Source organism: Seriola aureovittata, chromosome 12, assembly GCF_021018895.1.
Source record: "Seriola aureovittata isolate HTS-2021-v1 ecotype China chromosome 12, ASM2101889v1, whole genome shotgun sequence".
NCBI lineage: Eukaryota > Metazoa > Chordata > Actinopteri > Carangiformes > Carangidae > Seriola > Seriola aureovittata.
In genome coordinates, this window is record NC_079375.1 from 21,268,271 (window position 1) to 21,329,350 (window position 61,080).

General features: G+C 39.9%; 2 long non-coding RNA genes across 3 annotated transcripts in view; both read right to left on the reverse strand.

Annotated features, from left to right (window-relative positions):
* LOC130179373 (uncharacterized) overlaps positions 1-22,108 on the reverse strand; it is a 92,985-nt gene extending 70,877 nt beyond the window's left edge. Inside the window, exons 1-2 of one of the 2 annotated variants that reach the window (XR_008829284.1) lie at positions 21,124-22,108; positions 3,169-3,394 (exon numbers count right to left, since the gene is read on the reverse strand). This is a non-coding gene — a long non-coding RNA (uncharacterized LOC130179373). Of the gene's footprint in view, positions 1-2,877; positions 3,395-21,123 lie in introns of those variants that run through there. The other variant, XR_008829283.1, reaches the window with a different exon arrangement.
* A 22,019-nt stretch (positions 22,109-44,127) lies between these two features.
* On the reverse strand, positions 44,128-58,704 carry LOC130179191 (uncharacterized). Its single transcript, XR_008829252.1, has 3 exons — positions 58,641-58,704; positions 57,193-57,669; positions 44,128-45,304 (listed from the first exon to the last, which is right to left on the reverse strand). It is a non-coding gene; the product is annotated as an uncharacterized LOC130179191 (long non-coding RNA).
* Positions 58,705-61,080: the final 2,376 nt, after the last annotated feature.

The following is a 61,080-nucleotide window of genomic DNA, read 5'->3' on the forward strand; positions in this document are numbered from 1 at the left end:
ATTAGATGTAATTGTGGTGAGCAGGTAGTGGAGCCCACTTTGCTAGTTGCTTGTCAGTGAAAAGAGGAAGATTACTGCGCCTTTTATCAACTTTCTCAATGTTGTCTTCACTCTGAACAATCTCTATGGTAAGACACTTGTAGGTGGGAACACAAGCAACCCTTGCTGACAAATCAGAGTTCTTGTTGTCACTGTGAGGTACGTCCAAAGCCCCGATGTGCACTTACATATTTGTGGAGGCACAAATCAGCCACTAGGCCCACTCACTTCTCAGCAACCATGATCCAACTTGAGTCCTCGGGTCCTTTTGGATCAGATTTGTTTTTGTCTTTTTAATTCATGCACAATGGTTCTGGCAGGTTTTTCAAGGGTCTGTTTTGAACACATGAAGACCTGCAGTGCTAATGTAGGAGGTACAAGTCATACTACAGTAAAATAATATGTGGGGGTTGAGGAGATGGATAAAGTTTTGTGTCCTGTCTGATTCTGTTTGTCATTATAAACATTTGTTATTTAATTGTGAGTATGATATTTTAACCCTTCCCTGACCACACTGTAATTACCCCTATAAAAATAAAATGGATCTGTCAATCTTCCTAAATGGTCTGCTTGTTAACAGAAGTTGCTACTTGCAATAAAGATGTCCGGAACACGCCCTTCAGGCTCTGACCAATAAGTTCACCTGGAACACTTTCAACCAATACAACCGGCTTGATAAATCTGTGGCAACTGTGACATTGACACCACCGACACAGCCATTGCTGACACCTTCCTACAGGAGATGTTTCAGTGATGGTTTCACAGAGTCGGGATAAATGACCAGATCAATTCAGAAAACATCAACACTGGGTAAGAAAGTACAGACCTGTATAAACCCTGTAATGCATGCAGTTACAGCAAACAGAATCAAGCCAACATGGGCAACTTAATTGTCAACTGACTAACTGACTTGACTGACTTTAAGTCTAAAATGCAGCCATGAATACTGTGTTTGTTTTTGGAGTTATTTTCTCTATAGGAAGAAGAGGTTTGCTTTCCAGACAACAAGATAAATTCCCCAAATGGTCTTTACAAAAAAAAAAAGACTGTTTTCATATTGTTCATCACACTCCACCGCTCCACTAATCCCCCTGGACTGCAATGGCAGTAATGTTTACAACAGATAGCAATCTTTCCAGCTTCTCCCTGGTGCCCTGTGGTCCTCAGCCCTGTGTGATAACATTTTATCAACTATCCCTCTTTCCCTCAGTACCTTCTCCAGTCTTGTCCCACATCCCTCCGCTGTTTCCTCTCCATCCGCCAACTACCTCCTATTTCTCATGAACCATCACGGTTGTATTCCAGTATCAGCGGTAAATTTGGCTTCCCCAAATTGTGGTAGCTGCCTGGCAAGGCACAGTGGGAGTGGGAACACAGATTCAGAGGGAGTATCAACAAGGAACAATCTCTGAGCCCAGAGACGAGAAATTCCAAGGGAGAACAGATGGCATTCTATACTTCATTAATCACCAGCCAGGATGACAGCTAGACTAAATTGGAAAGGCAGGGACCCTGATTCGGGCTCCATCAGCCTCCCTTCTCCTTTTTTTTCCTCTCTTTCTTTTATATACCTTCCTCTGTCTTCATCAGTCGTACCTACCTCCACCTCAGTCCCACTTCTCTCCATTTTCTTTGTTCCCTCCCACGCCCACTCTGTCATTGCTCGTCTTCACACTACCTTTAACGAGAACACCCTGTCCACTACAGACCTACTATATGGAGTTTTTCTGTTCCCAAATGGCAACTGGCAGTATTGTGTTAGTGTAACTTTAGAATTTTTGGTTATAAGCTCTCATTCGTGCACTACACTTCCCAGGCAACATGTGGCAATCAGTGTGGTGAGCTGAGTAGGAAAAGTGCTGTCCTGTATTATCCGCTACCAAACTTTTTCTCTAGCAGATAAATCAGTGAGGGTCACCTTGTCCCTGCTGACTGCTCTAGTGTGAATGTTTCATGTGTATCAAAGACGTAAGCTCGAGCCAGGACAGTTATACTCCCTATCACAGTCCAGTCAGTGAGTAAAGACAACAACCTGCACTATCTCTGGTTTCACTGTAAAAGGTCAGTATTGACTTAAATGGAAAACAATCTTCTTGGTGAAAGTAAATAATGTTTTTGATGCCTGACATAATTTGCTAGGAAGATATCCTACTGTCTGCTCAGTTTGTATTTACCACATTCTTTCTGTTACAGGTTTTAGGAGCTGCTATCAAAGCTCAGTTGACAAAATGGACAATTACAGTATTTTACACCTATATAAAAATATACTGGATTTTTGGGACTGGGATGGTTCAAGCTTCCAGGAAATGGGCCTCAGGATCATGTCACAATATGTCCGTGTGAGAGTGTGTGTGAGAGTGTGTGTGTGAGTGTGTGTGTGTGTGTGTGTGTGTGTGTGTGTGTGTGTTTTGTGTAAAGTCTTGGATCTTTTATTTGAACTCATTAAAAATGGGAGTAAAGACAAAAGTGTTCCATTTATGTTTTTGTTCAGTATTAATGCTAAAATGTCATTTATGAGTATAATGTTACAAATTGGAGAGAAGAATGTATTTTGCTTTTTTTCCATTTTTTTCCAGATTCTCAGTCTAACTTTAACCTGAACGACACACCTGTCGTCCCTGCTCTCTTCCGCCATGTTTTATATCCCCTTTTAACCCTCGCCTGTAACAAAGATGCGCAGATCTCCAGCACAGAGAAGTGGCAGCTGTTTGATGGATTAAGTCGGGGCTTTTGGGAGACCCTTGAAACTGAGCTCCTTCATCATTCGGAGATAACGACTCTTGAAGAGACTCAAGAACCTGCATGACCCAAGTCTCGTTATATTGCTGATGATGACAGTTGAGATCATATGTTTTAATGCTGCACTGACACTAACTACAACCACTGTTTATCAGGTCAACAAATATTACAGTAGGTTACATCAGCATGTTCTGTACTGTATGTATAGCAGCATTATGGTATACAGAAATTCCCATAAAGAAATTTCATTCATTAGCTGTGTCCCAGTTCCTGCATCCTTCGGAGGACGATGTCCACTAAGGTGTGGCCCTTCGTAGCAATTGTAGACAGAAACAAAAAACTTGATGTTTTACCATTTGCTGCTGAACTGAGCTGAAAGACAATACTTACATTTAAAAGTGTCTCTCTGTCGGTGGTGTTTGCCTTTATTACCGGCGCACAATGAATCTTGGGATAGGTTGCACCACAAGGGATCCACCCGTTGGACCCTTCATTGCCCAGGAAAAGAAGGCTTCATTTGTCGCCCGCATTTGAAGGAACCTTTGAAATGGGACAGCCTAGTCATGCTGCTGTGATGATATCAGTCTTCCAATCCTGCCTCCGAAGGATGTGGCCCCTGAATTGAGACACAGCTATTATTTGCACAGGTGGACAAGTACTCAACAAATGAATTCAACTTCATATGAGTAAGAGAGGGGGAACATGATATTACGCTATACAAAAATGTAAAAAAGGTAGATGGCCTCTTCAAGTGCATGCTGTGCAGATAAGAAAGGCTTCATTTTGCATCCCCATATTGTTTCAAATTGTTTGGATTCAGCCAGTTCAAGGGCACATTATGTCTCTCTGCTAGTTTTCTTTTCTGCCTTGATTTGAAAAACCAGTGTGTCGAGAAACCATACATATTCATGCGTCTTCTGTTCTCACCTCCCACGCTACACACGGTACGTTACACATGATGGGACTGTGCATGAGCGACGCAGAAGGTTTCCCCTCACACTCAAAATGCCACTCAGCAGAAGACGAGAGCTCAGAACACAGGGTCACAGATTTCCTAATGATCCCAGTGTTTCCTCTACATTCATTTAGCAGTGGCGGCCCGCCACTGCTAAATCATAGCTGCCACGCCTTCAAATTTCTTTTTTTTCTTTTCTTTTTTTTTATTGTCGCAAATGCACCACCGCCACATCTCTCCACCTTCACAGCACAGCCTGTGTGATGATGAGCGCAACAGCGGGGGGAGGGGAGGGAGGGATTGGAGTGGTTGGGGAATCCTATTGGAGTTAATTACTCGCGAGAGCGCGGCCTTGAAAGTGACATCACGTCAGGCACCAGGTCAGAGTCAGAGAATTATGCATTAACATTATGTATTAACTGCTGACTGCATTTTCAGATGAGCTTGTTCAGATACTTCTCTAAGAAGAGAAAGACAACAGATGAAGAAGGCGCTAGTCAGGTAGCCTATCATAAGCCTTTTACTGACTCGTAAATGATGATGGTTAGGTAAAAAATAGTATTTTAATGTTCACACTTGTAATCAGATGTGATGTGAGTGTAAACTATATAACGCTGTTAGCGTTACGTTACTCACACTTTTAATGTAATCTTATTAGACAAGTAACATTAGACAGGGAGGAGTTGTTAAACAAAGTGGGGGAGAGCAGAGCACAGCAGCGGGAGAGCTCGGTGAAGGTGCAGGAGAGAGAGATGAGCCTGGGTGCAAACTTTGCCACTGACTCTACAGCCTCATCTAGCTCATCTTTATATGTTTATTTATTATTTTTATTTATTTAATGTTATTGTTTTATTCATTTTTTACTTTTTACATTTTCAACTGGTTAGAGTAACATTTATTTTTCACAAACCAAAGGTATTTATTTTTCTTGACATTGTATATGGCTGAGATATATATTGTAAAAGTTCAATGGTAGCGATAAAAGCCACCCCCCCCACCCACCCCCCACCCACCCACCCCCCCCACCCCCACCCCCCCGGAGAGCATGCCCCCCACTGCTGAAAAAAATCCTAGAGGAAACACTGTGATCCCTTAATGTATCAATTACACACAACATGTTCTCGCCAACCTGACGACTGATGACGGAAGCATTCCTATTCCTTGCCATTATTGCAAGGGCTTCTTGGGGTCGCTTTGAGTTAATTAAGAAAACAAATGGTTAATTATATGGTCTGTTTAACCCTGAAATGGCGATATGATGATGCACAGCTGTGGCACGTTATTTTTAATATTGTTTTTGATGAACATGTCATTTTGATTTCAGTGTGAAAGGATCAAAATGTCAAAAAATAGCAAATTAATTTCGAATAAATTAAATTAGTTAAAACTGAAAAATGGGTGCCAGTGTGTGTGTATGTGTGTGTGTGTGTGTATCAATTAATAGATTGAATATCTTTCAGATTAACGTTTGAGTTGATAAAATGTCAGAAGACAGCAATAAATTCACATCACACACTTCCTGAGACCACATGATGTCATTGTTGACTTTGTTCAACCAAAGATATTCAACTTAAATATAAATTATATAAAACAGAGACAACTATCAAATCCCCACATTAAAGAAGCTGGAACCAACTTTTCATCTGCATTTTTGTTTTCTGTTCTTTCAAACAGCTAACTGATTAATCAACAATGTACAGCAATGTTTCCGATGTTTCAGCTTCCTGTGTATTCTCTCAGTCTAAATTTCATTTGTTTCCACTAGACAGGAACATAAAACTTTAGTGCATCTCAGCTGGGCACTTTGCCAGGGTGTGTATGTGTATGTGTATTTGAATATGTATGTGTGTGTGTGTGTGTGTGTGTGTGTGTGTGTGTGTGTGTGTGTGTATTTTTGCAAAAGTCTTTCTCAGTCACACTCAGATGCAACGCCTCACTGAGTCTGTTCATCTGTCTGTTCACTTCAGTCCGCAGACGAATGTGTCAGTCGATCGTTAACAAGCGTCAGACCATTAGATAACAATTTGGCCAAGTGAAAAGATTCTTGAAGTGAAAGTGGTATATTCTCAGTGAGCAGTGAACCACTCACACCCCGATATAGATTTAAAAAAAGCATATATACAGAATAAGTAGTATGATTACCTGCCTCTGCAGTCTGGAATCTTTTCTGCCTCTAAACAACTGTATGACATCTGAACTCATTCATCAACATTTCTTTAAAGCTCCACTGTGAATTCTTTCCATTTCACTACAGGCTAAATCTTCTTCAATTCTCACAGATCTGCCAAGTATTCAGCGCTGTGATTGCAAGCACTCAAGTCAGGTTCATTTACAGAGAAAGAGTCATCAGCTGTTGTGAGTGAAGATAGAGTTGTGATTTCTGTTGGAAAAGAAAGGCATCTTGTTCAGAGGCCAACCCTTTCCCTCCTTTTCTCTGTGTGATCTCTATTACAGCATCAACTGTATAAGAACGGACAACAATCAAACTTCATAAAATTATAAAGCGGTAATTATTACTGCATTTGACAGAATCGGTCAGCATAAAACTGACTTCGTGTCACATGGGTACAACAAGCAGGGTTGTGATAACAATAACAAGATGGTTGTGCCAATGGACGATCATCAGTGCAATCACTGATAGCTTAAGCCTTTGCCAACGCAAGATAATATTTGGCTTGCGTTCCCACGACTGTATTAACTTAATATTAGCAAAAGTAGTATGAAATTAATATCAAATTTAATTTGATCTGCCAAAGTTTCACACTGGCACCAAAAAATTAAAGTTGCTCCATTCCCTAACCTTAACCAAGGGTTTTAATTGTCTAAGCTTTTAATCATACTGTGACATTGTGGAGACACCTTTTAAAAAGGAAGTTGTGGTTTTGCAGAATTATCCAATATTGGAGGCGGTCTGGTGATTGGATGCAATGGAGGGTGCAACAAATATCCCATTTCATATTCATATGTTAGTTCAGTATGTTTGTAGTACTGCACATCATTTTCCAAATGTTTACAACTGAAATTAGACATTAGAGCTGTCTGATGAAGATGAATAACTGATTACAGTAGTTGACAGAAATTTAGCAATTTTTAAGTCGTTTTTGTAAAGCCCAACATTTACTGGTCCCATTTTCTCAAATGTTCTTTAAGGCTCCAGGGTCCTCTATGATTTGGACAGATGACAAAACAAGAAATTTGAAGACATGGAAATTAGCAGACTGTAGGAGCTGTTTTTGTTTTGTTTTTTTCCATTTTCTAATCTTTAACAGTACATATTATTAACTGGTAATAATAATACTCATCAATTGCATCTCTACTTGGCATATCCAGTGATGTTGCTAGGTACGCGTCCTGCGTCCCTGACGCATTAAAATCTGAAAGGACGCAGTAAACTCAATATCCATGCGTCCCAGGGACTCATTCAAACTCATTTTTCCCACAACTCGTGTTTAATATCACAGTAACTAGCAAAAGTAACTTCGCTGTCTGCAGACGTGATTCCCTGTGCACAGTATAGCGACATGCTAGTTTAGCCACTACCACAACAATTAGCCAGTCATCGCGGATTTCATTTCAACAATTAAAGATACGAACTTCATAGTAGTAAATAAACTCATGTTTCCACTGCTCGATGCTGTGTTCACTCATGTCGACAATGTTTTAACGTCTAGGGGATGTGCTGTAATGAAATAAATAAAACGTACTCCGTAGCTTAATAAGCTGCTTACAATACACCACAAACATATCTGCATCACTTTATTTTTCTCAACAGACTTTCCACTGTGTTAGTTAAGTTTCATTTGTGTGCTAAAAGTTTCACAGTGATTAACTCAGTTCATTTGATTTAGTTGATGTTCAGACAAGAAGATTTTGGTCTTATTTTGGTGACAATTTATTTGTTGACTCTGTCATGGTGATGAGAATGTTTTGTTTATGTGTTAAAATCAGCGCTTTTATTGATAATTTATTTTGGTACTACAGACACCATTTTGTTTTCATTTGAATTTTAGTAATTTATTTTGATGCTATTTATGTTGCTACAAAAATGCTATTTTATTTGAATTTTGTATGTCATGCCGCTGTGACAGTTGTTTTGCAATAAACTTTTCAGATTTGGAATCTTAATTGTTTAATTTCAGATACATTTTGAACGTACATGAATATATCCGTTAATTATAACCATATCATACCACCATCAAAGGAGTTTAACACTACAATTTAAGAAATAGAAGAATAAGAAATAAAAAAAAAATTAAAAAAATTAATTTGGGACCCATTGAATTTCCTAGGGACCCACTCAAATCACCACCTGTGGGTCCCGGGGACTCACTACATTGAAAACCTATCAACATCACTGATATCAAAACAAATGTACTTCTAAGTAATGAATTCTATGGTTTTATAACGCATTTGATGCACATCAGTAAAGCACATAGTGAAAGTGTCCTATATTAGAAGGAATAGTCAAGATACAGTAGTAGGAATGTAATAAATGATGAAGTTGCTGCTTGTCTGGAAAGTTGACACACATCAGTGCAGGAAACTAGGTCAGCTGCACACACTGTCCCAATGGGTCAACACATGTCAATAGGGGTTGATGTGCATCAACATGCTGCTGGTGTGTGGTTTGGGTGCTTTGATGTTGATGTTTGATGTTTTTGAAAAGAAGCTGACAGATTTTTGACCAGACCACGACAAACTCTTTGACATCAGCATCTCCAGTTCACTGGACACAGAATAAGAGAAAAGTTTTTTAAATTTCAAATTTGATTTTCATTCATTTCATTTGTAAAGTTTCATGTTCAATTGATATATTGTGTTGTATACATCTAAATGATAGAATGCAGAAACACACAAAAAATGACACATTAACTCAGGTCGGCGACTCTGTATGCTCAATGATATTGACAAATTTTGTCTGAGTGTGGTGGCTGCATCAGTTGCTGTCCACCACCAGTGTTAGTAATGTTGTTTACATTTTCTTTACACAAACATTTTCAAATACATACATTACACATAGTCTTTTGTGTTCATATATTACACTTTATTTCATTGACAGTTTTGTTTTCTAGTTTGGGTATACACAATCTAGTTAACATTCTGTTTTGTTGTGAATAATTACTTTTTCTTTGTTCTCCTCCTGAGTTCCTCTGGCAAAAGGCCGGAAGCGGGGGGAAAGGGAGCTTCTTATGGACTGCCCACAGGAAGTGGGAAGCAGCCATCTTGAAGATGGGAAAAGGGGAAGGCTGAATCACCAGAGCCAAAGGTTCTTTGTTTGATTTGTGAACGGACTATTTATTTTGAAATATTATTTATTTTTTTGGTAGATAGGCTTCAGTTAACTTGTTATGTTTAGTTATTTGATAATGATTTGATAGGTTAATTGTTAGTTACTGTCCCCTTTTTGGGTTTGTGTTGGACTAGTCCATGTGTATATATAACCCGGTTTCATTTGTTAGAGAGGTCAGTTTTTGATTGTGTTGCTTTAGGTTGAAGCCTTAGCTTCATTATTGATTTCTGGGCCCAACTTTTGTTCTTTTTCCAGTTATTTGATAATTACTTTTGTAACTTTTTTAGGATTTTTGGTATACTTTAATTAAATATGTTCCTTTTTACACCGGTGTCCTTTGTCTAACTGCTTGGTCCGTGACACTGAGATTCATCAGAATGAAGTCCCGTCATTTCACATTTAAATACTAAATTTTTTTCTACTTCTCCCTAAATTAAATATATATATTATAAGATTTATAATCATTATTAATCTGTATAATTATTTATTCATCTCTTATTAATACATTTCTTTAACTATTTATGTAATTCACTGACTATTAATATAATTTGTCACATCTAGTTTTCGTTTTATGCTTGGTATCTCAGAAAGACAGCAAAACTAGTCAAAACAGCATGAATGTATGCTAATGAGGTCTCTGTAGGATGCCTCTCTCCACCGAGTGACCTTCCTCTCTGAACTGGACAGATTCAACACAACACAGAACAGGAAGGGGAGGCGACGCCATGGGAACAGAGCAGAAAGTTAATGAACAGCCTTCACAACTGACAGGGACTGTTTGCAGAAGCAAATACATGCACATACTGTAAATAGATGGATGCACAAGCACGGCTGTGGTAGCTGACAGATCCACCAACTTTCCATGTGGATACACACACACACACACACACACACACACACACACATCACCACCGGTATTTCTGTAGCCCCTCGTGCCATCTCATCTCATTCATTTTTCCACTTTCTCCTCCCCAGTTCAACAAAAAAACAAAAATCCAAGGAAGACATGGGTTGAAAGAATCAGACAGTGGGGAAATCAATGTGCTGTCTCAGAGCTCCAGAGGAAAAGGAGGTCACAAGTGGGAGAAAGACAGCTTGTCATTTACGTTTAATTAATTTCCCAAGTCCCCGAGGCTGAGGGCTGCAGGATTCAGAGAAAGGGCAGTGGTAAAGGAGGGAGGCAACGAAGGTGAGCAAGTGCCCAGGTGAGCTTTGCATGGTACCTCACGTCTATCAGATCTAGCAGAGCATCTGCAGGGATGGGATATATTATGAAAGAGCTGCAAAGAGTGTTCCATTTATTAACAGTTGCTCACTCAAGTGGAGCTGCAAATAACAATTACTTTCATTATTGATTAATCTGTTCATTATTTCCTTGACTTATTCTTTTGAGCCCATATAACGTCATCAAATGCCTTATTTTGTCCAATTCTCCAATCTTAGCAGCCATACCTGTCATATGTTTGACATTTTTCCCTGAAAAATTACTTTAAACGATTAATTAAATCAATATCAAAAAGGGCAGCCAATTAATTTTCTGTCAATCAACTACTGGTCAAAAAAGTGATCTTAGAAGTAAACTTAACTTCCTTTGATGGAAAAAATATCAATTTCAATTAAGAATAATTAAGAATGTTTTGATATCAAACTCTCCTGATACAATGACACGTCTGCATTTCAGCTGCTTGAGCTGATGTTAACTTCAGAGGCAGAGGAGAAACCTCACAGTCATGAATCCTGGAGTTTTCAATTCAGAGCATTTAAACTGAAAAGATCTACACAATGATCTGATGTGCTGAAAAGTTTAACTGGGCTGCTCACACCTGTTGGTCAGTTACACTTGATTACTAACAAGCTAGCTGCTAGTTACCAGAAAATGACATGAAGCCATCAGCTACAGAAAGATTCACCAGTCTTCTTGAAACAGAAATACAGTCCACTCTCCATTCTTTCAAACATCAAACTGAGAACCAAAATCATGTATAGACTAGGGTTGCACGGTATACCGGTACCAGTATAGTACCGCGATACTAGAGTTTTGAAAACGGTACTATACCAGCATTTAAAAACAAACGGTACTTTTATTTTATTTTATTGAATGCAAATGAATTGGTAAATTGGAGCCTGTCTCTTTAAGCACAGCGAGGCCAGCGAGTGTGACGTAGCCCGAGCGGATGTAAGCCGCCTCCCACGCGCACTCGCATGTTCAGACTGAGGAGGAGAGAGAAATTACGAGTCGGGTCTTGGACAGACGGAGCGGGTTGAACAAAAAATTAGGTAGACAGAGATGGCAGCTGCTGAAAAGCCCGTACTCGTAGACAAAATGGGGGCCCGAAGTACGGTTTGGAAGTATTTCGGGTTTAAACCAAACGATAAAGGTGAGCCGTTGAACCTAGAAGCACCGCAGTGCAAGCGGTGCTACAAGGTGTGTCTCGCTAAAGGAGGCAACACCTCAAACCTCTCGAAGCATTTAAAGGACAACCATGCGGACTTGTTCAAAGACTTCAGTCAAGAACGACAGGTGATAATGTTGTTCACCAGTTCACTGCACTGTAATGTCAATGAAAGAAGTACAAAGCCCCTCCCAGCCCAGTAGTAAATCACAGTAGCCTGGATACAGAGCTAAAACATGTCCATGGTTAATAAATACATTCAAAAATATATTTTATTTAAAATATTTAAATAACCCATTAAGGCAATGCATAATATAAATGAAATATTATATTGAAACATTTTTGTAAAACATTTTATTAGCCTACAATATCTAATCCTATCCTAGATGATAGAATGAGCCTCAATTTATTTTTCTAGTTATGTCCATATAATGTTTCATGTATAGTTTCAAAACATAAACCTTTTGAACAATAAGAAAAAGTAAAATAAAGCAATGGCATTCAATTAAAATGATCATGTTATTTAAAATACTGTACACCCTTCCTCCCCCAATTACAGAAGTCTAGTGCTCCTGGCTCAGAGAGGGTGACACCACCCACTCAGAAGCAACCTACTCTCCAAGATGTCTTTCAACAGCATATGAAGTATCCAAAGGACAGCAAAGATGCTAAAAGGCTAAACAGGGCAGTTGCAGAATTTATCTGTATGGATCAAGTGCCAATATATTCAGTAGAGAAAGCTGGGTTCAGAAACCTAGTGCATAATTTGGACAAAAAGTATGACCTCCCATCAAGGAATTTTTTCATGTATAATGAAATTCCCAAGATATATGACGAGACAAGATCTATGATCAGTGCACAGCTAGCAGAAAAGCCATTCTTTGCCTGCACTACTGACCTCTGGACGAGCAGAACTGCAAGCGCATACATGGCTGTAACACTCCAGTATATTACAAAAGCCTGGGAAATTGAGTCCTGGTGCCTAGGATGCTCTGCATTGCAGTCTGACCACACAGCTGAAAGTCTGAAGGAAGCCTTGGAAGATATTGTGATAGAGTCATGGGGGTTGGATATGACCAACATGTCTGGTATCACAACAGATAATGCTTCTAATAACCGCAAGGCGTTTGCTGATGACTTCAACTGGATACCCTGCTTTGGCCACAACCTGGATTTGGCTGTCAAGAAAGCCATAGCAATAGATCGCGTGGCAAGCTCTCTGTCCCGACTCCGGAACACCATCTCTGCCTTCTCCAGGTCCAATAAGATGACAAGAATGCTGAAAGAGAAACAGGCCTCTTTAAATCTACCACAGCATAAACTAATTCATGATGAGCCTACCCGCTGGGGTTCCACCTATGACATGGTGGAACGATTCTGTGAGCAGCAACAAGCTGTCTCTGCAGTTCTGGTGGACGATAGAAAGAAGTGGCACCTGATGCCCAGAGACTCAGACATGACAACTCTGGAAACAGTGAGGGATGTCTTGGCTCCACTCAGTGAGTTCACAGATGCCTTAAGTGGAGAGAAAGAGGCTACTCTCTCATCAGTCCTGCCACTCATATGGAAGATAAGAGCCTGCCTGGAAGATGAGGAAGGTGACAGTCCACTGATGCGGGAAATGAAGCACAGTAGTAAACAAGACTTTGAAAAGAGATATGATGAGTACAATCTGAAGATGACACTAAACATCGCAACATTCCTAGATCCAAGATTTAAAAATATGTTTGTTACTATGGAAGAACAAGTTAAGATGGAACTTCTCCTAAAAGTAGATACAGTTCATCTTCCTAGGAAGCACAGCCAGGAGCAACAAGAAGAGTCAGTGGATGACATAGGAGCAGCTACATCAAAGAAGAAGAGAAGTGACCTAAAGAGTTTGCTCTGCAGTATCGCCTCAGAAAAGAAGGGGGCAGATACTAGACAAGATTCTGCCACACCCATGACAACACCCAGTGATAAACTGCAAAGAGAGATGACTGATTATAGACAATTAAGAGACATTAGCCCTGCAGAGGACCCCCTGGTATGGTGGAAGCATCACCAGGTAGAGCTACCCATCTTAGCTCAGTTTGCAAGACAGTATTTGTGTATTCCAGCATCAAGCTGTGCATCTGAACGTGTCTTCAGCACATCTGGGAATATCTGCAGTCCAAGGCGTTCTAGACTGACCGAGGAAAATGTAGACACCCTTGTTTTCTTGGCTAGGAACCTGAAAAGGGAAAAAAAGTGATAGCCAGCCAGCCACCCTAGGAGGAGTTTTTGCTATTATAGTATTTTATTTAACATGGTAATTTTAATTTGAATGGCATTGCTTTATTTTACTTGTTCTCACTGTTTTAAAGGATTGAACATTTTAATCCCATGCCAATTATTTATTTTAATTCTTGGTGTTATTGTTCCCAAAGTCTGTTTTAAAATAAAGGAAAATATTGACATTTGAGAGTGTTTCACCTTTTTACAAAAAGTATCGAAAAGTATCGAAAAGTATCGAAATATATATTGGTATCGGTATCGAAACAGAAATTTGGTATCGTGACAACCCTAGTATAGACAACCACAAATACAACTGAACTGACATGGAGAGGGAAAACAACAAACTAGACAGCAGCAAAGTGCCCTATTTTTCAATCTGGCAATTTGAGAAATTAACATTAACTAGATTCAGTTGGCTGAATCTACCACTGTTGACAAACTAAATTTCATAAAACTGTTTTACAGCTCAAGGTAGGACTGAACAATTAATCAAAATATTATCGAAATCACAATATGGCCAAGTGCAATATCCAAATCACAGGACCTGCAATACTTTTGATACAGGTAATATGTGTCACAACATACCATAAATGAAACACTGATATGCTACAGAGATGTCCCAAACTTTACATCATATTCTCCATAGGTAAAGGAACTTGTTTGTTTGGTAAAAGCATCAACAAAAATCTAATCATCATCATCTTTATATATTCCCAGTGAAAATGAAATGACAATTCCACCTGAAATTGTGACTAGTATTGCAATATCTGCCAAAAATAATTGCAGTATGACTTTTTTTTTGCATATCATTTAGTCCAAGCTTAAGATATATAATATTTTCATTAGAACACTTCTGCTAATTGTGCTCTTACTTATACCTACCTAAACCTATTTCTGGGACCTTTATCTCTCTCTTTCTTCCTTTCTTCCTGGAATTATTCTAAAATGTCTAAATATCTACAATAATAATAATAATAATAATAATAATAATAATAATAAAAGCAATCAGCCCTAAAAGGCACTTTGGACAGGTCTACTATTAAATATGCTATACATGTATACTACATATACTATTTACTCAAAAGACAAACAGGACCTTTTCCTGCTTTCAGAAAGATCAAGATCAAAAATCTTTCTTGAATATGAAATATGAGGTTACTCACACTTGTACCTTGTCTGACAAATTCTTCAACTCTTCAATGTAACCTCCTGATGTAGGTACAAGGACTTCAAATAAATTAGAGACCATTACTTTCACCTCTCATTGTGTCTCACATAATGACACAACTGAAGCTCCTGTCCAATTATTCTTTTTGATTAGACATTGAGTAAGCAAGTGTGCTAATTGAGTATGTGGTGGTCTGAAGGAAACACCTAAAATACAGCTACACTGTCTGACCATGGATCAATAAGCCATCTACATACAGATCAATGTATTGCAATAAACATGGCCATATTTTTCCCTTCCACATCACCGTAAATCGTTTCCGCCTCACAAGGACCCATCATTATGCTGCCACAGCAAGGCTGTATAATCTTGTTAGTATATAACACTCCCTTGCTACCTTTATATAAAGGGTACTTCACACATATCATTAAGTGCTATAAAACAGGCATTATATAATTTAAAATTTGGTTGGTATAACGAGGCATTAACATTAATTTTTAGTATGATTAGGTCATGCATGTTTTGTTTTACATGTTTAATCTCTGTTGCAGGACATATGGTAGGTTAATTGTTTTACTGTTATCCGTCTATCTAATCCGGCTTTATGGAGTGCTCCCCTGTTCTCCTGTGGGATGCTGAATGACTGGCACTGTGAGTGTTATGAATGGACTGAGAAATTTGAAGTAAATAAAAGCTGTGTGCATGCCATTCCTCTGTTCTGTAACCCTGCAGAGTGGAGGGTGGGCGCCTGTGGAGCTGAAATATGGAGCTGTCAGAGAGAGGCACATAGCAGCAGAGAGAGGACACTGTGACCCAGCCAGGGAGTGTGGTGGAGAAGTGACTGGATTGGTTTAGACTGCCTTATGGCAAATATGCCTGTGCTATTATCCCAGTCAGTATAAAACAGTACTTTGATCACTTTTCGGAATCAACTGACACCATGGATGAACAAACAAAGATAAGAAAGCCGCTACAGACAATCCATTGACAGGAGACTCAAGGAAAGATGTCTCAGTACTCTTTAATTGAAAAGGGAATTCTGGGAAGTGCAGTCTCAAACAAGTGACTCCACTCCCTACACCAAGTGATGACTTCTTCAAAGTTAAGATAATAAGCTGTACACCTACAGACCTTTAGTTGGAACTGTCAATCATGCACTGTCAATTGTGTCCCTGTGTGCTGGCACTCACAACGGAAAATGTTTGAAAAACAGGGAGTAGGGATGGGCATTTTCAATAATTTCAATATTCAAGTACTCTCGTTACCTTATGAGCGAGTACTCCATTACTCGCAAATTATATCCCCCTCCCCGCAAAAAAAAGAAATAGGGGAGGTCCAAGTCTGACTGGAAACACAAGCGGAACTAATGTTAAGACCTCCCTGACCAAGCCTATTGTTTGGCTGTCTGAGAAAATTACTGTCTAATACTTTCATATTTATGTAAATAAATAGTCAACAATGGAAATCAAGTGCAATTTTAAATGCATTTGTTGAACAACAGGCACTTTATGGACCTCTGTGCTGTTGCTTAACATGTAACTCTCAATCAACAGCCTCAATCATAAATTCACTTTTCCTGGTCATGGCTGCCATGGTGCACGTAACGACAACTGAGTTGAACTATTGTAGCCAGGAAAGATTTTCTGGAGGTTATGTGATACAAAAACACTTCCTGGAGTCACTTCAGTTTTTGTATAAATTAAACAATCAAGGCACAACATGTAATCAGCAAACTGAAAGGTGTTGGTAGGTGCATACAGCTAGTAGTATCCCCCGTTTCCAGTCTTTACACTAAACTAAGCTAACCAGCTGGCTGTAGCTTCATGTTTACCATAATGACATGACAGTGGTATCCATATTCTCATCCAATGCTCAGCAATAATAATGCCACTACGAATCATAATATCCAAGTAGCATGAAACCCAAAATGTTGAATTATAACTGTAATTCAACATGATGATATAGTTAATTGAAGATTTGAATGAATGGCCTTAAAAAAAAAAAACTGTTACATTACCAAATTAAAATGGAAAGAATTGCATAGAATTCAAATTGTTTTTTAAAAAGTATTATGTAAATTAGTGTGTTCATGTGTGCATAAATCGAATTCAGTTTTCATGTTCTCTGCCTCAGTCACCTAAAGATTACACTCATCAAAAGATGTAGGTTGGATAAGGAGAAAAAGGATGGTTATAAATGTCAAAAACCAAAGAAAACTGTGTTAGGCCTCATCTAGACTACAATATATAATATATAACATGAATACAGAAGAACATACTATAGATGAGTCACAGCCAAAACTTTCAATTAGTTGGCTGATTAGACAGCAGACAAAGGATTTTTGTCTATAGAATTTGCTGGTCCACTGCCATTTCAGAGCAACAACCAGAAGGAATGCAGCACCAATGGTCATTGCAATAATTCACTTAAAAAATATATGCCATTTTAGCTTTAATTAGAGTGTCAACACATGCTTTGCACATATAATGAAGCCCATTTTCAAATTTAGCACGCACAGAGCCAATGGTTTATAACACAAGCTAGTGCCCTGGAAGGGATTTAAATGGATGCTGAGAGTGAGCACCTGAAGTGTGCTTAATTCATCTCCTAATCAGAGTAATGTCTTAATCAATATATCAAACCACTGAAATCCAGTAATGGAACACCTCTCTTCAGTGCAACCAGCTCAGAGATTAATCAACACCAAGATCCAATGAGACACTCATAGCACCAGTACGTGTGTTTGTGTGTATATGTGGATAACCTGCAGACTCCATGATGGAATGTGAATATCCATATGCTTCACTGCCAACAAACCCATGAGTGTTTGCAACCTGAATAATTACTCTTAGGAGGGATTGCAGAGGATGTCAACATTCAAAAAGAGGAATTAGAGGAAGGAAGACTTATAGAGCAGGTGGAGGTATCAGCAGTGCTGAATGGACAATGATGAAACAAAGGCGTAATCATGTGTCCGTATACATTTCTGAAAGCGTGGATGTGTACAGCACATAATTGTGTCAGCTGCGTGAATGTCTAAAAAACACAAGCATGTGTGAGTGTGTGTGTGTGTGTGTGAGGAATAGGTAGCATAGGGCCACGTTGTGGCCAGGCGATAACAGCGATGAATGGCCCCGCCAAGTATCTAATGAAGCATTAGTGACAGACTGAGGGAGGACACTCTTCGCCTCCTCTGCAGCCGATGCACTCTCTCCCATTTTTCATCCCGCATGCGGAGGGACTGGACTGAAGATAAAGGAATAAACAGAGGTGTATATAGCGTCATGGAGGAAACACTTACAATGAGCGCTCACCTTAAGGCGGAAAAAAAACCCAGCATCTCATTTATTACGTTTGTTAACAAAGGCGCATTCGCTGATTATGCAAAATCCAGGGTGTGTCTATGTATCAGGAGTGAGATTATTGGCTGTCACCTGTAGTTAAGAATGGAGGTTATTGAAAATGCATGTGAGGATGTCACCAGCTGGTACAGCATTAATGAATTACTGAAGATAGGTCCAGTCAGACTTTTGAGAGGGAAGGTGGGAGAGGAGCACTGAGATTCTCCATTCATTCTCCTCCATCAAAGCAAACAATTGCTTGCTTTGATGGAGGAGGAAAAGCTGAAGGTCTTACCTGCCCACTAAATCTATACTCTGGTAACATAGTACTGAAGAAAGATTTTCTTCATTCTAAGACAGCTGAAAAAAGTTTTCCAAATAATATGAAGGTATGATGCAATTGCTAGTACTGGGGGTATCCTGACCTTTGGAGTAACTGTGTGGTACAGTGTAGCAACATCTCAAAACAAGACACAAAACATTTGGACAAAGTGCATCAAAATCATAGATCAAGAGCAGCTGAAACTAGGACACAACATTTTATGAGACTATAACCTGAGACTGAAAAGTATTAGAAGTCTCTAAGTTTCTATTTTGTTTTGTTTTATGTGGCCTCAAAGCAAATTTCTATATCATCTATGATCAAATTGCATTTAAATAATTACTATCAGAACCAATCCATGCATGTATCAAATACATGACTTATACAAACATTATCTATGGGATACAAAAGTATTGTATGAACAGTGTCAAGTCACCAACCTAATTACTCATACAGGGTGTCTACAGAGATTCAGGGATGAATTTACTACCTTCACAATATTTTTTACTACCAGCACGACTTTATGCTACAACTGTAGCGGCGTAAAGTGTGACCTACCTGTGCCCCCATTATTCTTTCTGTGCTCTTTTTTTTTTTTTTTTTAAACTTAGGGGCTCCTGGGGGGGGGGGGGGCAGCATAGAGCCATGATCATAGGTTTTACTCAATGTCAAAAAGTCAAAAACAATTGCATAACAATTACAAGACTTACACTTTCAGAAAAAATAAATTAATTTAAGTTCAACACTGGGGGGGGGGGGGGGGCAGCATAGAGCCATGACCATAGGTTTTACTCAATGTCAAAAACCCAGATTATTCCTATCACTCAGGTCCTACTCGCAACATAGAAATAAATTCACAAAAGTTTAATAATTTAATGGCCTGCAGGTAAGTTAAACAAATTGAAAAACGCATAGGTCCAGTTGGATGGAGGCTCAAAAATTTACTACCTCATCAGATGACATTTACTACTTTTTACTACTTTTTACTGGCCTTAATTTGGTTTAATTTAATCTACTACCTTTCACTACTTTTTACAACCCCGCGGCCACCCTGTCATAAAAAACATCCAACAAGCAACAAAAAACTAATTACTTGTTGACTTTAGGTTACTAACAACTTGAAACTTGAGCAAATTCCAAATATCTAAGATCCTGGCGAGTCCACTTCTTGTTGGTGACTGTTTAGTATAAACAACAAGCGATTCTGAATCAAAAACAAACAGCTTAATCCGGGCAATCATGGAAGATTTAGAGCAATATCACACAACAGCACTTGCACAACAATCATACACACAGCCACCACAGGCAACAGTGCCACCAGTAAAACCACAATTTAACTACTGAATCTTGAATCCTGCATAAAGTACAGGACAAAAAAAAAGCCCAATATGAAAGTTGAAATGCAACTGCATTTGTGAAGAGCTCTTAAATAAAAGTACAGAGGATCACCCATAGCTTCAGTTTCAGCCTCAGCCCCCACACTCAGACAAAGGTAGGGCAGAATAGTTCATTAGCTTGTTCTGGGTCAGTGCACTATACAGGTGCAAAATGGTACTCTTCTTATAAATCAGTTACTGCAGCCTTCCACTTGTACATTCAAAAGTATAATTATATGTTTGAGCGAAACAAATGGGAAAAACATATGTTTAAACACAATCTAATCATTAGATAATGTTAAAAGCTTAGCAGTCAGCTCTGAAACTCACAGGTGATTTTAATGACTCTGGCTGATTAGCCCTCCTCTCAGGACAGAGTGGGTGTAAAAACTGAGTTTAATTGGCAAAGTTCATGCACCTGTTGTGTTACTTTTATAATTTGTGTTGATTTCTCCAAATGTGGAACACCCCATTGCTGTTGTACAGCAGCTTGTGACTGGCACACCTCTGCACACGGGGCAAACAGAAGCAGGTAATGTAAACTTGCCAAACAGTAGGAGGAAGGAGGCAAGCAAATGTGGCTGGAGAAAAGTTTTTTTAAGTGCTGAAATCTTGTATTTATTTTTTTACCATAGGATGACATTTACAACATAATTATGTTAGGTACATACTGTATAGGTCACACATGTTCTTGATTAAAAATACATTGCAAAGTTCACTAACTATTTGGATATTGACTCAGTGTCAGTATATTTGGAGCCACAGCACATTCAGTCACAGAACACATTTTTGTATTCACGTCAAAACCAATCGATGCATGTGTCAAACACATGGCTTACACACACGCACACCATCTTTTGGGGCCCAAAAATATCTATGTACAGTATTCCACATGAAGTCACCAACATAATTAATCATAAAAACGCATCATAAAAGCAAAGAAAACTCCAAACTATTCCAAAGCTACAAACAGACAAGTACACGTAAGTCTCAGTTACTTGACAACTTTTTAAGGTCCTGGCAGGTCAACTCCACTTTGGTGGCTGTTTTGTTTAGACAACAAGCAATTCTGAATCAAACACAAGCAGCGTAATCCAAGAAAACATGTCAGATTTAGAGAAATATTACAGAACAGCACCTGCACAACAATCATATACACAGCCACGGCGGGCAACTGTGCCGCCAGTAAAACGACAGAGCCAGCAAAGAGAGTAGGAGAAAGGTGTATTTGAGTCACCACCTACCGGTTTCTGAAGAGGAAGACCCATGGCTACAGGCAACGTCCTTCATGGCGGCAATGTGTCCGATAACCACGTCATAGAAATTCCCTCTGGACGTTGTGTCCTCCACAAAATAATCCGTTGATATACTGTCCAAGTCGTCTCACCTCTACCAGATGGCGTCCCGTTGATTTCCAAACCAAATTTGGCGAATTAGTTTTTCACCAAACTTCACATATCCATCCTACATTACAGCTAGCTAGGTGGTCTTAACAGAAGCAGGTTAGCTAATAACATTAGCAACAGTGTTAGCAACATGTAGCTAACTGCGTCGTTCCATCTGAAGGAGGTTGCTAATTGTCTGTTCAAACGGTTGGCTTTTTTTTTTCTTTTTCTTTTTTAAGCAAAAAGCTGCGGCTGGCGTCACTCCATGGTTTGTTTTCCTAGAGTCCTGGCTACTGACAGTAGCAGTGCGCTTTGACATGGACACACGTAATTGTTAACTGTTGTTTATCAACCGACGCATCATTTCACCTGGCGTCCCTTCAGTAGGCCTGACGTAGCTGCCCATACGTTAGGTGCAATATCCTTACGGACTGTAGGGGGCGGTGTTTCAACAAGTGATAGAGCTCAATAAAAATAAGGACGAAATGGTTGTGACGACGCACTACAAAACGCATCACAAAGAAAATGATTACAAAATTACCATATATGAAAATTACAGTAATAATGTGTAATTCCTGCAGAACACCACTAGGAGTCACTATGAGGAAGATACTATCCCCACGGTAAAGAGACAGAAGTTCTGGGAAACTGTCAGAGGGCCCTAGGCCAGAGTCTCAGTGTGAAAGTTTTAGAGTGAAGGGGCTCAGTCCAAAGTCAATCTGAAAAACATGTCCATGATTGAACCCAGGCCTCTGCTGTTTAGTCTCAATTCATTTTACCTTATTTCACATGGGGCAATCCACTTCTTTGCAGAGACTCCTGAGATCACATTGAAAGCAAAAACAATAACATGATGTGTTTTTTTTTTTGTTTTTTTTTGTGTCTGAGTCATTTTATTACTTTAATTTTAGTACTTTAGCAACTTTCTTTTAGGCTGAATTTGTAAACATTTGTAGATTATCAGAACATGCAGAACCCAAATAATGGATTAAAAGTACACATCTCTTCCATTGAGGACCCATTATGTGCCTGTAGTGGTTCATCTTTGAAGAATCTAGTAGTTAGAATAAAACTGTTTTTCTCCTGAGTATGTACGAGTCATTTTTGGGCATCGTTTCACATAAGCAGCTTTTTTACTAATGCACTACTGCGCAGATTTATAACCAAGCAAGTGAGAAATAACTTGATCTGAACTTCTGCTTTGCTTTTCTTTTTTTTTTTAAACAAATACTGTTGCTCAATCTGATGCACACAGTATGGAAACTTAAATGTTGCCTAGCAGTATGAGATAAAAAGCAAAAAGACACATAGACTAGAAAGGGTCTTGGAGGTCTTGGACTATAACAGGCGGAATGAGGTGTATGTATTGCTGGCAGAAAGCCAGAGCGAAATGATTGCCACTTTTGAAAATGTCACCTATCAAGAGCTCAAGGTGTCAGTTGCGCTTTGGAGACGCTCCTCCCCTCACAATTCAAACCAAATTAGTCTCAAAGATGTGAATATGCTCCTCAGCTCAAATGACCTTTGGATTCATCAAAGAAGTCAGAGGAAAGAGCAGACTTTGATGGTGCAGGTGAAGGTTTTTGCTGAGGGGCAAGTTGGAAGGAATATCAGATTCGAGGGATTCTGCTCAGCTCTTTGATAAACAACACAGACAGACTTGTTTCTGCTGACATAATCTACATGTAATTGATGATACCTGGCTAATTGTTTCCAGTGTTAACCCCTGACCTGATATGATCAATCCCAGATCATGAACTTGGGGTTTGCAGTACTCACCACCTAAGCATTTCGCTCCCTTCCTCATCAGTCAAATCTCCATCCCATTGATTTCTTTCCAAGCCTGTCTCTGTTGCTGTAGATAGATAGATTCATTGGGGAGTGAATGGAAAAAATGGATGGACTGTGCTTTGTCACCTTTTCCAGCAACCTCCTCTTGCTCTGCCTGCTCCTCCCTCTCCCGCTCCTGCTTCACCTCCTTAGATTCTCCTGCAGAATGCAGACTAGTCAGTTGAAATGAGTAACGGCTGGCCATTGCTGCTAGATCGACATACGTTACCGAGCCATCCATCATGCCGGTGACAGCTCTCCAATGCTTTACTCCAGAGGAAGAGCCCCACTCACCCATACGTACAAAACACATTCACACACACACTCAAACTCCCACAAAACCTCTTAAAATCTCCAATCAGCCATTTTGATATTCCTTACCCAGCGTTAAGCTGGCAGGACCGGGACTGAGGGAGGGAGGGAGCTGGATATGAGGCAAACTGTAAAAACGCAGGGATGGCCAAAGCTGAAGTTCCTGTGAATTCTCTGTTGATGTTTTCATGCCAAGGAATCAAATAGGAGCTGTATTGTTTCCTCCATCTGTGATGATCAGAAAATAAATCTCAATGTCTGCCTCTCGGTTGGCTCAGGAGGTTCAGCTTAGATGACAGGAGAACTGCCAGGCGTCAGCACACTGTGGCCCTCCACTTGCCTCGTCGAAATCCTGAGTGACTGCCGAGCTGCTATGTCAAGTTTTTTATTTGCTCTCATCCTTGCCAACATCTCAGCAATGTTTAGCAAGAGAGGTATTTCATGCTTACTGACTCTGATTTCTCACTCTCTTCCACTTAGTCAATGATCTGCGGATCTCCTGCAGGCTTTCCTTTCTTTGTTCTTTCAGTTTCTCCCTCAAGCTCTTCCACCAATTGTAGGCCACGAAAAAGTGTGACAAGGGAGAATTATTTTAGTTTAATAATAGTCAACAAATGTGTGCTTTTTCTAACTTGATTAATTTCTCTGTTTCTCGCTAATGTAATACCTCAAATATTTACTTGCCCAGGGTCCCAAAGCAAATGTTACTATCAGATCACACTGCACCTACTTAAACAAAAGACAGTAAATATGAGAATTTAGACAATCACTGTAAATTTGACAAAATGAGTCTAACTCAAGGTCCACTTACTGGCTTTTTATGGAGCTGTTGAACTTCAACAGCTGATGGTATTTGCTCGGTTTTCGTGTTGCAACCCTGTTTTCCAGATGTTTCATATATATGAAATGCTCTTATTTCTTTCGGCAAATACATCATTAAATGTGAATGTGATTCTCATTATTTTCCAAAGCAAGGAGGTACTATGTGTTTGTAAAGCATGCAAGTTGTATGAAGGTGGTCGGAGTGAATGGTGGCCCTACGGAATACAACATCTCATCTCAGACATTTCCAAGGTCAAGAATGAACCAATTAAAGTCTCTCTCTGGTTATTTACTGTACAACCCTCCAATATGAGTGTCTATGAACAGTACATATTCTTGGCTGACACTGGCATATAATGAAGATTTAATGCTAATTGAGCTGCAGGTTCAACTAGAAAAATAGGGGAAAAAAAACATTTTGTACACAAGAGTGTGTATCAAAACTTTACTGGACCTTTCACCTCCTAACCTCAAGAGAGGAAGTGAGGGCGAGACATCATCAACTAATTACAAATGAATTCCTAGTTCTAGTGATTAACATATTTCTTCTTAGTTTCCACATTTAACACACACTGCAGGTCACATGGAAAATGCCAAAAAGCCACGGCAACAAAGAAAGAAGGGTTGTCTCTGAAATCGGTCATCTTATTTGACAACAATATAAATAAGAAATAAGAAATCAAATAGTTTATTTTTCACCAGCTGAACGCATAGGTAAAATGATGTTGGCTGGTTTCTTCATTTTTCCCTCACATTGCTCCGACACAGAATCATAATCACTCTTTATATGAAACACTCAACTCTGGCGCCATTAAATAACAATAAAACAGAGGGGAGTGAAATGTTTTGATTGATGCTATTGTAAAACTTGCATCACGTTGACAAAAATGAATTTAGGATTCACATTGAGATGAATTATGTAGCTCCAGAGATTTTCAAATCTGTGTTGAAATTGCTTTTCATTGCTGTAAAACATGAATGGAAGAGAACACCTTCTGCTTGCTGTCTTATTTCTGTCAGCCTGTTGAAAGGTTTTGAAGACACCTGCTGGGACACGGCTGTCATGTGAGATGTTGGATGTAAAATAAGTATCTCAGAAATCATCAGTTGCATGTGTGTTGATCCATAGTTGTCTTCAAGTAGCTGACTGTATTGTTAATTATAGTTTTTATTCCAGTCTTTCTTGAGTGACTGAGTTGATTTACTATTCATGCTGGTGGTGAATGATGGTAATAAATGTCTTCACTGCTGCCGTTCTACCACTCGCCGTTTTGCTTTTTGTCTCCTGTTTTTCTTTGTTTATTCAGCTCCTTAGTTTTGTGTTTTCTATTCTTCTAATTTGTCTGTTCAAGCCAGATGGTTGTCTTTCTATTCACATTCAGCATCCATCTCCTCAATGTTTTCTTTTGTGTAAATGTGTGTGGTTTGTCTCCTCTCTCAATTTGTTTAGAGAGGCGATTTGCTTGGGTACAGGTTTTTCACCCATGATGTCCTCTCACTGAATGCTCTGGTTAAAGAGCATAGGGAGATGTTATGTCTGTTTGCCATTGAGTTGCAGTGTATTCACAAAGCATTCAGACCCCTTCACATTTTGTTCCCTCATCAATCTACGCTCAATACCCCATAATGACAAAGCGAAAACAGAATTTTAGAAATTTGAAATGAAGACTCAAGGCTGTAATTGCTGCCAGAAGTGCTTAAAAAATAAAATGAATTTGCAAAAATGTCTAAAATTCAGTTCACTCTGGCTACGGCGATTAGGGCTAGGCTAATGCTCTACCAGGCGAGCCACTCCTTGTTTCTTTTGAAACTTTTGAAACTGATTTGATTGAAAAGTATTTGTATGTTTTGTCACTCATAATGTAACGGAGAACTTCTTTACTGTCCTCTGAGGAACCTTTGAAACTTTGTCGTCCTGGGGCATCTTCATGGCCTGACAATCAAAATGCCTGCTATGAAGAGCAAAACACCTTTGGTTCAAGTCTGGCTGGTTCAAGTATGTTACTCTTTTTTATCCCTTGTTTCCTGTCCTTTTTCTACTGTCTATAAAGAAAAATTAGTCTTCCTCACAACCTGCACTTGCAGTTTCTCCTTTGACTTAAACATATTCCCAATATGCTCTTTGCAAAAAACAGAGGCTGTTTAAGCTGTCAGTGCTTGACTCACTCTTTTGCTTCATTGTTCAAACTCTACTGCTGCTTAGTATCAAAGCACCTTGTCTGCCTCATCTCTACTCCAATTTACAACTGCACTAGCTCTGATTCTAATGGTGTGTTCAGGAGAACAGTTGTAAATATATAATCTGCAGCTAACTAACCACAGACAGTCAGTGAAGGTGCAGAATTTACACCCGAGCTAAAAGATCTTCATCTCGTGCAGATCTGTGTTTGCATCAATTCATGACTTCAGTAAAACTGCACCTGTTTGTATTTGTAGGTGGCTTTCAAGCTTGTAAATTCATTTGGCATTCAACTCTTCAACCTTTAATCCCCTTAGGCTAAAATCTCTCATCATCACTCTCTCCCCTATGATGAGTGTAGATGGTAAATATTCAGTCTAGACATTCTCTACTCTGTATTGCCGTCAGACACATTTTCTAACTCCAAATTAATTTGTCCAATACACTTTCAACTCAAGAAAGGACAAACTAATAATTTGAAACTTTATCTTCAGACATAAAAATGTGGTCCAAAAGTATACGAACACTTGGCTACCAAACAAACTCCCAAATCCCCACAAGCTGAAAGCAGAAATCAAACTAAAAACCCCATTCAGCTCCCGAAATTACCTCTCCCAGTCTATACTGCATACTAGTGCTAGGGTTTGAGCAAAAAAAACAAGGCCACAACAACTTTTAAAGTACCTCAATCATCTTTTAATAAATAATACATCCATTTTATATTAGTTTTGCCAATGCATGTAGTGTGCTGTAAGATCAATATCAGCCTGTCAAGATAAGATAAACACAATGCTGAATTCAAATTCTTTTTATAGCAGCTTTAATGAAATGCTAAAATGAATACACATATAAACACATGGATTAAAAATTAAATATTCAGTTTAGATTTGTGCCGATTAGGATTTTTTAGACCGCTGTAGATCTGAAGTTTAATACTATAATGGTGTGTTGGGGAGCCGAGATTAAATGAAAGTGGAGCTGCAGGGCAGCTGCTAAACAGCTTGCTCATTCTGGTCCTATATTGTCTCTTAGAGGGAATGTTTTAGAACAGGTGGTTAGCAGGATGTGCAGGTTCAACAGTAATCCTTCTTTGCCCTCAGTTGACCCTCTGTCAGGAACAAGCAATACAGAGTGAGAGAAAAAAAAAAAGCCCAACATTTCAGAATACAAGGTGAAACTTTGGAGTAAGCCTTGTCTCTCCAGCACACATTATCGATTTGATTTAAAGCCTAAAGAGATGTGCGCTATAATAACCGTGGTATTCCATGCGCTAGTTTTGATAGACATAATCTCATTAGTGGCTTTAAGTAAGGAAAGCACAGAAGACAGTAAACACATTTGTACAGGGAGGTCATTATTTGGTGAGCCTGTTCAATTATCTGCAGGATTTCTTTGAACGCCAGAGTAAAAAAGTCTATTTCTGTTTTTCTGTGTTCTGAGACACACAGCTCTGGTCGTGACTGGTGCCTTACATGGATACTGTGAACACACAGAGTAGAAAGAAGGGAAGAGCGGATGTTTCTGTTCAATTTTTTGTAATGTATTGTGGATTAACCCGCTAGTGGGCCCTGGGGCAAAACTGAGTCGTGGTCCTGTGTTGACCACATGTTCATCCCATTCTCTGTGCATTGTCTTTATTTGACGGGTACTTGAACGTGACCGTGTACAGAGTGCCACAGAGGACTGCACATGACAGCTTCATTATATTTTGCCTTAAGGCTGAGAGAGTGACCAGTAATACCACCTGCCTCCAGGTTTTTATTGTGTATTCATTTGGTTTATGTTAATTTGATTAAGCACATATTAATTTTGGAATGTGGACCATGTAAGCAAAAGTTCAACTAAAATATCCATCCACCCACCCATCCATCCATCCATCTTCCACCACTTAATTGGGTCCAGATCGCAGTAGCTGTAGGCTAGACCAGGGAAACCTTGACATCCTTCTCCCAAGCCATGTCCCCCAGCTCTTCCTGGCAGATCTCAAGTTGCTCCCAGGTCAGCTGTTACATATAATCCTTCCAGTGTAATCTGGCTCTAACCTGTGGTCTCCTCCCAGCTGGACATGCCTTCATCACCTCCACAGGGAAGCATGCGGTACACGTCCCTATGAGGTGCCTGAAACACCTCACGTGACTTCTTTTCGATGCGAGGGAGCAGCAGTTACTTCAAATTACTTACACCTTGTCAGAATTGAAGTACAGAGCACAGGATTGATGACCCACATGCACAGGTATAGGCGGCTTCAACAGGAAACAGGTACAGTCTACAGGCAAGATGGCTAGAGTGTAATAACAGTCTTGAGACTTAAGCGACATTGACGAACTGGCAAAGAGAAGGTGGAAAGGGGCTGCTATACATACAATGGGGGCAACTGGGGAATGGGGAGCGAATGGATGTTGGAGTCAGGTGCCTTGTACTGGTCGGAAAGTCTGAGGTGGATGAGTTAAGACTGGCAAGGACTGAGAAGCTTCAAGGAAATGGAAGGTCATGGGAGAAGTGAGGATGGCTATGAAAGACTGGTGGACAGGGAGGCCAAATGTGTCCTCATGACAGCTCCTTTTTGATGTCTGTCGTTGTCTCCAAGGACAACCGCAGACACCCGGCAATGGAAACTCATTTTGGCCGCATGCATTGGCAGTCTCATTCTGTCATTCACTGCCTAAGTCTATGACCACAGGTGAAATTTGGAACGTAAATTGAGAGCTTCACCTTCAGGCTCAGGTGCCTCTTTACCCCAGTATACTTGAACAAGGTCCCAGGGTACTTGGCCTCAGACTTCAAGGTATAGTGACCTTCATCTGCCCACAGCTTCTCTGCTGCAAACCCTTCAAGTGGACAAAGGAGGGCACATCTGAAGAGCCAGCTGAGCCAACAGAAGCACATCACCCATAAGAAAACAAAACAGAAATGCAACCCTAAGGATCCCACACCAGACACTCTTCACACCTTGATTGCACCTCCAGTTTCTGTCCATGAAAATTACAAGCAAAATCTGTCTGAAAATACAGAAGCACCGCTCACTCTGGTTGTGCATGTAAACCAATGTGGACGTGTCAAAATTTGATTTCGGTGTTACAGTAAACTAGATCCAGCCTAGAGATTAGATAATGCAGGACCCACCTCAAAACATCTTCGGTAGTGCATAATCATCATAAACAACCTTGCAATGAATCACAGCACCAAACTACACTTAACCGGGAGCCATCAGAGTCTCTTGGGGGTCTATTCATGCAAGGATACCCAAAATATTCAATTTAATCATAAGTGTAAGGATTCAGTCTTTGTTTCTGGTGATGCCTCAGGCTACGTGGTCCTGGAAACCTGTCACTGTTATCAAGAAACCCTTGGTATTCTTTGATTTCCCCCACTATCTAATCCCTGTGGAAGTGTAATATTTTGAAGTTAATACTGCTCTTAAAACTATATATATATATAATATATTAACTACATTAGTTCTGCAACTTGTCTTTGTTCAGTGTAGGTCCTTTGGAGGATTCAAGAAACCCACTGAGAGGTGTCTGTTTGTTACTCCCTAAATAAACTTAAGTGCACAGTTTAATGTTGTAATGTGTTGAGGAACTGTTGAGCGGTAATATTAAAGCTTGTGTCCTAATGCAGGGGGACAAGACGGAGCTGCAGGAGTAACAATGTGTGTCCTTGGAGACAGGGAGAGTGTGTTAGTCATATAGCCTGCATCACAAACAGCCCTCTGTGAGTCTGACAGGTGAGACGTGAGATTAATGGTGTCTTTTTACTCTCAAAGACAGTCACTGAAGGCTGTGGTGATTGGCAGAGAGATTCAAGGCCACGGAGTTCTTTTACATGTCATAGGTGAGATGAGGCTGGAATATAAAGAGAAAATAAATTCTAAATCAACTTTGAACCTGAGCTTCAGCACATTCAGCACTGATAGAAAGTACACAGAATGCATTGCATGTTAATTTTTATCTGACAATAGGAAAGTCAGTTTACACAAAAAGAGCTAGAAAGGGGCAGCAGTGTATCGCCGTTACACAGTGATTAGTACTGACACCTCACAGTATGAGCGTCTCCTCTCAGCTACTGCCCTGCTCTGTGGAGTTTGTATGTTCTCCTCCATGTGCTCCACTTCACTTTCCTCCCAAGACGAGCAGACAGCCTTGAAACTGCCCATAGGTATGAATCTGAGTGTGAGTGATTGTCTGTCTACCTGTATTAGCCCTGTGATGGATGTGTGACCTGTTCATGACCTGTTTCCTGAAGAGAAATAAATAGGTAAAGAAAATAAATCATGAAAGGTTGGTTTTATTTTTTAATAAAAAAAAAGAAGTTTTATTTTAGTTTTCATCAGCTGACTTTCATCCTCAGCTAGCTTGCAATCTAGTTAGTGATAGGAAGATAGCAAGATAGCTAGTGAACGAGCGAGTGAGATAGATAGATAGATAGATAGATAGATAGATAGATAGATAGATAGATAGATAGATAGATAGATAGATAGATAGATAGATAGATAGATAGATGGATACAGTAGGTGTAAAATTACATACTGTTACACTTTATAGTCAAAGCTATTTTGATAAAATACACAGCTCTGTGCCTACAGTTTGTAACTTGTGTGGAGTCAGCGTCACAACAGGAAATGACAGAGAATGCCTGGATGAAATATTGTGTCGCTGTGTAATTTGTCAAAGTCTGATACCGTCCTTGTCTGAGGAAGGTATTTGCTGCTGGGCAGCAACAAAGCATCAAAAGATATTAAGCTCTGATGTCTGCAGCCTGTGCCTTGAAAATTGAACTCTAAAAACCAATGCTGTTCATTTAGAACTGCTGAACTGATCGTACCGTGGCTGTTCTCCTTTACTTTTTCAGTCCTCTGTGTTATATACTAAAGTTGCTATTAAATGTTTTAGTCCCCATATATTACACAGAGACTCCATACTGTTGTTTTATGAAACACTAGCAATGTGACCTTCAAAGCCCCATTGAACTGAAACAACCTGAGAGGCAGTGTGACTCAACAGCCAACCTCCATCAGATTTGCTGCTGCCTTTGAAACGCAGCCCGTGCCAGGGGAATAATGGCTGTGGGCCCTGGCTGTTAGTGAAGGCCTCTCTGGATGTGCGAAGCTCATAGATCCTGCAGCTGATGAGCACATGGGTGTCAGGAGGAGGCAGTTTCCTGGGATTTATATGCCGGCTGCCTGGCAGATGAGGGCGAGCTGCGACTGGGTGAGGACGGCAGTGTTGTTTTAGATGTCACAGCTGTTTGTTCTCACCGCTTCAAGACATGAATCACATGTCCTTCCACCTGTACAGACCTGACTGTAAACAAAGATATATACACCTACAGAGTTACATACACTCTGCACCTCTGCTCTTATCAGGACCTTCCAAGGACTACATTACCCTGCTACCATTAATAATTGCGATAAAATGCAGTTTATTTCAACATTTGTCTGTGTTGAGTGACACACACAATTTTGTCAACATTGCCTTGGTTTACTTGTGTTTGCAATCATTTCATATGACGTGTTATGATAGTACAAGAAGAGAATCCATCTAAATCTACTGTAGGTTGTCTAATAAATAAAGATTAGATTGTGTTTGTGTTCTTTTCTTTCACTTCATTCTTGGCTGATGGAGTTTATGCAGTAGCTTTGACGTCAAATATCCATTGACATTTTATTTGGTCGTAAATAATTCTTCTGCTTCTATGTAGACAGTCATTCAATCTTTGATAAATTAAAGAACAAAAAAAGCTGTCTGGCTTTTCTTTCTGGCATTTATTAATGACGTGCAGGCTTGAAAAACAAAGACTAGTGTCTGCATGAGAAATATCTTCATATTAAGACTGATGCAGTACTCATGTGTGCTAAATGAGCTGAGTGGAGTTAAAGCTGTATTACTCAGTGTTTTTACATTAACAATGGATGTCATGACTACTTTAAGTGAAAGGAGTGTTACCCATATAAAACCTTTTAGCAAACAGTTGCTTATTTACATTTCCAGGAGGCACTTTCATTCGGAGTCTCGTTTTTTCTTTGCCAGCTGACTGATGTAAGGACATTATTCTCTCTCTTTCTCACCGTGTTTCGCTCTCAATCACCTCCTGAGGGAAAAATCTGTCTCAATACTTGTTAAAATGCTCCACTATATTCACCAGCTAGCCACTTTTCATTTTGCTTAACTTCGCCTGTCTGCCATTTGGTGCTGGGCAGGTAGTGTAGACTTATTTTTACAGGAGAAAACCAAAAATCTCAGTAGCGCTACAGCGCTGCTCTCTCACCTGTCAACCTAGTGCGAGCAGCGCTGGTGGGCAGAGCTTGAGGCCTAATCCATAATTTCTCAATGAGGGAATAAGCAGAGGGTTGCTTTGTGTTATGTGGGAAAACTGTGTTCAATAAAATATTCATCATATCTTTACATAGTTTAAAACATGTCTGGAGCGAAACTTTAAATCATATACACTATTAAACTGTGAGAAAGTTAAGTGGATACATACAGTATTACAGCACAGTTTATCAAAAAAGATTCATCTGTCGAGAGACCAGACGCCGGATTCACGTACCGTGTTGATTAGAACAGCAGAAGCTGAGCTCGGTAGAAAACAACAATCCTGTAAAGCATGAATTTTGTTTATGTAGGGACTTCAGTGTAATATCGGTGAACTTGAACATTTGATGATTTGCCTTTTTTTTTTTCATGGTGACAAGTGTGCATTTACATCGGTCACTGTCTCTGTACGCAGTATAGTTGATGTCAGTCTCCTGTGTGAGAGAACAAAGCATCCCACATCTGTGCGCTGCTGTTTTCTTACATTTTGCTTTTCAATATTACTAAAAGAATCACAAAGAAAGGAGATGAACTGTGCTTGAAGTGCGTCCTAAATGTAGGGATTTTTTCATTTTCTCAGACTACACATAAACGCTGCATCAGGGATATTTACACTTAATTAATTTGGGAAATTAAACACCTTTATATTACAGATCTTTTTAAGTCTCATACTGTTTTTTCTATTATCTGTTACTGATCCAGTTTTATGAGTTCGACAAAACATACTCAGGGGAGCTGTTGTAAGAGACAGGCAGTGGTCAGGTTGTCATTTAGCGAGAAATGTTATAATCTTGAAGCAGTTTGGTGCCGTCCTCAGGGTCAGATCTGGTCTTTGTGTGTCCTGGTAATGTCCAATCAAAATGGATTTAAAGTGTAGTATCCCCCTAAGGGGTCTTTGCACACTTTGAAATAAACACGATATTGCTAGAGGCGTCAGACACTGTTGAATAAAGCATCACTACTAGCTCATTAAATAAAACCGTTAAAGGGGGCGAGTTTACACATGAAGTTTGGTTTACCTCTCATGAGGGAAACCAGTCAGTCTGTGAAGAAAGTTGCTTAATTTCCTCTATGGTTCTACAACAATCTTTCCAAAGTTTGAATAAATAACCATGATGATGTCATCAGGGTTATCAGGGCAATGTCTTTCTTCCATGTTATACATATACTGTAAGTACAGTGAAGAGACTGCCCCTGTGCAATAACTGAGCGCGTACGTAGGTCGTTTCCGCAGCAGGTTATTATCACCCATAGTTACGTTTTGTTGTTAGGAGACATCTAGTGGCCGGAGTAATCATAACAGGAGCAGAGGGGAAAGTGCAGTGATGTAATATGAAGAGTGACAAAGTCCGCTTTAGGAGGAGGTTGGGGAGGATGGAAGGGTTAACGGGCATATGACACAGGAGAGCGGAGTTCACTCCCCATGTGAAAGAAGCAGCTTATGATGTTTCTATTCCCCATGACCGTTCGACAAAGGTAACTATGTTTGTAATGTTGAGGAAGTACTTATTTTAACCCAAAACAGGCCATGATCATTTTATATATATATATATAGATATATGTACACACACACACACATATATATATATATATATATATAGATATAGATAAAGATATATCTATATCTATACATGTATAGTATAATGGCGACAGAGGTAGGTACGCTGTCGGTACAGTCCGCGTGTTTATGACTGTAAACATGACAACCAAGGTCTATTAAACCTGCCACCATCCTATGTGTTGTATCAGAGGGTTGAAAAACACGGCCTGTGTGGTTGTTGAGGTTGAAGGACTGGTTGACAGTGAAGGGGCGAGTGACCTACATTTCATCACCAACGCTGTGTCCTAGAAATCATGTTCATACACTACTGTAACTGTTTCCCCAGTTACGTTGTGGTGGCAACATAACCGCTCATGTTCAGAAGAAGCTTTTCATTTTTTTTGAATGAATGAATGAGTTCACGTTTACAGTCCCGCCTGAGGTTAGATTTAGGAAACAAAGTACTTTATAAGGTGAGGAAAAGACGGTGGTTCTGATTATAATGTAAATAAACATGTTGTGTCTGAAGTCACTGTTAACTTCTTGTATTAAACCCCGACCTTTCCCTGACCTTAACCAAGTGCTGTGAGTGTCTAAACATAAACACATCAGAGTTCAATAATGCTGTAGTGGATATTGTAACAATATTTCCTCATTATTTTATTAGAACAGCTAATTCTGTCCCACATCATTTTCCTTTGCAATGTATTGTATACAAACATAATTTCTAGGAAGCAGGGCTGTCAGTACGGCGCTTGAACGCAGCATGTGGACACAGATGGAGGACCGAAGCTGCTGCTGCTGCGCTGAAGATATGCCGCTCACGTTACGTCTCCTGTGTAGAGACTTCTTCTTCTAATTTGGCAATTTCAGTGTTTCTCACTGAGCTGATGAGATTTGTTCAGGATGCTCTTTCTTCTAATGTCACAGTAACAACAAACGCTGCCCAACGTAGATGACAAAACAATCACTGCAATCATCAGGGAGGTTGGACATTAATGTTAATGTTAAGTTTGAAAGGAGAATTGTCCACAAAATGGGGGCTGCACTATATATCTGAATAATGTTTAGCTTTATTTGCATACAAATGATTTTCTTTTTATTCTTCATTTAATGGCCAGAATCTGTGTCTGCACATGGCAACGACAACAAATGAGCCCAAAGCAGCCAAATGCTCCTTTAAAATTTTACTTATTATTACTGTAAATGGTTAGTTATTAAGAGAATGGTAGACCAACACAATGAATCATAACATTGTATCTTGTATTTTATTAATAAAGTAAATACAGAGATGGTGAAGAAAATATACAGTGATCCACTGAGTTTTTGATTGCACACTAGGGAAGTAAAAAAAACCTGTAGCCCCTCAGTTGGACTTACAAATTGGAATCAAAACTAGTTTAACAGTCGTCACTCAGAGTATTTCTGCAGGTCAAACTATGTCAGACACCAAAACAGTGGAAAAAAACACACACACACACACACTGTGTTTTGGGGAGCTCTCACAAGGATGCTCCAGATATTTTTTCTCAAGTCAGTTGATGGAAGGACTTGAAAATCAATGTGAGGTGGTTAAATTTCCCCTGGGTGATGCGGGGGGGAGTGCTGCTCATCAAGTAACTAACAACCACAGGGCCCAAATGAATACTGCAGAATTACTTGGAGAAAATGAGCGCTTCTCCAACTGTGCGTGCTGCCCAAATGTGAACCAGTAATGACTACACAGAGGAGACGTGTGAACCATATTCACATCTCTGGCCTGCAGGGCTTCCAACTATGAAGGTAAATGAGATGCTTGATGCCCGAGTCAAATGAAGGTCAGGGGAGGTGAAAATGGCACTTAATTCACACGTAGTGCTTTCATTTCTGAGACCTGTAACAGTTAATGTTTATTTTAGTTACTGCAGGACTTTTCCTCGCGTCACTTTCCCGTTGTCTAGCTGCGTCTGCCTTTGATTGACTCTCTCGCTCTCACCCCCCCCCCCCCCCCCCCCCCCCTTCCTGTCCTGTCCAGTCTGTACTGGATAAATGAAAGCCCATCAAGAAGGTATCAAGATAAACATAAAAGTAGTCTGAGGTTGACAAGAAAATAAGAGTCATCCATCAAAGGCCTTGGCTACTTACACAACATGTCAGAGGAGCCCATGGGTTCTCGACACCCTGCCTGGCTGGCTTTAATTCAGGACACTGAACCGGATCACCACATCAGCCAGCTGGACAGCAAGTGTAAGAGATAGAAGAAAAATCTTAAATGTGGAGGTTCTTTTTGTTAACAATTTTGTCCGGTTTGGGGTCGAGGAGAGCATCACACGTTTCATTATTTCAGAGATGATAGAGAAGAAAGTCTTCATCTTCATATCAGACATCTGGGATCTGCATCATCCTTCTTTCTCCAGCCCCCCCCACCCCCCTCCTCTGATGGCAGGTTTGGACCTTTAAAAAAAAAAGAAAAAAAGAAGATAAATCTGCCTAATGCTCCATTTGACCTGCACAGGTGAATGAAAATTGTTTGGCTACATCATTTCGTGTCCATTCTTTGTCATAGATAAGCTAATGTTTATACAGTTTTGTCCTCCCTTGTAATGGACACCAGCGTCCTGATAAATGCCACACCACTGACGCCTTGTCCACGACCTAATCTCGCTTTTTACCTGGTTATAAATCATTCTTTGACCTGGATAAAGATACCACATGGTTCAATGCTGCAGTAATAGAAACATCTAAAAGAAAAAAGTATAAAGACAATTACACAATTTCCCACAAATCGATTCAGGAGCAAAGACACAAATCCATTAAGAGGCTAATGATGCAGTATAATAAAAGGTTTGTCTACCTGTGAGTTCACTTTGATATGAGGAGGTCATGAAGAGGGAGGATGACTTTGCCCCAAGCATGGACAAATCACATATATGAATTATTTCCTTCAAGTCAATACTTCATTATGAGGAAGTGTTAACGCTGCCGCTGTGCACAGGATGAGCGCGTAGCTTCGGTTAGCGGTGATTAGCTTCAGATCCTGATTAAATTAGATATTAGACAGAGCAGGTGAAGTGCAGCACAGAGTCCTCTGCTGCATTCACCTTCTATATTCTGACTAAACAAAAATAGCTTCATCTGCACGGGGCTGTCACCACTACAAATTACATCTGGCTGTTAAATTAAAAATATCTCCAAATGAATTATTTTATTGTGCACTAAAGAAAGAGTAGTGACAAAGACAAAATTAAAGGCTCTAAGTGGGGGACAAACGACTGAGAACATTTACTAATTAGAACTAAACTCAACATGCAGCTAAGACATGATGGTAATTGATCCTCTAGAATATATCCTCCAGGGACCTTTAATATCTGTAGCATATTTCACAGCAATCCCACAGTTATTAAGAGACTTCAGTCAAATCCATCCTGTTCTTTTTGAGACGTTTGACAAAAAAAAAAAAGCTAACCCCCCTGGCACTAGAGGAAACGTCAAGGGATCAGTGAAGTCTTTAAAGTACACCATCTGGAAGTCATGAACGTCTGATTGAAATTTAATGACAATCCATCCAATAGTTTGAAGAATTTTCAGTCCGGACCAAAGTGGTCGACCGACCAACATTACCACCAAAGAGTTAATACACCGTGGTATGCGTTTCACTCATGGTATGTGTTGTGCACTGTCTGAGGTAAAATCAGGACATGTGGTCAGAGGTAAGAGCATTTTTTGGCCATAGAAGTGACTCAGCAGCAGAAACGTAGCTGTGCAGAGACCTTAGACATAATGGCGGATGAAAGCTGAAATGCAATATAGGTTGTTTGTTTGACAGTAAGCTAGACCTCTGAAAGCTCCAAAGCTTTCATCAGTAAGTGCAAACCACTAGATTCAGTCATGGAGGAAATATTGAAATCATTTACTTCGCTAAAAGTATTAAAATGACTCCATTAAACACTCCTTTACAAGTGCAAGTAAAAGTTCTGCATTAAAATTTTACTTCCTTCTTCTTCTTATTATTATTATTATTATACATGCCATTACATAGAGCAGCATATTAAGCATGTAGCAGTGTAAGATAAAGCTTCTTTTGACACTGTTGGGTTATTCATCATGTTTTATTAACTGTTTTGTTTGTTAAATCTTCATGTATAACGTAACGGGGACCTACAGCTGTAAGATAAATGTGGTGGTGTTAAAAGCGCAGTATTTCCCTCTGGAATGTAGATGTATTAAATACAGTACAATAAGATGAAAATACTCTTTAATGCTCTTATTTAAGTCCAGTACTTTCCTTTAGTGTGTTCCATCACTGACTATGATCAGATGCAGGTCGGTGACAAACCGACATGAATAAACACAAATGCTCTTGTGTGCTTCCACAGCGGGCATGAGTGGGCACTGAATGGTTTGAGACGTGAATGATAGAGTGCGGCCTTCACAGTCACATGTCTCAACCTGACTGAACAACTAATTGAGAGTCTGGACTGAAAAGAACAGGAAGTATCCTTCAGAAGAATTGGCTTTGCATCTTGAGGAACGTTAAGGAGACTTGTGGTCGCCCAACAACTAATACTTACAATATACATGTTTTGAGATGATGGAGCTCATTATTATTATTATGTATCCTTATTTAAAAACAGACTGTTCTTGCTTGGATTTCTGCTGCATCAGCACTACACAGACTGAACAGGGTCCAACTATCAAACTTACCGACCTCGGGGAAATTCTGTGAACGAATAGGACAAGCGCAGTGTTCCCGGGAGGGAGGTGAAGTCTGCAGCAGGTCAATAGCATTAAATGAAAATCTCATCTCCACTCCTAATATTGACACTATAGTGACATCCAATGTTTGATTTTCAGTCTAAATGTACACAAGTTGTAGCAGCTTTGAAGCCGGTCGTTGACGGTTTTTGGGCAATTTGTTGTTACTACCAGGGGAGCAGACACCTGCTGAGCTACAGCCCAGGGACATAAAGGAGAACATGATTAAAATGGAGGTAAACACAGTAGCTGAAACTGGATAAGTTCCTATAATTGGAAAAGGTAATTAAGTCTAAACATAGACTACCTGTATGTCAGCATTTAAACTAAAACCTCTAAGGAAACCCTGAGCATGACCTGTATTTCCTTGGAACCCTTGATATCCATTACTATTCATCTATGAGTATAAGAAGTTGTGGAGAGTAAAAGTTCTTCTCTAATTGGACTGCTTAAGTTTACAAATCCTGTGAAAGAAGGGTCAGGATAATGAGCTCAAATAAAAAGAAGAGACAGAGCAAGGTTATTCGCATCGTGACTCTTTGGCAGTGGACGAAAGGCTTCTTGCCACTGGCAGGAAAGGATCTTGGCAGAGATACACAGTCACCTTTTGACCTGGACTCTGTTCTTCCCTCAACTGTTAAGCACTCTTCTTGTCTCCCCAATTCATAATCACTTAAAGTTATGTTAGGTAACACCTAGATCAGTCACATTTGCCATCATAACGCACCCTGAGCCCTGATGATAATGAAACTGCCTCCAGGTGACGCGGACCAGCAATCCTGCTACTTGACAGTCATGTGAAGATAACCTGGCTTGTTGCCACGTTTGTCCGGCCCATCACACACGGGCTGAGGGAAAGCCTTGAGGACTTACACAGGGTTCGTGGGGTGAGCACATGCTTGAGTACAGCTCTGCTCACTTCAACCCTCCAGTCCTCCAGCTACAACCATGATAATCCTAAAACCACAGCAAGGGCCTCCAGCACCATTCATCACTGCCAGGTTCCCGGCCACAACACATTAGTTAGGAATCGTTCGCCCTTCCACACCAATACTCACCACTGAGGACAACACAAGCAGTGGACTATAGTAGTCAAAGTGCTGTGCTGGAGGGTACGCGGCTTGCACACGATGGTGCAAAGGGGCAGAGGTAACATGCAGCTTTCTCTACTTCCATTCTGGTCAAAGAGGGGACGTTCATAATCCTCATCACAGTAAAAACTAGAGCTTTTCTCAGACATTGTTGCCACACCAGCATTCAAATCACTTGACTGCATCCTGCCAAGAGAAGCAATTGATTATTGAACAAGCCATGCGTTCATGTGTAATTAAATATCCAACATAATTAGTTAAGAGGCAGGTTAGAATTAATCAGGGCTAATTACTCAACCTTTTCCTTATTTGTCTCTTTGCAACAAAAGAGATTTTGGTGTGTAAGCGTATTTCAGCCGGCCCAGCAAATGAGATCTTTCTTCCAGTAAGCTTTTCTATTTTGCTGTCAGAGTGAAAAAAAAGCCGGCGTTGAAAGAATGAAGATATATGACTTTTATCATCTGTTGTGATTTGAAAGAATGCATCAACAAAAAAAGCGTGTGGCACTTTAAATAAAAGAGGGGTCAAAAGGTGTTATTGTGTAATTACAGCGATCAGTAAATGAGGTGGAAGCTGCACTTCTTTTTCTTCTCGCCTGTGTGAGCAGTGATCCGAGTGTCGCCCGGAAAAATGGGGAGAAGGGTTAAAAAAAAAAAAACCCGCAGCACCCGCTTTTTCACTTAACATCCATTCACGTTCTTTTCTTCTCTTTTCGCCATAATTAATTATGTTCAGTAAATTAGGTGGGAAACGGTGAGCGGGACCTTCCTGTCTGTCTGCAGGAGGAAGCTGGAGGTCCATCAACTGTAACTGTGCTGATTAAAACAAACCCAAACAATTACGGCGAAGAAAATGACTTTCACATTCATATACACAGGAGGAGGCATGAAGCAAACGTATACACTGAGTTCGTCTAAATCTCCGCTCTGCTTGTGCAGTGCATCCAGCTGTCCACAGCATACAGTGTGGGTGATTGCCCATGATGCACTGCTTTCCAACTAATAAACTTTCCAGTTCAATCATCAGCAGGAAAATAAATCTTAGAATGGCAATAAAACAAATGGCGTGAGTGTAATAAAACTGGATCACCATGACAATAATTTACTTTAAATTATTCCCACAGACTGTGTTGGCTTTCAGCGAATAATGAATAAATGTACGAATGGGACAAATTAATTAGCTGACTGTTTTTGATGTGGCACTGTGACAGAAAGATTCTTACGCAGACAAATTCAGATTTTCATTGCATCAAACAAGATGACTAAGGATATGTCATCTATCTTATATTGGTGGAGGGAATTGAGCTGTACTCTGTGAAACAGGTTCAAAATCTTCTTTCATGTGCAGTGGGTGGGATTTTTTTCTTGTTTCATATCAGCAGGATCTGCAAAGTTTGTCTTAGAGAAAAATAGCGGCTTATAATTGACTCCTGTGTAATCATCGTTGTAAAAGTGTCAAAATGATTACGTGAGAGGCAGAAAACCGAGTCAACATTTTGGCTTTGTCTGTGAATTGTTCAACCCTGTCTCCCAGAAATCACGGTTCTCTGCAACTGCAACAGTAAATATGTTTGTAGGAAACATCACGGTGACCAGATTACGCTTTTAATTAACAGGAGGACATGTTGTTGATTTACGTATTTGGCGAGTCATAAATACTTTTATACTAAACACATCAGTAAAATGTTCACAGACAACGTATTTGTTTTCCATCAAAAACATATACAGTACTCAGGGTGCCTTAGTGGTTCACCGTGTAGAGCGTGCACCAATAAGCTTAGTCCTGACCACAGCAGCCCCCTTTCCTGTCTCTCTCTCACTGCGGCTAAAATAAAGGCAAAAATGCCCCAAAAAATAACTTTAAAAAAACATATGCAATACAATATCTGATTGTAAAGACTGCAGCATTATCAGCAATACGGTCAAGGTCAGTGAAAGGTCCTGATCTGGTTTAACATAGAAAACATTCAGTGACTTCAGACACATGTTTAATTATATTTAACCAAAACCACAGGACTTCCCTGACCTTAACCTTATCCTTAAAGTGCTTTTGTTCCACCCCAACCACTTCCTGTTGAGCACACTGCCATTCATTCATTCATTCAAAAAAAGGTTTCCTCTGAACATGATGGAGCCAGCAATTACATTTGTTGTTGCAGTTTAGTTTAGTTTTTTTTTAATTTATAAAAGTTTCAAGGAGACAGAGTTGGAATTGTTGCATGCCTGCTAAAGCTAAATTACATTTTATGAGAGGTATGAGGATACGAGACAGCTCCCAGCCTGTCTACACTCACAATGGTATGTGTGCACTGAGACACTTTACAGACGGTCTACACCGGCAGTTTTCTGCGATAAATAATTCTCTAGATCTTTAAAATCTCAGTCTCCAACCCACGCTAGTGTCTCTGCATGGTTCTTTAAAACCATTCCAGGTGTAGGGCAGCCATGCAAGCCCTGTGAAAAGATGTGGGCTGCTTTCAGTAATGTAATTGTACTTAATGTGTACGCAACTTCAAAAGCTGCAGTGGACCCAACTGCATGGGTGTCATCCTTCTGGGAACCTGGGGGTCTGACTGGAGCTGCATGCCCTCCACAAATGAAATGGTCGAGCCATCACAAACACTAATGGTGCATCTAGATGCTCCATGTCAAAACCTGAGTTTACACTATGAGCCATTATGTTTAAGACATGAAGGACGACTGGCAACTATTGCAAGGGATTAGCTGTAAATGTGACCCAATAACTTCTCTTGCAATGCCCTGTAATTAACAACATGTCCAGGCTGCTAATAAGAGCAGGCAAAAACTGACTTTCATTATTACCCTGCAGAGGCTTTTTCATTAGTCTGGCCCGAGTGAAACATTTACGAGTGGCTGATGTCCAATTAACACAAATACCTGGTTAATCTTTGGTGATATTTTCTAAATTGACAAAGACGGATTTGTCACACAGATGATGCTTTAGGGACCATTACTCACTTAACTACATCATTAAAAAAAAAAATCAACACTAAACTAAACTAGAATTAACGCCTCGTGGTTTTACGCCTCCACCAATCAGCCAAGTTGTATGAAATATGGTCACAATCTCCTCTTCCTGAGTTACAGTGTTGAATAAGCCAGATGTGTTTTTGCAGAACATTATGATGTCACAGTGAAGTTGACCTTTGACCATTTGGATACAAAATGTCAACACACTTCATTTTCATTTTATCCCATTAGACATTTGTGTTAAATTGTGTCATAATTAGTGTATGAATTTGTCAGTTGTGACCAAAATTGCGGTTTGTGAGGCCACAGTGACCTTGACCTTTGACCACTAAAATCTAATCAGTTCATCCTTGAGTCCAAGTGAATGCTTCTGCCAAATTTGAAGAAATTCCCTCCAGCTGTTACTGAGATATTGTGTTCACGAGAATGGGATGGACAACCCGCAAACATAATGCCTCCGGCCCTGGCTTCACCGGCACGGACGCATAAGAACATGCTGCAGGCCAATCAATTACTAATCAATATTTTTAAATTAACAATGCATCAAATAACTAAGTGTAATGTGAAAGAGGTCTCTCATAGTGATGAAACCACAGAGAATTTTGACCCAAGTCTGCAGTTCCCCTCAGCCCTACAGAACCTTTTAGAACCCTGGTGGTTCTGCTGTTTTGATTCAGTCTCACGGTTCTCATCACTTAGCAGCTAAAGAGCCAGAGGCTTTTAGTTTGAGTTGTTGCGTGGAAATCTAAATAAAAACTTACAACTTACATTCATCATGTGGACACAAGCGTGACTAATGCCGCTCCGTGTCTGCTGGGTGTAAACATAAGCGGCTGTTTGCTAAGGTGTTGCTATGTCAACACGGTGTTTACAGCATGAAACAGCACCCCCAAGTGGCCTAAGAAAAAAAAAATGTTACTACAGCTTTTTATCTCTTTTAACTAAAGAGTTTTAATCCTATTATTCTTGGGTATCTTGCTTTTTCCTCACTACACTTCATAATTATTTTTTATGTGCACAATAATGATAATGCTTCAGAGCCAGAAGTCAGATCAATATTCGCATTTATTCCCTCCTCAGACATGTTGCTCTCAACAAATGTGCATGTGCATTTGCTTTTATTGATATACATTTGGCAGAAAGACCCAGAAGTGGCCTCAGTGCCAATCCTAGCATAACTAGGATCATCTTCCATGGGCAGCCACTGACAGGATTAGTTTTAATGAGGACCTGTAGGGATACGTTTCAGAGGTGGACAGAGTAAATCATTCCTCACGGTGATGCCCTTTTTATTTATTCAGAACCACAGTGGTGAGACTGAGGAGATGAGCCGTATTTCTCCTCAGGTCTCTGAGTAAAGAATGAAGTGTCTGTGGGAGGGGATATGAAGATGCTGTTTAGCACAGTCGTCTTTTCACTGTTGTGCAAATCCAGGGACTTAGCCTTTCACTTCCTCTGGTTGTTCTCAATTTGTAAGTCAGTGTGGCTGCAACTATATCACAGCACACTGTAGGGGAAGATTGTGAGTGAATATTGTAAGTAATGATAATATAGTATGTTTTTTTTTTTTTTTTTACACATGATGTCCATATATTGAAGGCATTTATTTTAATCCCAGATTCCCATATGGTGTTATTGGTACTTCTATCAAATGAACCCACGAGGCTGGAGAGCCCAACATCTGCAGGCAGGGGATGATGGGATCTTGAGTAAGTGCTGCAATTGAGCAACCAGACCATTTTTTATGTGTTGTGTGTTCGCTCTGAAGCCATGAGGTAGATTTAGAACAGCATCCATCCAGGGTTTACCTTGAGCTCCTGATTCATTTTTTTTTGGTTTGTTACATGAGATGAATACAGAATCAAAACAGTCTGTCATTGGTTGCTGGGCCAGATTTACGGTGTTATTTACACTCACTGGCTTTTCAAGAGACAGGGACACTGATGTTTCATTCATATCATCAAAATGGATTACAGGGGGGAAATTACACTGAAATGAAAATTCCTATTCAGCTGTTTCCAGACAGCAGGCCTCCACAACTTAGGCTCAGTTCACATCAGGGAAGTGATGTAGTGGACAGCAGAGAGGGATCTGCCAAACAAAGGGAAAAAGGAAAAGAAAGCAAAGCTAAACAGAAGGGACAGCCAACCACCTCTCCTTCTCCTCCTTCTTCTTCTTCTTCTTCTTCACCTCCGTTCATGTGCACGTTTCTTCTGCAGGGCTCCAGGCTGAAGGGAGATCAATACTTAATTTAGTTGAGCATTCGGCCATCTTTACAAATTTTTGATTATCAGTGTATCATTACAACAATGAAACTCCTCTCATCCGAAATTACTCCAGAAGAGACTTATGTCATCCTTATCTGTATTTGTGCCAAATAGACTGAGAGAATATTTTCACGTCACTGTGTTCAGATGTGTTTGCAAAAAGAAGGAATTGATGCAATGTGCCGCCAGCGAGTGTCCAACACAGCAAAACAAAAACATCCAGACTTTGCACAAGCAATAGTGGCCTCATGCCAGAACTGAGACTCTCTGCATTGTACAAGCAAGTCAGATCTTCACAAAGCCTCTAAGCAGAGTAACGCTAAAACGAATTTAAACCACCAGACCACTCACAGTTTATTGTTATAACGTCCATAAAGTGACAAGAATGACAGGTGAAGAAGTGGAGTCTCTGCTCAGTCCTGTCAGTCACAGAGTCTCCGACAATAAACCCTGTAAATCCTTTTTCTTTCTAACATTGCCTCAAAGCTTCCCTCCCATTCAAGGAGCTTCATTTTGTCCAGTCACGCTGATGTTGGCGGGTCAAAGGTGTGGGACTGCTTCAGAAGTAGCTCTGCACTGTGATAAGTGTTTTGTTGTTCTGTTAAGTGCTACTTGCAATCAAACTGGCTTCAGCAGGCTATTGTTGTGCAAGCCTGTAATTTGGCTAGATGCTAATTCCACTCTGAATGAGATTGCTGGTGTGGCAGCTTTACGGACACATAACAATGATTCAGCATTTAAAATTGTTTTGTCAAATGATCAGAAAGCGCACACACACACACACACACAGCAAACTGAAGAGATAATTATTGAGCCCTTTACTTTTCATTTCCACCCGTGGCCTCGGTGCAGCCGTGCCAGAGTATGAATCGCCAATCTAATTCAAATCTAAAGGGACATATGCCAGCAGGGCCAGTGACTCTCTTGAGTGTATCATCAATACAGCCTACACAGTCTCCTGGCTTGCTCACTCACACCAGCTGCCAAGACTTTTTAGAGATACACTCAACCTTAAAAGATCTATCCTTTTTCCTCCAAGAATTACATTTTGCAAACAAGGAGAGGGGGGAGAAGTAAAGAGGGGTTAAAGGGATATAATCAGGCAGAGGTAGAGCCAAAATTTGATCAGAGGTAAAGATGGAGGACAAAAGAACTTGGAAGAAGAAAATGAAGCAAAGTAAAAGCAAAACTTCTGACTGGGTCTTATAACAAGCCATCTGTTGACAAGACCTTAAAACAAATCTTTTATGTTTGACCATCTTTCATTGCTAAAATCTCTTAAACCACATTGAGCTGCACTGAATGCCACATCCAAGATACATGAAGCTGGCTGAAGGACTTCAATCATCCCAGGGAATGCTGGAAATCAAACTAGTGTAAAGTGGGAGGGAATCTGCTGATTGAACTGCATGTTGCACGGCTCATTGATATTTATTTATGTGATGACAAAGACTTGATGAAAAATTGATTTAAAGACATTTTTGTAGCATTTATGTAGGACTGTTGAAAAAAGAAATCACACTCTTTCTCTTACAAGTGAAAAAAGCAATAAAAGCACAAAATTTACTGTTCCCAAATACTATTGCTATTCCTCTTTAGCTTCCACTCTTGCCTGTCTGTTTACAATGATAATGGTGGCAGATTTAATACCTAAAATTCTTAATGTGGTTTGATAATTCAGACAAAGGAAGACAAAAGCAAGATCTCATTTCTAGCCAGCTGCTGTTGATTTTGCTGGCTGAAATGAAGGGTCACAGGTTTTATTAGCTGCAATTAGCTAGCTAAGTAAGCTAACGTTATCTCCATGAGTTGGTTGAAAAGAGTGTATTCCACTGACTTTTTAATGTTTCCAGTTGATTGTTTAAAACAAGAATCTTCTTTTAAAAAAAAAAAAAAAAGTGCAGGATATTGTGCTAACAGATTGGAGGTAAACCTGCAGGCCTCATCACAGCATAGATCGAAATTGAGTGTAAGCATGATAAAGACAACTACTATTTTTACCTTTACAAGATAAAAGGGTTTTAGGACAAAGACTAACCAGTGTGTTAGATAGAGCTCTTAGCTCTTCTTCAAAAAGGTCAAAAAGAGCAGACACCATCCAAACTCTCGAAATGGAGTACAGCTCTTAGCACCACGCACACTGATTCAGCAGCAGAGACCCAAAGCTCAGCAGCCTTGCTATGCAATGCAATGCTTAGACAAACGCAGTGTTCCCTATTCATGCTTTAAAGTAGAAGAGGACCCATTAGTGAGGCAGCATTACTCTTGGCTGTTGAAGCACGTATTTATGCTTCCACCAAAGTAAAACCATCCTTCGTCACACTAAGCAACTTTGGAGCCCCATGAGCTGTACGAAAGTGCTGTAACTATTTAAAACAATAACAGTTTTTGGCATGTAATTATCCCCCAGCGAATTGGCCATTGTTCTCATAGGTCCAGTCTAATGGAGCTCCAAGCTGCCTGAGGATTTCTCAGCTATTTATTGTTATTAAGCATTAACATTTACAGTCCAGCTGTGGGGTACAATGTCATGCCATTTTCAATTCCATTAATGTACCTCTGCTGAATATTGTCAGCTCAGGGCTTTTTAAAATGACTTAAACTATAATTAGTTTATTGGTCCTCATCAGTTATCGGATGGGTCAGCTGTTACTGAAAACAGTTCTTACGGTACATTTACAGAGGGAACAATTACAGTGAAATTACAATAAAGGAAATGGATAGATGATTAGTTGCCATAGGAATATACAGGCCAGGAGCCATGTGAAGAAGCCAGTCCACAAGGAGAAAGAGAACGTGCCATGTTGAGCAATTATTAAAAACACAATCCACATGACCTTATAACACTCCCTTGAAAGGTTAGGAAAATGCCACACATCTCACCTACAAATAATCACACCAACTACGTTTCACTGAAGTGTTCAAAAGCCCCTTCATCAGAAAGACCACCCAGCAGCTGTCCCCAGTCCTGACGTAAAAACCAAACCCCTCGACCACATGTACAGTGGGGTACAAAAGTCTGACACCACTTTTCCACTCACTTGAATTAGAAGTGGTTTCCCTTCTTTTAATGTTAGACAAGGAGATTAGAAAATATGCAAATGCCAATGTGAAGGCTGGTTCATGTAGGCTGGAGGGAACCAAGTAAATCTATAAACACTCAACTCCTTCCTTCCTATCTTAGATTCACACACTAACGATGATAATCAGCGTAAGTGAAAATGGCTTCTTCATGCCATTAAGACCTTGTGTTGGAGGAAGGACTTTGAGGAGGAATATCATTAGGTTTGTAAAACAGGCATAATTGACATAAAATATCAACAATATTCTCATGACCATCTGTTAATGTATTTTTATCTCCTACTTAGAAGCACTAAGATTAATCCATGTTCAATAAATCCATGTTTATTGCTTTTTTATTATGTAATTTAAGCACTAATTTCCTCTCTGGATGCATGCCAGACATCGATTCGCTCATGGATATGTGTTAGATTCACACTCGGTTCACAGCAGCCCATGAGGAGCTTGTTTTCTATGAAACTTCATCAGTAGGTCTGACCACTGACTAACAGCACTCCCCTGTGGTGAGTCTATATTGTTACAGTCTCTGAAAGTCATAATGAGACTGACAGCACTGATATCGAGCACAATTGTACCCTTCACCCATTTCTGTGCGTGTCTCTGCAGATGTGTATTTATATATGCATGATAGGTATTCTCTACCTTACACACAATCAGGGCTGAGACAGATGTATAAATAAGGTTTACATCAGGTCACATTTACCTGAGTGACAGGTAAAGAAAGCTATTCCAAATGTCACACCACCTCTGCTTTGTAGCAGATCTACCTTATTATCCTGAGATGTTTTTTGCAAATTCATCTTGCCTCTGTGATTTCTACACCAGCATTTTATTTACTAGGAAGTGCTGGTAATGCAACAGAATCATTCTGTGCAATTTTGGTTTGGGACAAAAAGTCATCAACTCTCAAAAGTAACTGGATGTTTTTATACCTTCCTGATGCAAGTCATTTAAAAGATGAGCCATCAGGGTTTAGATAGACAGATATCTGAAGTCCCCAGGCTGGAAAACACAGATTAGTCTGGGAAATAGACGACAACAAATAAAAGATGCAGAAAGGCATTACCAACTGTGAGTGCATCCGTTGTAATTTTGAGCTGCTTCACTGCCACAGAGTTGTGATTAGAATAAGTTATGAGACAATGTTTTCATTGGTACATGACACATCCATCATGGTCCTGCAGAGATCACTCTCTGATTTGAGTGGGTTTCACTTAAGACACTGCTGTGAAATGTGGGTTCACAAAACAATCTATAGCAAAGCTCACTCAGCCCCATCGTTGTACCCCCTTTTTAGTCAGAGGCTGATTACAAAAGAAATTCTCAGGGCCTTTAATAATGGCACTGTTCTTCATAGTATTCATACATCCCATCTTAATACACAAGACCATGGGACACAGAAACATTTTCAATAGGTCATGCCGTCAATGCCTCTGTTATATATCATAGCTAAGGTGGCCTCTGGGCTTCGAGAGAGCCTGTGATATTAAATCAAAGGATATGATTTATAGCTCAGCAACATACAGTATGTGCAACAGGACTCCCAACCCATACCTGTGACCATCAATCCAACAAGTGTAGGCCTAACCATTCTAATACGATTCTGAAATACTGTAGAAATGAAAATCAAAGGTAATGTGTGCTTAAATCTTTACGGCACATGTGCTTCATTTCGAGAGCCTGCCTAATGACACATGTCCCAGGCGCACCTCACATGTCAATGACAGTCTAAATGATGTGAACTTTAAAAAGGCATTGGCCACCAGTTCTCTCATTTATCAAAAGTTTTACCACCCCCCCCCCCATGTTAAGTTCAGTCAGAGAGGAGATTGGTCACTCTAATGTAACCCCTCTGGCTGTGATGATGGGAGAGGAGTAGTAGGGAGTCAATGATGTCGGGGGTGTAAATGGTCATTGGAGGGGTGAGGAGGATGACAAGGACAGAGGGGAAAGAGTGGGCGATGGAAACAGATGGAGAAAAGGGTGAGATGTGGAGAAAAGACAGGGGGTGAGATAAAGGGAGAGGGGAGTAAAGGTGGGGTAGAGAGGGAGCAGGGCTAATTGAAGAGCAGAGGGAAAGAGTGGTAAATAGAGAAACTGGGCTAATGGTTTAGCCCACAGCTGGCTCTCTTGAATCAGGGGGGGCCATAAATAAATGTGTGACAGCAATAAATATAGTATGACAGGTAATCAGCACAGTTACCCATGTCCCCCAAGGACACTGCTGGCAAAAGGGGTCATAGGACATGGTGACTGCCCAGCGTCTCACACACACCCTGAGTGATGAGCAGCTGATTGAGGTTCAGCGTGTGAGGAGACGTTACAAAAAATCCCCAGAAGGGAACAAACTGAGCTCAGAGAAGGTAAGAGCAGATGAAGAAGATGACCTAACCAGCGCTGCGTGCAGCAAACGCTGAGGGATCGAAGGCAGCAGCCATGGGATCTATCCATCACCTGGTGAGGAGATATATTGGTTGTTATATAAGGTGACAGTGATCAAGCCTATCAGGGCTTTATGGAATGATATAAAGTGCAATGTTTCTAAGCTGCCTCAAGGGCAAAGAGGGCAATATCTTGTCCAGAGCGCCTGACAGAATTTTAAATTCCTGCTGACGATGGAAAAATAGTTCACTCTTTTAATATAAAACAATGAAACATGTTGGTAGAAGTTGAGTATAACACATTTGTAAGTTAACTACAGAGTTTTAAAAATGCATTAGACATTTCATTTGAGGATAGAAGATACTGTAGGTTGTCTGTCTTAAAACAATACTCACATATAACATGGATCTGTCAGCGGCCAGTGAACAGGTAGGATTATTACAACAAGGAAAAGCTGTTTCAGTGTACTGTACATATGGGCATGTGAGTATTGTTTTAAAACAGACATGAACAACTGTGAATCTTCTGGTTTCCAGGGGAACATAACGTCCCCAGAAAGAGCAAGTTGGCAGAGGTAAAAGAAACCTCTCTTCTTAGTTTGAGTAATTGATATGTAATGTGATTGATAACATGTAACAGCTGTAGAATCCAAACAGTTCAAAGGCACTGGTAATGCCGTCATGTGCCTTTACAGCATGAGAAATCACGACTTATAAAATATTTCCGAGCATGGGGTCTGAACCAGCCGCAGAGAGTGATTATGGCTCTGCAGTTCTTCCTGGTTTTCTAGAAACCCTGGTTTGAAAGGTGTGCGGTGCACTGGCTTCCTTCCTGTACTGTTGTTAGCAACAGCCAATATGTACTGTACATGCACCTCTGCAAGCACCTCTTCAATGAGTAAGTGTACTACAATAAAGCTGCCAGCAGATTCTGCTGCACCTATGTCTTCTCTCTCCACATTGCTGTTTCCCCACAGTTAAGTATTGACAGAGCTGTGGACCAGGCCCTGGCATCAGCGATGCAGAGGCTGCAGGCTGTGGGTGAGGTTTGGCTGCAGATCTGTTAAGAAGCTGGATGAATCTTCCTTCACCATTAACATGGTGAAAGAGCATTTGAATCTATCACACAGACTGAGATTCATTATCAGCTGTGATTTAGGAGGAATATATTGACTAAATTCAAACCAGTGGGATGGTTCAAAAAGACATCTATGACTCAATAATGAACAACTGACTCTCTTGATGATATATTGGGGAAACCTTGTCAACACATAATATTTTTGTTTTGCAGTCTTCATTACCTCAGGTTGGACCAATCTGAAAACGGCTCCGAAATGAGGAGAATGTTTAACTATATTTACTGCTTTGCTAGTGATGCAGCTAGAAAGAGGAGACTGTTGCAAATTGGTTTGTAATGAGAGCAGCACTCTGCAATCTCGGGCATAACCTGTGCCCTCTGACAATACTGTACAGTATATGAGGACAAATGAAGCAGCTCTGCCAAACACATTCAGGGTCGGGTTCTCTTGTGCTCTGAGCAAATGGTAATAAATGAAATCGGGCGAAAAAATTTTAATACACAATGAGCAGTCCAGGAGTGTATAAAAAAGATTAATTGGCTTCAGATCTCAAAGGGGCCATTGCTGACCAGTGCAGAAGTATAGAAAGGATTTTCTTTGTTGGACATGGAGCCCTAAACTTTGTAGTGAGATCTACTCAATAAAAACATGAATCTTTTAAGTAACATTTCTCATGCTTATTCTTCAGATTCATTGAAACCAAAAAGATCAAACATGTCAACATAAGATGCAAATGAAACATTTTCAACCAGTCTAACCATTAAAGCTGGTCAACCGATTGATTGACTGTAAATAGAAGAATAATTAGAAGAGTAATATTGACTCTAAAGGATCTGCAGTCTGTGGGGTGAAGTTTTAAGAGTATAAATGATCTGAAATGTATTATTTGTTCAGTCAGTTCAGTGAAACTGATGGACTTAGATTTGAGATATGTCTCTGAGATTTCTGCCAGTGCTACGGACGTGAAGGGATTTTTGTTTCTCTTTCCAGAGACAATGTTGATATTACTTTATATAATCCCCAAAACACTTTTCATAGAAAGAAGTTCTGAGGAAAACTGTAAACAGCAAGGGGCTGCAAATTATTTCAGAATTAACTACTCAACTACTAATTGAAAGATATGCTAATGCTCTGAGCACTTTAAATGAAATTCCATTCACCTCTGTTGTATTTACAGTTGCAGAAATCTCAGAGGCCAATATCTCAAAACCTGGACAAATAAGATTCAATTTAATTATCATTAAGCAACACAAGGATATATAGTGAAATTATAGAGGTAGTCCCTCTATGCTACTTACAAAAAACAAAGTTATACAAATGAATGAATAAATAATCAAGTCATTAAAATAAAACTATTTGCATGGTGGAGTGTGGAGGATGAACTCAGAAAAGAAACTGCTCTGAGGTCTGGTGGTATGGCAGCGGATACTTCTCCTAAAACATTCTCTGTTTGAATAGATGGATCAAAAATCCATTAGTGTCTTTTAATACAATTAGAGCGAGACTGATGAACCAGAACTGATATACGAGCTAATGTCAGCACAACGAAAAATAATCGTATATAAAATATTTGGTTGTATAGGCTTGGTGATGTTCAGATTATTAGCAGGGGGCTACTTGGTGAGCAGCTGAAGCTGACAAAGTAACTACTAACACACTAACCAGATGGAAAAAGATAACACTGGTTAGTCACAAGAGCGCCCTGGGCTTCTTTCCTAATCTGAACTGTTACTTCCCCTGGTATAAAATTATTGAGACTGTACATCATTCCATTCGATAAAGAGTTTTATTGAAAAAGGAAAAAAAGTTTCCTGAGCTAACTAGCTTGCTAACTGCTTGTCCTCACTTAGCAACCTTGTTAACTCGGGCGCTAATGAGACGATGAGTTCACACTATCTTCTCTCAATTGTCAACAAAACATTTTGTGGAGTAGTTTATACTCCAGCAAAGAAGATTAAATAAAAGGTTAATTAAAATTAAAGTTGCAACACAGCTAAGCTACAATAGCTTCTGCCGTTTTGGACCCCCTGGCTCTTTGGTCAGTGGTGCTTAACCAAAGGAAGTAAGCAAAGTTGAATTTGATGCAAGTACTTTAGGCAGATTATTTTTCCAACCAATTTCACACCCTAAAACCATGGTGATTCCACTACAAAGAACTGGTTTTGCCACCAAATGTCACAATTTCAAAGGTTGATGTGACCAGTGAAACAGTTTGGGTCCGTGTATTTTGGTTGAAGCAGTTGGAGGAAGGAGTAAAAGACAGAAAACTCACGTGCACTCGGGCGTTGGAAACTTCCACAATACTCGTTGTTTATGAACTTACACTTCAACCTTACCATGCCCGGTGGGACGGGTCTGTCTTATCATACACGAACAAAACAGAAGCCACACGTAACCAAACGTTACTCTTGTGGTGGGGTGGACAAGAATTAAGCAGCTTATTAACAGGTATCCACGCTTAGCAAGGTGCGCCACTCAACTAAATTAAGGAAAACAAAAACACGGTCTGATGACGCTCTCCTCCCGTATCTAGGCAACATATAATGTCTTAAAGGCAGATTTCACAATGTCGACTGTTAACACCAGGCGTAGCCTCATGTTATAATAATAGTTTATCTATGGAGCAATTGGACACAACCAAAGCTCTTCAAAAATGTTTATGTGCTCATGTAAAAAAATAAAAATAAAATAAAATAATATTGGCCAATATACTACACTATTGTTAAGAGATTTTTTAACCCTCATATTTTTATCCAGTTCAAATATTTGGTATCTGTTCAGCTACAGTGTAATTACCCCAGGTACTACACGTGTTTTCCCTCTCTTTTACAAGTTTAATGAGCATATTTTGATATTGCCAGTTTTTCATGTAGATTGGTGACATAGGTTTGACTCTTATGAAACAGTTTGCCAAGAGCATGAGTGGACCCACAGAGAGGGGGCAAAGCAGAGGGCTCTCAAGCTCACTGTGGAGCTGTGCAAGCAGGAAAAGCTGCTGAGGTGTTCGAAGCAAAAGGCCAAGTTCAATGTCATCCTATATACTCAACATTAGTAAACTACTGTAACATTTTGAACTTGCCATTTTCCATGCATTAGTCTTGTCCGTCAGCAGTTCTGTATTATTGCCGTCTGATCTGTGTCCCATATGTATTGGCTCAGAGTTGGCCCAGAAGTATAACACAGGTCAACTTGATTCTGATTTTATCCAGCCTTCTGCTTTTGTTCATGCTGCATTTTACATGTGACATGTGCAGTAATGGGTTTTTTAATCTGATAGAGGCAATAGGACAAAAAGACACACATAAGCACAACCAGATTCGAGGTAAGACATCTCACTGTCACCATCTTGTGGCCAGAAGAGGAGCTGCACTCCACCAGTTAACTGGTGCTGGATGTCCTGAACAGTCCGTCTCATCTTGTAACACCACTTTGTTCCTCAAGAGGTGATAGTGAGTCACTGTTGCGCCATAAACTTATCATATAACTTACTAATAGAACTTGAGGTACAGGTGAAACTGATGATCTCTCCACCCTGTGATAGTGAGTCATGTGACGACCTTAGTGTTCTCAACCGATGCCCGTCCATCCACTGTACCACAGCACATGATGTAAGTTGCAAGAATAAAAGAAAGCACAAATGAATTCTTACATATAGTAACAGCATTGTGTCCAATGGAAACTATTTACAACATTGGGACAAAAGAAAATTGTAAATGCTCATATTCTGTCAGGTCTTGAGGTGTCTGGTGTGGACATGAAAGATTTCATCCAATTGCCTGATGTTTTGACACAAAGATCTATGCCTGTCTCCCCACTCAATGTCCCTCGACAAGAGGATCTTATCTGAAGGAGGTAAAGGTTCATGACATTGATTCAGATGTAGATCTCCTAATTGGAACTGATGCCCCCAAAGTAATGGAGCCTTGGGAGGTAATAAACAGCCAGGATGAAGGACCCTATGCAGTAAGAACCAGGGTCGGTTGGGTCATTAACGGTCCACTTCGCGGCACAAGCAGTAGGAGTAAGAGTGGCTGCCCTGTTGTAACAGCCAACCAAATCTCCACTGAACACCTTCAAGACATGCTGGTTCAACAATATAACAGACCATTTTCTGTGAGGTTGAGGCAATACTGAACGACAGACCCATCACAAAGGTCTCAGATGATCCAGATGACTTAGAAGCTCTCACACCAAACCACATTTTAATGTTGAAAGGAAAACCAATCATGCCACCAGGACTGTTTGACAAAAATGATCTGTACATAAGGAAAAGGTGGAAGCAAGCACAGTATATTGCTGAGTTATTTTGGAAGAGATGGATTTCTGAGTATCTGCCTATGTTGCAGGAGAGACAAAAATGGACAAGGCCAAGGAAACGCCTCACTCCTGGGGACATTGTTCTTGTCGCAGATGCCTCAGATCCAGGAGGATCATGGGGAAAGTTTTGGACAGCAGACCAGATGCAAAGGGCCTGGTACCACTGTGCACCTTCAAACCAGGACCCATATTCTGGAGAGACCTGTGACCAAACTCTGTCTACTACTGGACGCAGCAGCCTAACATCATGACTCTCTACCTCTATTTTTTCCTTTCTTTTCTTAACCTGTGTTTTGTTTTGCAGATTCATCAAGAAAACAACTTGTTTAGGGTTACTTAGAATACACACGCATAGAATAGGTCTGTTTCATAGTTGTAGTTCCAGAAGTAGCTCCGTTTTTGTAGATAACTGTAATTGTGATATTATGCACAATAAGGACCAGAGTGTTGGAGCTATTTGTTAGTTTTGTTAAGTTTTAGTTGTAAATTTAATTGATTATTATGAGCAACTTTGTTTGATTAACTTGTTTGCTTTATTGAAATTAGATTTTTGATAATATTTTTGTTTGTTAGTTATTTGTTTAGCATATTTAGATTTGTATAATTAGTATTTTTGTTTATTTTTTGGTAATTGGTTGACACTGGGCACTTGGGGTTATTTGAGTAGGTAGGCACACTGAGGACCAGCATGCACCTGGGTGGGCCAATGGTTTTTTTACCAGTGCAAAGAGAGGCAGCAGCAGCCATGGTTTTTTTCTTTGTTCTTTTGTTGCAATAAATCCACACAAAACTGCAAGATTGGAATGGACATTCATCTTCCTTTGCCTGCATTAAACCACATCCCTACGGTGCATCAGTGGCCTTTTGATTAGGTTTGGTTTAAAGTTTAATTTGTTTTTTTTTTAATGGGCAAATGGTCACTACATCATGTTTGCATGAAATGATAATACACAATATACTTAATCACAAGCTATGAGACACACACACGTACCTGGGATGAACTGGTTAAGGTGGAAACTGCAAGGCTGACCCCGCCCTTTGTCAGTCTACCAGTCTCTGTGTACAGCTGCACACCTGGTGGGTCCTGAATGCAGCTGAGGTGGCGCTTCTGTGTCTCCATATGTCCTGGATGCGGAGAAAATCCAGCAAAGGGACATCCAGGGTGACGTGGAGATCCTGGATGAGGAGGGCCGTCTCCTCCGCCCCATGTGTCCTCCCTCCAACAGTGCAGCCTCCACTCCTCCCAGGAGATCCTCAGGGTCACCTTGGCAACAGTCAGGCTGAGCATCATGCGCTTCCCCTCCAGGTCGGGCCGCCGCTACGCCTCAATGAGAAGGCAGGCACCTCCGGGGGTCCACCTCGAAGATGCAGCGTCGTCAATCCAGCCACCATCTCGGAAAGCCAACATACCAACATTGTTAACCCAGGCAGCTGTTTCAGAAGCAGCACCAGCGAGCTTCTTTGTCACCTGGAGGGAGAGAGAGACAGAAAGGTTTCAAATGTTAATATCACAGCAGTGGTGTGAAAGCAGCTGTAAGAACATGTACTCTGCCTGAATTAAACCTCATCCTAGAGAAACTCCCTGGTGGGAGGCACCCGTTGGGAAAGAATACTAGAGATGGCTGTTGGACAGATCAATCAGTTACACATACAGTGCATTTAGAAAGTGCTCACTTTTCTACATTATTACATTATTATTACATTTTGCAATCTAATAACTTGTTAAATTCATTAATCAGTGAACAATGCCGGCAAGATGGCTGCTAATGCTAGCAAGCTGGCCCCACCACTTGTTATTTTGTAATCTTGTAATGAAATCATCAAATTCATTCAATCAAAACTCTTTAACCTCAACACTGATCATTTGTTGAGTTTTGATTCAGACTTTCAACAAACACAAATCTCTTTGACACAAGTGCAATTGTTTCACATACACAAACTTCAATTTCTCACCCACATTTATTTGACAGGTTTACAAAGGTTGATTTACAACTACAAACATTGGAATTATTTGTGAACATCACTTTACAAGCTCAAAATCATTTTGACCCTAATTTGATTTTCTTTTTACAGATGCAAAACTTGTTCAGTGTATTATTGAGGGTAATTTGCAACACATTACAATAGACCTGCATTGTAAACTAGAGTGAAATCCATCAGCATTTTGTGGTTGTTTGTAGAGTTGTGTAGCTTTTGGCAGTAAAGTCATTAAGCAGTTATTGAGTAGTTCCTCATTACGTCACAATGAGTTCCTTCACAACAAACAATAGACAGCAAGTTTCCCAACAAGTACCTAATTATAATATTCAAGCCACATATAAATATATTAATCACATCCACATTGTTTTCTAATGCATTAGCGATTATGACAACAAAGAAAAATAAATCTTAACAGATTCATTTTAACATTTTGTAGTTTATATCATGTGCATGACTTACCATTTCTTGCTTTCGAGGGACTGCAAAGGTGTGGTTCCAGCCTGAGGTGGATTCTGCCATCCCTATGAAAACACAAGGAAAAATAAAGACATGTAAAGCAGCTCCTCTTTTGACTATGAAATTTTTTTGAAGCCTTCGAAAAAGGACTTCAGATCATAAAAGATCAATCATCCATTTAAACCTACATACATGTATATGTGAAGAATTTGTAGAATAAATTAATATATAAATAAATAAACACACACACAGTGTTTAGGCAACACAAAGACACTGGAAGAGTTAGAGCTTCTGTCAGTCTGAACACATTGAAAGCACAAAACTAAAATTTGGTGCTCAAAATTCAAAAGTCTGTGACACTGAGGTAACAAGTAGAATTTAAATTCAGGTGTAAAAATAGGATCTGAATTCTACTTGTAACCTCCATACACTTGCAGATTTATGAGGGCAAGGGGATACTGCAGGACACATGGGCAGGCTCTATAGCAGCATGAGGAAGGGATGATGACATCACAAAAGCAGATTCAGAAAATAAGGTTTATTGTCAGATAAATTTTCACTTACAAGATATTTGGCTTGGTGTAGTATCAAATTAACTTATTCATAAGAAATAAATAAAAAAAATTAATACTGCAATACTTAAATATAAATAGATTCTTTTTTTTTCTTTTAAAACAATGAAAACGATACTACGCAACCATATACAAAAGTGTTCTGGAATGACAAAACAAAAGCTGTGGAAAAGGTATCGATTAGGGGATGTGCAAAAGATCACAGTATAGACAATATCTGTTATGTGCAGGGATAATACCTCAAGGTGTTACTGTAATGCGGTTGTTGATTGATGAGGCCAGATGCAGAAGGAAAGGCAGGTGCTGGTCCATCATCGGTGATGATCAGACTGGAATTCTGGTCCTGATAAAGACAAACATGTCATAGGACAATTCATTTAGATGGTGTGTGTATATATATATTTTATTTTAATATATATTAATTGTGAGGATAGATATGAATATGCAAAAGTAAATACACGTGTATTCACTCGGTCTACTGGGTCCATACAATCTCAGTTTACAGTCATCAGTTACAAAATGAGCCTAAAGTTACTGACGTCACTAGCTGTACAGCAGCCGAGAGGAACAGACAACTCTAGTAACCGCTAAGACGTCTGTAGACAACATCAATATCACCAACCGAAATGTTTGTCGGTACGGTCTGTCAGTCGTAGCAATGATTATACTTTTAGCTAAAAAGCCAACAATGATGCTACTCACCGGGCTAACAGGAAAGTTGCGAGCTCGGCATCAAACCGCATCTCTTTACTCTCAGGAGCTTCTCCGGCGGTGGAAAACCACATCGAGAGTTACTCGTGTTGCTTCTTTTCTTCGCCGTTGAACATGGTTTCTTGTCGGGAGCGGTTCTGTGGGATACAAATACATATCGCCTTTTAGGAGGTTCAGCCATTCCTGTGTTTCTGTGATGCTAATTCAAGCTCTGCCGGAAGTTGTTCTTCTTCGTGGGACTGAGGGAAGACTTGACGCGCCACTGACTCACACAGCGTCTAGTGTCACAAAGTGGTATTACAACACAGGACAGGTCATTTCAGTAGATACCTGAAATACAACAGATGGAGATCATGACATCACTGCGTGTCCTTCACACACTGCTGATAGTGTTGATTCATTTTTTGAACATTTTAAGCTAAAGTCCTGGCCACATCGTATATTGCACCTTTACTGCACAGCCACCAACACTGACATTTAAAACTAAAGCTCCATGTATTTTGCCAACACTTAAGTTAAAACTAAGACATTGAGCTTAACTGATATTGACACATTCGATGCATACAAAATATTTTGATTTGCTTTGAAAGTATATAAATCTATGCTTGGAATATAAAATACAATCATGCTTTACCTTATACTTACATTCAATTTGTAACTTACAAACATTTGTATTTGACCATTTTGCATTCAGGCCAGTAGATGTTGCACTGTTCACATAAAGCATCAAGATATAAACCCTTTGTGGAACCACTTTCCTGGGAAAGAAAAACCTCAGATGCTGTGGGACTCACATCCAGTACCAGGCAGTTGATTTCTGCAAGCAAAGAAGACATAACAGCCCGGGAAATTTTACTCACCGAGTATTTCACTTACTGATCGTGGACTGCTCACAGAGCCAGGTTTCAGTTGCAGCCATGTTGGTTTCTATATTCAAAGAAATCATGGTGTATTGTCCTCCCAGTCACCATATGTTGGCAGTCTTTATGTTACGACACAGCTAGGGGAAAAGGGAAACAACATAAAACCAGGTGTTATTCGTAAATCAAATTTATTGCATAACCCGGATGCTAAATAAGGAAACAAAAATACAAACAAGGTGAGAGGATAACTAAAGTAGGGGAACAGAAGCCAACAAAGAGCCCAACTGTGCGATTCTA